The sequence below is a fragment of the Chenopodium album genome, chromosome 19 (assembly GCF_948465745.1).
Source record: "Chenopodium album chromosome 19, dcCheAlbu1.1, whole genome shotgun sequence".
Lineage (NCBI taxonomy): Eukaryota > Viridiplantae > Streptophyta > Magnoliopsida > Caryophyllales > Amaranthaceae > Chenopodium > Chenopodium album.
The window spans coordinates 18,616,429-18,688,517 of NC_137852.1; the positions used below are offsets into that span (position 1 = coordinate 18,616,429).

At 36.8% G+C, this 72,089-nt stretch overlaps 2 protein-coding genes across 2 annotated transcripts in view; both read left to right on the top strand.

The window, feature by feature from the left end:
• The first annotated feature begins 30,917 nt into the window (after positions 1-30,917).
• Positions 30,918-40,393, top strand: LOC145594858 (BTB/POZ domain-containing protein At1g04390-like). Its single transcript, XM_081651202.1, has 8 exons — positions 30,918-31,130; positions 31,946-32,072; positions 35,106-35,613; positions 35,720-35,853; positions 35,951-36,384; positions 36,545-37,693; positions 38,202-38,354; positions 39,615-40,393. Exons 1-8 carry the CDS (start codon positions 31,021-31,023, stop codon positions 40,036-40,038), a joined length of 3,039 nt encoding a protein of 1,012 aa, XP_081507328.1. The 5' UTR covers positions 30,918-31,020; the 3' UTR covers positions 40,039-40,393.
• A 30,502-nt stretch (positions 40,394-70,895) lies between these two features.
• The window catches only part of LOC145594859 (UDP-glycosyltransferase 90A1-like), a 1,573-nt gene continuing 379 nt past the window's right edge, over positions 70,896-72,089 (top strand). The window contains exon 1 of the mRNA XM_081651204.1: positions 70,896-72,089. This exon is cut by the window's right edge and continues 379 nt beyond it. Coding sequence (XP_081507330.1) covers positions 70,930-72,089 — 1,160 coding nt within the window. The 5' untranslated portion in view covers positions 70,896-70,929.

Here is a 72,089-nt window from a genome sequence, read left to right on the forward strand (position 1 = left end):
TTATTGCTCTATTCTTGTAAAAAACATGTTTAGATTTATTAATTCCTAGTATCATGTTAGGATGTTATTATTGCTTTCTAGTATCATGTTTAGGATGCTTCCTTCTTTCTAATGTCATATCAATATTATGTTAGTATCGTGTCAGATTTCAACCTTTAATCCTTATTGCTTAGTGACATGCTATGGTTTGTTATTAATCTTGTTAGTATCATGCCTAGGATCTTGCTATTATTATGCTTTAGCGTTGATATGATTATTATTATGTTGCTTGATATATATTTATCGTTATTACTTGATCACGCCTTTTATGCATGTTTAAAGGGAATTTGTACTTGAAATCACGCTTAATAAGATAATTAATAATTTGGTTTAGGCTAATATGATTTTAATTCAAGTGATCGCCAATAATAGTTTTATTTGTGCATTAATATTCAACCAACATATATTAAACAGGTTTAGGGTTAACCTAATAATTGCATGTTAGTCAGAAAGCGCACATGAATACGAGTAGAATAAAGTAGAGGCCTATTTTGTAGGGCGGGCCCTTTCTCTTTTAGATTGGATTCGTACCCTCATCCCCGAACACCAGTCATGGTTCCAGACCTATTGGAGTTGACGATCTCATGGATCGTTAAGGGTTGTAACCTTCACCTTGTGAATGGTTTACAAGTTCCTAAACCTTGTTGGAGACTCATTTGCTCTAGCTTCCTTACCTTTGGACGCCACCATGCTTAAGTGTATGATCACAGTGGGGTTTAAGTTTGGGGTAATGCTTGAAATATTCCCTACAGGAACCCAATATCAACTTTGCATTGATTTGAATTAAAACCCTATCTGATGGACAAAATGCAAAAAGTTTGTTCGTTTTCATCATTACAAATGTTCTTTGTTGCTTACAAAAGTTGATTTTGATCTACACTTCTCTAGTACAAGATTTCCATTGAATGTGGACTTCCTATTAAACAAAAGACACATAACCAAAACATAAACTAAAATAAAAAACAAGTTTAGGGATAAATGGTTATGTGTGGCAGTCTATGTGTCCCAAAAGCTTCTTACTTGAGTCCCTTGTGCTTAATCTGCATTAACTTCCATGTTTGCCTCTTGTTGATGGTTGCTTGTTGGTTTAACTTCAATAATATTCAAATACTGCACCACTTTGTTCAAAAGTTTCCTGTCCACCTCTAATAGATCTGGGAGTAGCCTAAGATTGTCCAAGTGTCTTTTTCTCATATGTGGAGGGACAAAGTTGTTCCCACCCATCTTTTCCAATATTTTCAGCATGCAAGACTGTAGGGTTATCCAAGTGTATTTGTTGACAGTGGAGTCAAAAGAATCCCAAGCTTCTTCCACTCTTTCAATTAATTCATCAAGGTTCTTAGGTTATGATTGATATTGAATGGATTGAATCACCCTAAAAAAACCTAAGTCTAAAACATTTAAATCTTGACTTTGAGCTGGTTGATACACAAATTGGATGTTGAACCCATATGCTTGACATGCTGCTTGCAATTCTGGATCATTAGGCACTTGATGTGGCCTTGTATTGTCCCACTGTATTGTGACATTCTTTGGTAGTTGGGGGGCACTTTTTATGTAATGCTGGTATGACATGATTAAGTAACATTTCCCTTGTTGAATCTTTGTTCACTAACTGGACTGCCTTTGTTTCCATTGTGCCTTTGTCTTTGTTTTTGCTCTTCTTTTTTTACCATTTCATATTTCACAATAGGGAATAACCCATACTTCCCATCATGCAACATATTCTTGTGTAGTGGCTTGCCTATCATACCCATGAACATTGCCTTGAGTTTAAATCTCTTTGATTGTTGTGCTCTATATGGGTTCTCTTCATTTGGTAGTAAGTACAAGGTTCTGGTTTCAGGGTTCAAAAAGAACCATTTCTTATTGCATGTCAATGAATGTAGGGTCCCCTAATGATGGAACAGGGTTCACCCAACTCAATACCCACTTCATTCTAACTACTTTGTGATTGTCTTATAGTGTTGGGTGATGTGTTTGCTGTGTGTGTTTTGAGCCTACCCTTTTTCCTTAACCTATGTATGGTAGAAGAGGACACATGAAGGGCGACAACATAGCTCCTTTCAGTGGTCCTCTTATAAAGAGGCATTGAAGTTAACCATTCATCTGTGTATTCTTTTGGTTTAGGCCCAACTTCATCTAGTTTTTTGGTCCTAAGATCAATCACATTTCATTCAAGCAAGTGCTGTTTAATTACCTGAAACCATCTGGTTGTTGTAGATCTGTGAACGTTGTGTTTTCTGGCTAAGTTGGATAAATATCCTTTTGGCAAAGAGTCTCCTTCCATATATATATTTAGCAAGATATCATCAACAATAAGCCTTTTTTCATCTACTGTCATTTCTCTACTTGCTCTTGCACCTTCTGCTTCTTCATCTTGTTGTGGTTCTTCTTGTGCATCATCATCATCTGTATCATATCCATTATCTTCATGTGAACTGTTGCCTTGTTGGTTTTCCATTTCTGCTTGAGAATGGAAATACTCATGGAGTCCCTGGTTATAGTATTCTGCTTGCTGCCGTTCCTCTGCATACAGATAATGCATTTGAAAGACATCATCATCAAAGAAATCTTCCATGAGTCCCTTTTTTTCAGATTAGGTGAAGATGATGAAGTGGCAGCTGTTGGTTTTTTTTGCCGTCTTCAATGGAGCCTCATTTCTGTACATATGCTGATGCTGATGGAACTAACACAACTTTTGGAAAATTAGGACTAATTAGAAAAAAAAAATGTAGGAAAATGTAATTTTTAGGGCTGTCTGTATTTTTCTAACACTGAATTTGTTGGTTTTTGTAAAAATTTCTGAAACTTAGTTCCCCCCACCCCTCCCACTAATCCCATTGTGAAAGAAGAAAAAAAAAGGGTTTAGTTGGGTGGGAGACCTCTTTATATAGAAGTCTTTTCACTAGTAGAAAAAATTAAATGGGAAGCCCCAATTGGCAAGCGGTTTTTCAAATCCGCTTTGAAAGACCCTATTTTTTTTTTAAAAAAACTCTTTTTTAGAATGCAAGCGGTTTTGGCGCGAACCGCTTCCCATTACATGTATTGGCAAGCGGTTCGGGGTTGAACCGCTTGCCATTTGGTATAATGGTAAGGGGTTTAACCGCGAATCTCTTGCCAATTTAAAAAAAAAATTTGCGGGAATTGAAACTCAGCAGTCAGCACTTAGTCGAATTTTTCCCCAAAAATTCGAATAGTATTCTCTAATTCACTTCCCCTCTTTTTCTCACTCCTTACTTCCAACTCCACTCTCAAGCATACTCCACCACAACCGCCGCCGCCACCACCACTCTTTTCACTCCCTTTTCTCTCTTTTTTTTTTAATTTTTGTGGGTTTGTTTGTAGCTGCTCCTGTGCGAAAATTTGCAGCGTTCGTGGGGAGGTGTTGCTCAAGGTCGCTAGTGGTGTTCGTGGCTGCATGCTGCTGTTTTCGTGGGGGTGCGGCTGCCAATTCATGGGTGGCTGGTGGTGTGCGTTCTGATTTTTCGCCCCACCACCACACCTTTCTCTCTCCCTGCCCTAATTGAAGCTACTACTTTCAAAGCCACCACAAGTCTAACTCTCACCCCACAATATCAATCCTTCTCTTTCACACTCTCAAATTAGGGTGAGCTCTTGCTAAACTTCACTTAAATATGTATTATTGTTTGTTTATTCCAAACTTTAAAGTTAGGGTTTCAAATTTAGTGAACACATTTATCTTAATTGTTTTATTAATTGTTTGTTTATTCCATAATGTTAATTGTTACTTTAATTGTTTAAATGTTATATATATATATATATATATATATATATATATATATATATATATATATATATATATATATATATATATATATATATATATATATATATATATATATATATATATATATATATATATGTTGTTTGAATATGAGTAGCTTTAAAGTTAATTTTTTGAAGAGAATAGTTATTAGTTAACATGTTAGTTTGTTAAATTTGGTTAGTAAATTATAATGTTTGAATGGATTGCTATGAATGAATGAATGGATTGTTAACCTTAGTTTGATTTTAGGTAATTTAATTAGCAATATATGAATGAATGAACTTGTGTATTGTTAGTTGAATGTCATATAAATGCAAATTATTGAATGCTTGCATCATCATTTGCCTAGATACCCGTTCGAGTCTTTCTCATTAGGAGAAAGTCTTGAATAGTCCCCGGTTGGGACTGTTCTTGGACGTTTAATCTCACTTAGGTAGTGAATATATGTCTCTTTTTCGATTTTAAGGAAATCTCGGCTTATCATTTTCTCACCATGTTCTCTGGGTGCATATGTAGGTAAGTAATTACCTACATTGTGTACTTGGAGAACTGGGGGGAAATGCTGCCGGATTTTCCTTAAAATTGAAAAGTTGACATACATTCACTAGTGAGATTAGACGTTCAAGGATGGGTTAGGTTGGAGTGATAAGGACCTTTTGGGAGCATTCATTTTTACGCGATATGGATGAATTATATGCTATATGTACTTTGATTGACATAATTCATGTTACATTTATACATTATTTGAAATGTGTCGGTATATTTAAAGGCAATTTAAAACGTCAATGGATCGCGGATGGATGTATGGTAGACGTGATACAATCGAATTCTTTAATGGGCTTCAAGAGTTTTGCAAGAGTGCTTCACAGTATCAGCTCAAAACGGGTGAAAATTACCTTTATTGTCCTTGTGTCAATTATAATAATGTCACAAGGGTCGATAGTGTTGATACCATCATGGCTCATGTACAATGTCATGGGTTTAGGCCTCAATATCATGTGTGGGTTTGGCACGGTGAAAAGGGATCGTATAGAGAGAATGTTGTTGGGAATGAGACGCATGGTAAAAGTGTCGAGATTCGTGTGGAAGAGGAATATGGGAGTGATGATGATGGAGATGGGGATGAGGATGGGGATGAGATCGAAGATGTTGGTTATGATCACTTGGATGAGATGATGCGTGATGTTGAAGGTGAATTTGCTGACCGATCTGATGTATTTGACTCATTATCAGAGGCTGCCAAAAAGCCTTTGTATCCTGGGTCCAAAAAATACACAAAACTCTCAGCCGTTCTAACACTTTTTAACATTAAGTCGAAGCATAACTGGAGCGACACTAGTTTTACCTCTTTGTTGACTGCGTTATGTGACATGTTGCTAGATGGGAATGAACTTCCCAATTCCTACTATTATGCAAAGAAACTCATGTGTCCATTTGGTTTGGAATATAAGAAGATACATGCATGTCCTAATGATTGTGTTATGTATCGAAATGAATATGAAGAGTTGGAGGAGTGTCCACGTTGCGGTAAGTCACGCTACAAGAAAACAAGCTGCAATGTTGGTATGAATGGACCTCCTGCCAAGGTGTTGTGGTATCTTCTCATTATTCCAAGGTTAAAGCGTCTATTTTCAATACCAAAAGATGCTAGAACTTGAGATGGCATGCAGAGGGGAGAAAGAAAAATGGTTTGTTGAAGCATCCGGCTGACTCTCCACAATTGAAGAACATCGATATGAAGTTTAGGGAATTTGGTGATGAAGTTAGAAATTTAAGGCTTGGGTTGTGCACGGACGGTATGAATCCATTTGGCACTCTTAGTACCAAACATAGCACATGGCCGGTACTTTTAGTGATCTACAATTTGCCTCCGTGGTTGTGCATGAAATGGAAGTACATAATGCTTTCACTTTTGATAACGGGGCCAAGGCAACCTAGAAACGACATAGATGTTTACCTTGAGCCCCTTGTTGATGATTTGAGAAAGATGTGGGATGAAGGAGTTTCCGTTTTTGATGCCCATAAGAACGAGATGTTCATATTGCGTGCTGCCCTTATGTGGACCATCAATGATTTTCCCGCATATGGCAACTTGTCCGGGTACAAGAACAAAGGGAAGAAAGCATGTCCCATATGTATCGATGACACACCAAGCGTGTACCTTCACAACTGGGGCAAAGATGTGTACGTGAGGACCCGAAGATTGCTTAGGCGCGATCACCCATATCGTAGGCAGAAAAAGGCCTTCAATGGGAAAGTGGAAGAGGGGGTTGCACCTAGGGCATTGAGTGGAAAAGAGGTTTATGCTAGAGTGAAAGGTATACCATGTGTTTTTGGTAAAACAACGAAACCAATAGTCCCACATGCTCTCTTTAAAAAGGAATCAATCTTTTGGAAGCTTGAGTACTGGAAAGAACACGATGTTAGACATTGTCTCGATGTGATGCATATAGAGAAGAATGTTTGTGATGCAATTGTTGGGACAATTATGAACATTTCTGGAAAAACAAAGGATGGAAAGAGTGCGCGATTAGATTTGCAAGCGTGGGTGGTTCGTCCGGAATTGTGGGTTAACACAAGGGTAGTGAAGGCAATGGTAAAGGAAAAGGGAAGTGAAGATGGTGGACAAAAACGTAAGGGGAAGCGCAAGGACAAGGCCACGGGTAGCTCAAAGAAGAAAGTTGATGGAAAAGGCAAGAATAAAAAGGTTTATTTACCTCCAGCTTGCTACACATTGTCAAAGGAAGAAAAACGAAAGTTTTGTGCTTGTTTGTATGACATTAAAGTTCCATCTGGGTTCTCGTCAAACATGAAAAGATTTGTGTCCTTAAATGGAGAATTGAAGTTGACAAGTATGAAATCCCATGATTGTCACATGATGATGCAAGTATTCCTACCGATTGCAATTCGTTGTATTTTACCGAAGCACGTGAGAAAAGTTATTACAAGCCTTTGTTCGTTTTTCAATACTATATGCAGCAAAGTGCTTGATCCCTTTACACTTGATGCTCTCCAGGCGAATGTTGTTGTAACTCTGTGCAAATTTGAGATGTATTTTCCACCGTCACTTTTTGACATAATGGTGCATTTGATTCTTCATTTGGTTCGTGAGATTAAGTTATGCGGTCCAGTCTTTATGAGGTGGTGCTATCCTTTTGAAAGACACATGGGTACATTGCAAGATAAAGTTAGAAATCCAGCCCATCCGGAAGGTAGTATGGTACAAGGAATAGTGGCTGAGGAGATTGGTAATTTCGTGGCAGAGTATGTTGCCGTTGCCGAACCTATTGGGCTTCCCACTTCCCGACATGAAGGGAGACTTGATGGTCATGGCACAATCGGGTCGAAATGGATCTCACCTACTCGAGATCAGTTCTTGCAAGCTCACCTATTTGTGATTCATCATGTTGTTGAGGTTCACCCTTATTTAGAAGAGCATATGGATAGTTTGCGTGTCGAATTTCCATCTAAAGGGGAAAGGGCACTAATGCAGTTGCATAATAAGATGTTTGTGAAGTGGTTCCATGATCGTGTGATGCATCAATTGGATGAGGGTGTCTCTAATACAATAAAGTGGCTAGCTTATGGTCCAAAGGAAGATGTTCATTCATTTGAGGGATATGACATAAATGGATACACATTCTGGACTGAGCGTCGGGATCAGAAATCCTCATCGACTCAAAACAGTGGTGTCACTCTTGTGGCTTCATCAACAAAATTTGCAAGTGCAAAGGATACATCACCAGTTAAGGCACTATTATCCTACTATGGACGAATTCAGGAAATATGGGAACTAGATTACCGTGAGTTCAAGGTAGGTCTATTCAAGTGTAAATGGGTCGATAATAACAGGCGCAACGTCAGACATGACGACTTCACTCTTGTAGACCTTGCCACTTGCGGGATAGTTTGGAACCATTCATCCTTGCATCTCAAGCGAAGCAAGTGTTCTATGTAACTGACCCAGCCGATCCTAAATGGTCCATTGTCCTTGCTGGCAAAAGAAGAATTTTAGGGGTTGGAGATGTTGAAGACGAGGAAGAATATGATGCATTTGATGATTCACCCCCTTTCACTACTCCTAGACTTGATGTAGCAAATGATGTAGACAATGACACTACTTATATTCGATCAGACCACAACGAGGGAATTCTCGAATGAGGTACTTTTATTGATGCATGATTATAAAAATCTCTAGCTTGATTAGATGTGAACTATAAATTCATGAAAATAAAGATGTGAATTATGCATTCATGAGTTTATCTATTTTCGTGTCATGACCAATTAATAGGCATATATCATTCCAAAAAGAATTATATATATGACCTCGATCCTTGGGATACATCTTCCACCATCATTTGAGGTTTAGAATGCACAGCCCTGCTGCTGCTGCCTTGGCAGCTTCCTGGGCTGCTGGGCCTGCTTCTCCTTTTTTTGTTTTTTTTTTTATAAAAAACTATTAACGTTGACAGTTGTCATTCTTACAGTGCGTGTTTAACATTCCTGATGAGCTAGCCAAGAGAAAATTATTTGAAGCTTTTGTACAAGAGAGATTCAAAAATTTCAAAAGTTACTTGAGAACTAGATGGATCCATAAGAAAAAAAGGAAAAGACCAAAGAAAAATAAAAAAGCTACTGAAGGAGAGGAGAAACCTGATATCAAACCGTGGGAGCTATATCCACAAATACTTCCGGATGAATGGAACAAGTTTGTGGAGAAATTAGTTACCGCGGCTGCACTTGTATGTTTTGTTTATATATATATCAGTTTGAGTAGTTGTTTGATGTTATTTTGGTTTACTACAAATATGGATGCTAACATTTCTTGATATGTAGGAAAAAAGTGAAAAAGCTAGAACCAATGCTCAGAAGAAATTGTATAGCCATCATATGGGTTGTAAGATATTTGCGGAATCTAGACCAAAGTGGATCAAAGAGTGTCTATACCCCATAGACAAATTATCAAAATCTGATAAACCGCTTTCTTCCACGGTCTCCACTTTGGTATGTCGTGCAATTGACTAGTGGTGTGCTATGCATGGGATTGACAAGAACACAGGGAAGTATGTCATGCATCCGGATACAAAAGTAGTAGCAGATTCACTTGTAAGCAACCTAAGCTACTTTTGCTATTATTACACCCTTATTATTAAATATTTTCATATAAACTACTTCTTACTTGGAATTTGTAACTTCTTGTTTTGTTACAGCTTGATCATACATCGGAAGTGATTGAAGGCAAGCTCACTCCAAGCATTGAGAATGATCCTTTTACCTTGGCTTTGGGAAAACCATACCACCCTGGGCGAGTTATTGGTTCAGGAGGGAAATAACTAGGGTGGGAAAAGGGGATGGGTTCAGAATACACTAGATCCGGAAGAAGTAGATCAAGTGTTAATTCACCATATCGTATGGATGACAAGGAAAAGGAATCACTTAAGGCGGAGATACGCGCAGAGATGCAAGAACAAATGCAAAGTCAATTCAATGCCATTTTGAAGCACATGAACTTGCCAAACTTCTCGTTACCCTCGATTACCCCGGTGGACTCATGTAGTCACCCAGACCGCGCCGTGGACGATCTAGTTGTTGAGAGCGAGGTAATTTCATTACAATCAAAATATAAAATATGAACTTAATTGGTCTCTTTAAGAACTTGGTCTAACGGGGTATGTTGCATGCCTAATTATATTACCATTGCAGATTCATAGTCCTCCGCATGCAGAGGTAATGAAGATTGCAAATCCGACACCAGAACCTTTCCCTGATGTTAAGGTAAACTTCAGTAGCTAATCATATGTGCTTCTATTAAACTTTCGTCGGTTATTTCATAACTAATGTCCTAATCAACTGTGTAGGAAGAGACGCCTTGTGAGCTTCTTCACCCCGGGGAAAACAAGGATGGAGAGTTGCCTTTGGTGGGGTATGGTAGCGCACAACCGTTTGACAAGGTCCATTTCAAGTCTAATACTAGTACCCACTATATCTCGGTCGGGATCAATTCTATAGTAGTTGGGTTTGAGGACTTACCACTACTGGTGCCTAGAGAGGAATATGATTTCTTAAACCTGATTGATGCGAAAGGTTGCTTTGTGCAATGGCCACGTGATCGGGTGAGGTTGTTAAGAGGGGTGAGTATACACTACTTGTTTTTAATTAAAACATGTCTACATAAACAATAACTTGTAATATGACCATGTGTTTTTATCTTACTAGGTTACAAAGGAAAATCAGCCCGCTAAAAGGAAGAAGGTGGAGAAGCCAAATCCCAAGGATGTCCAACCTCCAAAGATCATGGAACAAGGACAAGGGTCAAAGGGTGAACACTTGTTGAATAAGAGTTCGAGAGCTTCTTCGACTCCACTCGTAGAAGCCGATGTCCTTAAGTCGCTCTCAAAAGCTTGTTTTTTTCTTCACAACCGTGTTAGTGAGTTGCCCATGGATAAACAAATTCAAGTGTTTTTACCTAAGGCATTGTTCCACTATGATGAGGATGCGATCACATTTATTTCAAGAGTGGATGTGAAGGAATTTCTCACCGGTTCAGAGCTTAACATTTCCATTATTCAAGCGTTCATGAGGTAATGCAATGCTACCATTCCTAATGATATTGTTTTCTTGATATTTTCTGAATGAAAACAATGCAAATACTAATAATTTTCCCACATTACTCTTATGAAGGTCACTACAGGTGCTCATTATTAGTAAACCCAATTCTCAGGCTGCAGTTGGGTGGTTATGCCCTGAGCAGACCTCCGGAACTAGATGCTTACATAACCCTCGTGAGGTGGTAGATTACCTTGCGCGGAGTTTGAAAGAATCAACGCAAGCGGGAGACAAGTTCATTTTACCCCCATGCTTTGAGGAGTAAGTTTAAATATGTCATAATTTAGTTCTTTGTTAAGTATATATGTTGACGTCTAACACTGATGGATTGTTATTTGGTGAATATATATATGCAGTGCTCATTGGAGCCTTATGGTGGTATGTGTTTCTAATAACACAATCTACTACTTTAATTCGGCTAGTACTTGGCCACCACGGAAGTTGCTAGTGCAGAACCTACTGAATGGGTAAATATTGATTCCTGTTGTTGAATATCCTCACCTAAGTTATTGAGTAGTTATGTTTCTAACTTTGAACTTATTTTCCTAAAGTGTTATGAAGAAGCTAAATTGTCGTTCTGTTGCGGGTCCAACGTGGAAATATGCAAAGGTAATGCTTTGAACAGTGCTTTGTTTAATAAACTTGGCTTCGATTATGGCTATGCATGACTAGATTACCTTTGTGTCATGTAAGTGTGCGCAACAAGACAACGGAGTTGATTGTGCCCTATACGTGATGAGGTTTATGTTTGCCATAGTCAATTGTTGCACGGAAGCTCAACACGTTGAGGAGGTATGGGTTTTATTTTTTTTCCTCGATCAATAATTGCTTCCATGGTAGCTGCAGCAGCCCAGGCAGGTGCCCAGGCCGCTACAGCAGCCAAGCTAGCTGCAGCAGCAGCCATATGGCAGCAGCCTTGGTAGCAGCCCGGGGAATGTGGTAGTATTTTATGAACTTGGTGCGTAATTGAAAGTGAATTTGGCCATTGTGGTAAAAAATTTTGAACTTGTTGCGCAATTGATAGTGAATTTGGTAATGAAGTCATACATGTCATATTTGGGCCATTTTGGGTAAATTGCGTCCTAAAACTTAGTAAATTGTTATTTTGATGTGATTTCAAACCTTATACACCTAAGACTAGGTAATAGTGACATGTTATGAGAAAGAAATAGTCTATTTGATAAGAAATGTAGAAATTGGGCAAAGTAGTAGTCAACTAGGCCTTATTTGGGCCATTTTGGATAAAATCCGTCCTAAAACTCAGTAAAATGCATTTTGATGTGATTCCAAGCCTTAAACACCTAAGAATAGGTAATATTGACATGTTATGAGAAAGAATTAATTCATTTGATAAGAAATGTAGAAAATGGGTAAAGTAGAAGTCATATATATAGGCCTTATTTGGGGCATCATGGATAAAATGCGTCCTAAAACATAATAAAATGTTCTTTTGATGTGATTTCAAGTCTTATACACCAAGTACTAGATAATATTGACATGTTATGATAAAGATTTAGTGCATTTGATACAAAATGTAGAAAATGGGCAAAGTGGAAGTCATATAGGCCTTATTTGGGCCATCCATGGATAAAATGTGTCCTAAAACTTAGTAAAATGTTCTTTTGATGTGATTTCAAGTCTTAGACACCAAATAATAGTAATATTGACATGTTATGATAAATAATTGGTGCATTTGATAAAAAATGTAGAAAATGGGCAAAGTAGAAGTCATATAGGCCTTTTTTGGGGCATCTTGTAAAAAATGCGTCCTAAAACTTAGTAAAATGTTCTTTTAATGTGATTTCAAACCTGAGACACCTAAGACTAGGTAATATTGACATGTTATGAGAAAGAATTAGTGCATTTGACTAGAATAGTAGAAAATGGGCAAAGTAGAAGTCTAATAGGCCTTATTTGGGGCATCCTTGGATAAAATAGGCCCTAAAACTTAGGAAAATGTTTTTTTGATATGATTTCAAGTCTTAGACACCAAGTACTAGGTAATATTGACATGTTATGAAAAAGAATTAGTGCATTTGATAAAAAATGTAGAAAATGGGCAAAGTAGAAGTCATATAGGCCTTATTTGGGGCATCCATGGATAAAATGCATCCTAAAACTTAGTAAAATGTTCTTTTGATGTTATTTCAAGTCTTAAACACCAAATACTAGGTAATATTGAAATGTTATGATAAATAATTAGTGCATTTGATAAAAAATGTAGAAAATGGGCAAAGTAGAAGTCATATAGGCCTTTTTTGGGGCATCTTGTATAAAATGCGTCCTAAAACTTAGTAAAATGTTCTTTTGATGTGATTTCAAACCTGAGACACCTAAGACTAGGTAATATTGACATGTTGTGAAAAAGAATTAGTGCAGACTAGAATAGTAGAAAATGGGCAAAGTAGAAGTCCAATAGGCCTTATTTGGGGCATCCTTGGATAAAATAGGCCCTAAAACTTAGGAAAATGTTTTTTTGATGTGATTTCAAGTCTTAGACACCAAGTACTAGGTAATATTGACATCTTATAAAAAAGAATTAGTGCATTTGATACAAAATGTAGAAAATGGGCAAAGTAGAAGTTATATAGGCCTTATTTGGGGCATCTTGTATAAAATGCGTCCTAAAACTTAGTAAAATGTTCTTTTGATGTGATTTCAAGTCTTAGACACCAAATACTAGGTAATATTGACATGTTATGATAAAGAATTAGTGCATTTGATAAAAAATGTAGAAAATGGGCAAAGTAGAAGTCATATGGGCCTTATTTGGGGCATCTTGTATAAAATGCGTCCTAAAACTTAGTAAAATGTTCTTTTAATGTGATTTCAAGCCTTAGACACCTAAGACTAGGTAATATTGACTTGTTTTGATAGAGAATTAGTGCATATGATATGAAATGTAGAAAATGGGAAAAGTACAAGTCATATAGGACTTATGTGGGGCATCAATGGGTAAAATGCGTAATGCTCTTTTGATGTGATTTGTAAATGGCATAATGCTCTTTTGATGTGATTTGTAAATGGCATCAATTAGTCCTAGCTAGCTAATTATTTGAATTTTTTTTTATAATAGTCAAGTGTTATATAATGTTTGTTTTTTTTTCCTACAGGTTTGCGCGATTCAAAGGGAAGGCCCGTTAACAAGCAAAGAAATCGATGAAATCGAGACATGTGGGCTTATTTCGTGACATTTGATGGCATCTATTAGTATTGTCAGAGTGGGTGCACACACACCAAATTAATTAGTGAGCTTGAGTTTAGTTATTAGTATGATGAACATTATTTTAGTTATTATATATTTTTTTTATATTAACATTAATTATGATTAGTACGTAGCTATTGATGGTGTTATATATCTTTACACATTTTGGTGTACTTACATATTATTCTTAATTCAATATTACAATGATGTTAATTTTGATATGATATATTATATGTAATTTTTATTTCATGTTATTATTGTATTATTAATATTATTAATAATAATAATATTATTATTAATAATATTAATATTATTATTAATAATAATAATATTATTATTATTAATATTAATATTATTATTAATAATATTAATATTATTATTAATAATATTAATATTATTGTGACAGGTCCCTGTTATAATTAAGACATGACTATTTATATTAAAACAGGTCACTAATTATATTATTACAAATTAATAATAATTTTGGAAAAAAAAGGAATGGCAAGTGGTTTAGGTTTAGAACCGCTTCCCATTTGAAGAGAATGGCAAGCGGTTTGGCGCCAAAACCGCTTGCCATTCTCTTCAAATTGGAAGCGGTTCTGAACCGCTTGCCATTTGAATGGCCATTGGCAAGCCCCCCAACAGGGAGCAGTTCAAAACCGCTTGCCATTGGGGGGTTTGAACCGCTTGCCAATTTGTTTTTTCTACTAGTATTTTGATTGAATATGAAGGCAAATTTAAATTTGGGGAACAATTTGAATTTTCGTGGAAAATGAGGGAGGGAAAAGAAAGGGAGCCAAAAATTTGGGTCCCCATGGAAAGAAAACAGAAAAATTGAGTGGGAAAACACCCACTCAAATGATTCCCTCATATGCACTTTCTCTCCTAAAAAGGGACTACTACAATTTCCCTCCTTTTTATCTCTCCTAATACTTTACCCTTCCCCTTAATTAATCCCCTTTCAATCTTTTGCCTCGGCCTTCGCAAACATGTACTTTGTTGCGAGTAATGTGAAGCGGAGGTAGTATATAAGTTTCATAATTATTGCACCATTTCCGTTTTTGGACACAAATATTTATGTTTACACTACAAATACCCAACATATCTTTACTTTAATTTTTCACACTTATTCTTTAGTTTATGCTAAAATCACATGGGCATTTTTGTATTTTTAACTTTCTCTCTCTTCCTTTTTCTAACTACCAAAATTATTGTGCCCAACCTATATGGGGCAATAATAAAAATAATGGAGGAAGTTCAATTTACTCGCAACAAACTTGTTTAAAAAAAATAAAACAAAGTAAGCCAGCCACTCCTTCCACCTCGACTGTCGCCCCCCCCCCCCTCCCCCCTGCCGGCAACCAGCGCCTAGAGCTTCGGCCGGCGCGAACCTCCCCCCTCCTTTTCCCCACCCTACGCAGCCAACCTCCACCGGAAACCACCTTTTTCCTCTGCCCCGATCCCTCCGAAAACCACCTTTTTTCTCCTCTCTCCACCAGAATCGGCCCCTTCTCCGTAATAGCTCCACTGAAATCGACCCCCTTCCCCTTCCCTTACCCTTTTCGGCCATCCCAAACCCTAAACCACCACCCCAAAACCACCACAAGCAAAACCCTAAAATTCGTTTAGGGTGGTCGGTTTGGGGCTGGTGGTTAAGAATTAGGGATGGTCGAAAGGGAAGGGGAGGGGGTCGATTTCGGTGTAGGCAATAGGGAGGGGAGCGAATTCCGGTGGGGAAAAGGGAAAGGGAGTGGTTTCCGTTACGGGGTGGGGGTCGGGGCAGCAAGAACGGGAAAAGGGAGAGGGTTGTCTGCGTAGGTGGGGGAAAGGGAGGGAATGGGATCGCGCCGGCGCCGGCAAGGGGGAGGGAGTGGCAGTTGAGGGGACGGGTGGTAGTGAAGTGGAGGGCTGGCTGCAAGGTGGTTGAACGGTGGCTACACCTAACTAACGGAAACAGTAACGGCATAAGCATGTGGTAGTGAAATATATTTTTTAGGCATTTGTGTGGTACTAAAAATAAAATATTTTTTTAAATAGGTAGCAAATGTGACATAGGGTGCTTTCGTTGGTAATAAATGTCAATTTTTCCTACAATTGAAGATCAGATTTAAAAAGAATAACTCTCCATTGTCTTGGAATTGTTGACGAGGCTAATACTCTTTATTTTTTTTCAAGCTACATTATTATTAATTTATGTGTATAGAATTAACATAAATTACTATTGGCTAAGATAGTCGGAAGTGTGATCTTATATCCATTATCTTCAATGTTTGAAAGTTGTGGAATGCTTTTTTCTCATTAATAATGGACATTAAATAATTTTTACAATGCTAGTGGTGTGACATGAAGCAATAATGATAGTTCAATGGCGACGTGGTACAATGCTAGTGCAGATTTACATGGCACATAACTAAACATTTTTTAGAATCGCTTTAATAGATAAGTGTAGATGTGAGGTGTTTTTCTAAATTTGAAAATAAGACATTTAAAAAAATAGTCGCTATATGGAAAGAGAGGTACTTTAAGAAAATGGAAGGTGATTTGGGTATTTCTACCCCGCCATATGGCCCAATAAGAGCGCGACACGCGTTGCCTGAAAAGGTCTCCAAGTGAACCATCCAAGGACGAGTGACACGTGTCAAGCTGATAAGCCCTTAGGAATTGGCAGCCTTCAAGGCCCAATTCCCGAGGTAGCCGCAAAAAGGCGCAACCTAAAATCCTTGGTCATCAAACCCTATGACAGGGCACACATTTCTAGGACCCTATAAATAGGGAGATTCCCCCATTTATTGGGGCACGTTCCATTCATTACGTCACCCATCACTCTCGAAAATAGAGAGACACCTAATCTTGATATCCAAGAAGATATTTACTTTCCACATCTTTTTCACTCCGATCCCGTACTAACTTGGCCGTCGGAGGCGGAACTCCGAACATTTGGAGCTTCCGTTAATTTGCAGGTACAAGCGGCTTGGATCCAAACTGCGAGCTGTAACTCTCCCGGCCTGTGGGAGAATACCTCAAAGATGGTTTCACAAGAACCTGTACTGCCACCAAAAACCAACCGGCCTCCGGTTGATGGAGTGGTCTATTTAGACCATGATACCGATAAAGACGTTGAAGTCAAAATATATGTGGCCCCTGATGGGTCACTCATCTCTAAAAGCATCCGTCCCAAGGATAAACTAGAACGGAACATTGACCAGGCGGGTATAAGCAAGCCCTCTAGACAACCGTCTGTTCATACCTACGCGAGAGGATCTACCCCAGTCACTCGAGACGAACTCATGAAATTCATGACAAGTTAAAGGTGAAGTCAAGGACCTGATCAGCAAAAAGACGGCTGCTCCTAGAAAAGAGTAGTCGGCTAAAAAACTAGCTCAATCTGAGAGAACTAAGTCAGTCAAAGACCGACAACCTACTCCCCATCCTACAACCAAGGAGAAGGCTCGACCTTTGATTGACCTGTCTAAATTCTGTTTCCCCGGAACGGTAAAGAGGAAAGTCATTAAACATGTTCAGTCAAACGACAGTAAAAAGACTTTTTCTGATGCTCGACTTTACATCGAGCACAAGAAGAACCAACAGCTGTCTGAGTCGGCCTACACGTTGACTTACCCAGAAAGCTTCAAGAATACCTCAGCAAGGTATTCACAATCTATACATGGAACTCTATTAGGCGAATCTTCCGTCCACACGGGTCCACATGTCATTAATTCGGCTAAGTAAGCAGTCTAACCATTATACCGACCACCTGCATTGTCTCACATATAGCTTGCCTTCTTGAGAGGCCAGGAACCATACAATGTCCATACCATGGACTGGCAGCTCCGGCTGCAAAACCTTGGAGAACAACCCTCTCCGTTCTTAGGGGAAATAACTGATCCGGAATAGCCAGCTAAGGTAAAAAACGTGTTGGTGGGCACCTATAATGGTACCACCAATCTAGAAGATCACCTTTTGGCACAAACCCACCTCATGTATCTACAGGGGTTGGATGATGCCGCATGGTGTCGATGCTATAACCCAAAAGTTGTTTGGCAATTTGCCAGCTGGAAGTATAAACAGATTCAAGACGCTTGCGTTTTTCTATGAATATCCCTACCAAGAAAGCAAGTCTCGATCTAAGAAATGTGCATCAGGGGGACAGTGAAGGACTTCGCTCCTACGTCAGGCGGTTTAATCTAATGAGAATCCAGATTCAAGGGCTGCCTGATGAGGTAGTGTAAGGAATATTTCAAGCATCCCGAACTTGAACCCCACTGTGGTAGTAAAATAATCGGTCGTTGGACAATTACCCTAAACCAAACAATATTTTTACCTAAACTAACCTAAGACAAGTCTAGGGTAAGTAGAGGATCGTGTCCACAGGGAATGGGTGAAGAACACCAAGAGTATGAAACGGTTGTAAGCTAACTCGGTCACAAATTGGGTTTTGAATGGTTAGCTACTATATAAAAGAACGCTAGGGGAAACGGGATTCAACACCAACCAAAGCCAAGGAATCAATAACAAGGACGAATCATGAGTACACATAGAAGATAGAAAAGGAACTTAACATTGCCTTCTTTCAAAGTCACAACATAAGTACTCCCTAGATTAAGCACTAACACGATAAGGATTAAGTCTCAAGGATAGGAAGTGGGTTTCTAGCTCGAGTTTGTCTCTCGATCGCTCCGAACTAGCATGAAGCTCGAATAATTGGGATTTCTCACCTAATTACCATACTAAAGCAACCTAGTCAATGAAACCAAACATCCAAAATCATGAAAGTAGCATAATCTAATTACACAAGAAAAGACTCACTCCAAAACCCCATCTTTCGATGTGAGAAGAGGGATGAACACATGGGCATAATGTGGCCAACAAAATACACATGCAATTATCAATTCAAGCACAAACAACTATCAATCCAAGGTAGCACATGAATAATTCCAAGTGAATTAACCATAGCTTGGTTGGGTCTTCACCCAACCCCTAACTAAGAGACTACTCACTAAACATGGTGGAAATTACTCTAACAATTAAATCTAGGGTTTTCATGAATTCAAATAAGCTAGGAAAGAGATGAAACAAGGATGGATTAAACATGCAAGAATAAATAAACAAGATTAAGGGAGAAATTATCAACTCAAAGCAATTAAAATTGAAAATTAAGAGCAAGAGATAGAGGAAAGAGATTACTTAATAAACTTCAAAGTTGGGAAAATTGTTGAAATTGATGGAACAAACTTCCAATAATTCTTACAAATGATTGAGTTTTTGAGAAACTAAACCTAGGGAGAGGAAAACTATGAAATAATTAAGATAATAAGTCTAATGGAGTTCAGAGAGAAGAAGATCCCCACAAATGAGCCCCTTAAATCTATTTATAACCCCCAATTTCATAGTAAACTCCGCAATAAAAAGTTCGCGGAACCCGTTAGGCGCGGCCTCTCCAAGGCCTGGAGAGGCCGCTCCATGTGAGTGGAGAGGCCGCTCCAGGTCTTGGAGAGGCCGCTCCAAACTGGAGACAAAAATGGCAGAAAGCTTCGTAGTAGGGCGGAGAGGGCTCTCCAGAAAGGGGGAGAGGCCGTTCCAGGTGGAGAGGCCGCGGCATAATGTTGGAGAGGCCTCTCCTAACTTTTTCTTTCAAAACTGCCAAGTGAGGCAGGAAGTTTGGCAACGAGGTGGAGAGGCCTCTCCAAATGGAGAGGCAGCGACACAAAGTTGGAGAGGCCTCTCCTCACAAAATCCTTGAAACTGCCAACTTTGGCAGTAGCTGCAACAAAAGGGTGGAGAGGCCTCTCCATTGACCTGGAGAGGCCGCGCCTAAGGAGAGGTCGCGCCACTTATTTGGAGAGGCCGCTCTACTGCAGTTTCTTCTTCTTCTTCACTTGGCTACTTTGCTTTGGCTTCTTTTCATCATCTTCTTACTTTCCAACTTGATTCATCATCTATAGGCTTCACTTGGTCGTCTTTAGGCCTAGCAACTCAACAAAAACACCAACAACCCGTGAAGCATAGGGTACACAAAAATTGCATAGTAATAGAGCAAAAGTGAACCAAAACACTGATTTTATCAAGTAAACAAGGTTCAAAGACACCCTAAAATCATACCAAAATACAAGTTATCAAATCCCCCCAAGCTAAGCCTTTGCTCGTCCTCGAGCAAAACAAACATGTCAAACCAAAGAAGGACAGCAACTTGCTACAACATATCGAGGGGAAAGCAACAAGGAGGAAGCACATAAATACAAAACCGCATGGTAACAACCATAATCACTTTTAGCACAAGTGAAAAGCAATTTAAACCCCTAAGTCGCCATGGAGGACGAGTTTTTATCTCGTGAGGGTTTCCCTTGAGCTTAACCCACAACTCACACAAACCACAACAAAAAAATCACTCACTTTGTTGCCTCGTATCTCTTTCTATTTAAAAAATACACACGTTAGTAAACTTGAATAAAATATTAAATCAAACAATTAAATTAAATAATTGAAATAGGGATTAGGGACTAAACCCTTTGAAATTGTCAACCTTTCACGTCGAGGGTGAAGGCAACTTCGGGCTTGGCTAAGTGTGTCTAGAACTCATGAATGCGGAATTATGTTTCTAAAAAGGTTAGTCTAGAAAGCATTAGAGAGAAAGAATAAGCTTTGCTTAAGAGGAGAAGAGAGATGAGAGTTGTTGGTGATTCAAAACGGGGAAAAACGCCCCTATTTATAGAGAAAACTGTTTGGAACGATTGAAAAGAGTCTGAAATCAACTCGGAGTAAAACTACTCCCATCGTGAAGCGACAGAGCTATCGTGGTGCGATGGCTACTATCGTGACGCGATAGGCTTTTCGCAGCGCGATGGCTACTATCGTGACGCGATAGGCTTTTCGCAGCGCGATGGCGCTGTTAAGATAAAAAAGCTGTACATAGTCCTTTCCTAATATAATTAAGTAATTAGACTCCGTAATTATCCATTAATTAAGATCAAATTCATCATTAAAATACTTGTTTTATTCCAAATAAAATTCATTATCCTTTTTAAATAAAATAAAAGAATAATTATCAATCCTAATTCCACTAGAACTTAAAAAAACCTTCTAGATTATTATTAATGATTAAAGTCAATCCTAAGGATTTTAGGAATAATAATTAATGGGCCCTCCACTTGATCATTGGGCCGTATATAAAACTAATTTCGGGGCCAGTATTTTGGCCATAACTTCCTTATTATTCATCGAAATTGGGCTTATAATATATCGTTCGAAAACACTTTTTGAGCCCCATCCAACTACACCATCATTGGACCCTTATCATGGACCAATCTAAACTGGACATTAATAGAGTACAAAAACGAATATTTTCGAAAATAGAAAGAAGTATTTTTATTGACCGACCGCATTTGACGAGGCTCTGTCACATTCACCTCTTTCGATAATCAATGACATGAAAGATTGTCATCAATGGGTTTTGTTTTTAGGGAGACGCAATCAGGTGTCTACAAATCCTACATCAAGCGGACGACGATATATTCTTGTTGCCGTGGATTACTTCACCAAAAGGGTGGAGGCAAAGGCGGTCAAAAAAATCAAGACAAAGGACGTCAATGAGAAAGTTACTTTTTATTTCCAATCCTGTTTATTTATTTCTTGAATTGCATGAGGTTACCACCTGTACAATGTGCAGATGGCCTGATTCCATTTAATTAATACATATTAATTTCCAAAAACTAAGGGTTCGTTTGGCATCATTTTGGTTTTCTGTTTTTTGGTTTTTTGTTTATTAACTCATATGATATATGTCACATAATGAATCAAAAATTAGTCAAACTTATTAAAACCATGATAATTATGAAAATTGACAACAGAAAAGTGGAAACAAAAAACAAAGCCAAACAAGCCCTTAGCGGCTAAGCTCTCGTTTTAAAATGAGCTAACGAGGCAATGGACGGATAGTTCAAAACAACCAACCGTTTGCTCCAACATGAGTATGATCGTCTACGCCAACATGAGTACGACAACCGGGAACGCCCATTTGGGTAAATTCGTCGAACAGAGCATCTCCCTTTTGAGTGGTACATTGTTCAATTAACCAAAAACTAACGGCCCTACCGACTATCTGAATTAAGATAACGCTCGCAGTTGTTTGACTTAATCTAATTTAAAACCTAAAAAGATTAGTTTTTCCACTGCTCTAATGCTGGCGGGAAGCGGCTATTATTTCTTTTTAGAGGCTTCAACATATTTGCGTCACCGCCTGTTATTGCTTTGGGTAATTCAAGCGGCCATATTCTATTTAATGTTTATAAGTTAAGTCCAAAGACTTAGCAGCTTAGAGGTTCGTTATATACGACTTATCAAGGCATATGGCCTGATATTCCTAACACTTACCTGTCTGCTCATGAAGGCCAACTGTTCGCTTGGTTTGGGGAAATATCCATAGTGATTGATTGACTTAAAAACCAATCATACTCTTTTAAGCATCAATAATTTCTAAGTCAATCAATCCACCTTTGAAACCAAGCAAACATCCGGCCAGGGGCAAAGACATCTGGTACTACAAACAATCGAATACTATATAGGCAAGTCAAGTACTTAGCTTAAATCTATGCATACAAACAACTAATTTCCAAAGCTTTAAAAAATTTTTAAGGCAAGAAGATCAAGAAAGTCAATATGATAAAAATCGGTCACATGGCCGGACATTTCATTAAACCAGCCGCCCCTACGAACGATTGTAAAAGTTAACCGGTATAACCGACAGAAATTGTTGATTTACCCAACCCGTTAGTCGGTAAAATACAAGGTTAAACGGCGCACAGGCCGGAAGCAATAAAAAATGGCCATTCGGCCGCAAAAACAACATAAAAGCTTAAGTATCAAGAGTGGGGTCTTCAGTATTGACATCAGCACCATCCTTGTTGCCCCCAGGCAGCTGCTAATTAGTTTCCTTTTCCTTCTCCACCTATTGATCATCATTCCCAAAGGTCGACCCCTCTGTAGAGCTGGACGCCTAAGCATCAACTACCGCCTCATCATCGGCTTGCTTCAGGAGCTGGGCGTTGAACTCGTCATTGGCCTCGTCAAACTTGATCTTCCTGGTTTTATAGTCGGAGCCCGGATGAATGGACTCTTAGGTCATCTGCATGATGGCGTTGTAATCCTCCATCATTTGTTTGACCAAGGCTTCCTTCACTTGCTCGGCCCAGGATTTATATTTTGTCCTAAGTTGGGCCTCATTGTTCCCAAGCCGACCCTTCAGCTTACCGACCAGCTCCTTTAGCCTATCAGCCTTCTTGTCCGCCTTCTCGAGGGGTTAGAGCTTATTCTTGAGGCCCTTGACCTCATCCTGAAGCTCTGTTATCTGCCTCCTCACTGCGTCCAAGTCTTGCTTGACCTGAAGATTGGCCGACGCTTGGGAATACATCATATCAAGTGTTAGAAGCTCATTTTGAGCAATCTCAAAACTGGCAATATCTAATAAGGAGGCGGCCTGAGATTTTGCAGCCAGTAGAGTGGGCAGCAGTGTTGAGTGGCTTGCTACTCTTCAATACCTCGTGGGCATCCAGCTTGGTTAGGGTCCTACCATATGTAGGGTGGGAGTCGTATGTCGCCTTCTTATTAGGCTTGTGGGCGATGTGTTTTCTAGACTTGCTAGACACATCACCACCTGTCTTCTTTTGAAGTTTCGGGTCCGGTTGTGTAGAGGGGGAAGCTTTGGACAAACCGCCCTACACAAAATATATAAAGTTAGAAAAGTGGTGGCTATAAGAATCTGTATTCAAGTCAAGTTCAAAGGTCCCTTACCTTGGGAGTTCTTCCTGATTCAGGCTCCTCGTTTTTCCATTTGCGCAAAAGGGATGAACGGTAGTATGCTGCAGAGTGGGCAGCCAGCTTCTTTGAGGGTGAGAGCTTCTCCATTGCTTTGTCTGCATGCACAAGAAAACAATTATTAAAAACAAACAAGTAAAGATTAATTCAGCAAAGTATTAAAGAACAATCAGCCAGCTTTCTCTCGGCCTCTCTGTACTAAGACCGCAAGCGGCAAAATACGTCCCGTCAGATAGCCACTCATGGCGAGGAATATAGCTTTGCGAGGTGACCTTCTTCTCCCCCGTTCTCTCGTTGGATCGAACGACCACTGTGAATAGGCCTCGATACAAAGTTTACGCTGTCGCCTTCCTTGGGACAGGCGACATAACATCCCTTTTAGCTAGAAGGGGAGGGTTCCGGATCCACCAGTTGTATTTTTTGTTTAGCACACGGTCGGGAGAAGAGACTATGTAAAACTTCCTCCTCCATTCCTTCCATTCGGACTCTTTCCACACAACCATCATGTAACTCTTATGGCTTGTAAGGGTGAACCATCTGGTTTCGCTTGATTGTGGGCCCCGGCTGAGGTAGTGCATGTGGGCGAATTCCTCAAAGCTGTGATCTACCTCCAGCATCTCACAGGCGGCAACGTACCCCATGATTTTGAGCCAAGAGTTTAGGGCTAGTTGCCAGATACCCAGTTGGTATCTATAGAGAATCCTCTCCACGACCGGTGGAGAGGGAAACGAAGACCATCTTGAATGGCCGCCTTATAGCAGCCAAAGCATTCATCATCATAGCTGGCCTTCTCTGGCCAGACTACACTGCCCTCAACATTTGGGACGGTGAAGAGAAAGTCATGTCCCATGACTTGCTAAGAAATGAACTTCCCGAAGTTGTCAGTAATTGCCTTCCGGCTGCCCTTAGGAACATCCAAGTGATAAGCGGCATATTTCATCCGGCGCGAGGTAGACGGCTTTGCCCAACCCTCGCTCATGTCAACTAACAAGGACTCTTCCGCTGCATCCAGCTTGGAGCGCGCTTCCTCCGAATCTATGGAAGCGCTATCAGAAGTAAACAACTCAGAATTGTCGTCGGAGCTCCCATACCAAGAAAATGAATCTAATGATGTTTTGGGGGTTTTTTACTTCTGCTAAATTCCAACTGGTAATAAGGCCATTGAAAATGAATCTCAAGCACACTAAAATCCTAGGAGACTACTAGGTTCAAAAGATTTCATACCAAGAAATTGAAAAGATTGAATGGAATAGAAAATGAAACTAATGATGTTTTAGGGTTTTTTTAGTCCCTTGGGAGAGTTACAAATCGCTGTCTGGATCCAAGCCGCCTGTACTTGCAAAATAACGGAAGCTCCGAATGTTCAGAGTTCCGCCTCTAATAGTCAAATTAGTACGAGATCGGAGTGAAAAGGATGCGGAAAGTAAGTATCTTCTCGAATTTTGAGATCAGGTGTCTCTCTGTTTTCGAGAGTGATAGGTGATGTAATGATTGGAAAATGCCCCAATAAATAAGGGAATCTCCCTATTTATAGGATCCTAGAAATGTGTGCCCTGTCCTAGGGTTTCATGACCTAGGATTTTGGGCTGCGCTGTTTTGCAGCTACCTCGGAATTGGGCCTTAAAGGGCACCAATTCTTGAGGGTTTATTTGCTTGACACGTGTATATCCCTTAATGGTCCACTTGGAGACCTTTTTGGGCGACATGTGTTGCGCTCTCATTGGGCTATAATGTGCTGGGGTAGAAATACCCAAATCATATGATATTCCCATATCAGAAGGTCAAGTAAAACTAATTGTAGATGAAAGTAAAGAAAACAATGATAATCCAAAAGCGAATTAACAAGAAGGCAAACCGACGAAGAATGAATAAGATGACAGAAACATCGATAACAATGATATTCAATGAATTACATACGTTTCTACCAAGATCCATTTGAATAGAAATGATGGTATCTTAAATGAATTATTTGCCAATTCCATTGCAATCAAAATTTTGTTTGATGAAAATGATGATGAACCAAGATTAGTGGAAGAATATCGACACAAGCAAAATTGATCGAAGTGGAAAGAGACAATGCAAGCTGAGTTAATTAAAGTCACTTGAACAGTGAGAAGTTTTTGGAAATATAGCCCTTACACCATAAAGGTGTAAAATCTTGAGAAAAATGAAATAGTTAGATACAAGGCAAGAGTAGTAGTCCAAGGATTTTCTCAAATTCTAGGGATAGATTGTATGAAGAAATACGTTCTCTCGTAGTTAATGCAACTTGTAGACACCCATTTGTGTCTCCCCAAAACCAAACCTAGTGATGAATACCTTTCGCGTCGAACCATAATCAAATGAGGTGAAAGTGTTAAAAGTCAAGTGTTGCGGTTAGTTTTTATTATAATTCTTTTCTTTCTGTTTTCAAAAACTCACTCTATTTTATAAAAACGTCCATTCCAGTTTAGTTTGGTCCATAATAAGGGTCCAATAATGGTGTAGTTGGATGGGGTTTGAAAATACCTTTCCAACGATATATTATAAGCCCAATTCCGATGAATAATGAGGAAGTTATGGCCAAAATCCTAAACTGGGCCTAAACCGGATTTTACCTACGACCCAATGATCATAAGGAGGGTCCAAAGGTTTAATCCTATTCCTAAACTAATTAGGATTGATTAGAATCTTCTATAAGTTTCTAAAATATCTTAATTATCCTTTTTTGAAAAAATAATATCATGGAATTTGATTTGAATATAAACTTTCCTTTTTTAAAAACTTTCCTAATTCTATTCGGATTTAAAGATGTTCAAAGATAGTCAGATATTATTTTCGTGCCTCATATTTTTTATCCAAATTTAATATGGTTGGATAGATCTTGAAATTATCTTTCCAATGATATATTATAATAATAATTCCAAGCTATAACGAAAAAGATATGAAAGGAATACGAAACTCTATCCAAAACTGACATCCTTTCACTATTTCGTCCATATCTTTTTGTCTACAAAAGATTTCAATCTGATTTTAATTGCAATAGAAATTAGACTTCAAGAGCTTTCCAACGACATATTATATGACTTATTTGGACTTCTAGATCAAAAGATATGATAAAAACAAAATCCGAAAAACTGTCTTGTCGCGAAACGACAAGCCTGTCGCCTCGCGACAAGATAAATTTCTGGCGACAAGTCTAGTTTTCTGGCGACAGAGTGGAGTTTTATTCCTTATCAAATTCTATGATTTTCAGGACTGTTTTCTTATAAATAGGGTCCGAACCTCTGTTTTTATTCATCAACTCTCATTCACAATCATCAATTCTCATCAACTTTCATCAATCAATCAATTCTCTCTATTCTCTCTTAAGAATTACTAAATTAATTCTTTCTTATCCTCTCTCTCTTTCTAATCCAACCTTTTCACAAACAATATTCCGCATTCACAAGACTTAGAATCACTTAGCCAAGTTCGAAGTTGCCTTCGCCCTAGACGTGCAAGGTTTAATATTTTCTGAGGGTTTGGTCCAAAACTAGTCAAAACTTTATTTAAATTGATTTCAAGTTAATTTCTTTAATTCTTTAATTTTATTATTTTCATTGAAGTTTACTAACTTGTCTATTTTGTTATTAGAAAGAGGTACGAGGCTTCAAAGTAAGTAGATTAGCTTACCCTCTATTTTCTTTCACAATGTAGAAAGCATGTTTATCATTGTTTTATGATTCCTAGTATCATGTTAGGATGTTTAATTCCTAGTATCATGTTAGGATGTTATTTTATGCTTTCTAGTATCATGTTTAGGATGCCTTTACTCTTTCTAATATCATGTTAGCATGCTTCTAATGCTTTTTAGTACCATGTTAGGTTTAAAGTTTTGATCTTTATTGCTTAGTGACATGCTAGGATTTGTTATTAATCTTGTTAGTATCATGCCTAGGATCTTGTTATTATTATCATGCTTTATTATTTATGTTGCTTGATTTTATTTTATTGTTATTGCTTGGTCACACCTTTTATGCATGTTAAAGGGAATTTGTACTTGAAATCACGCTTAATAAGATAATTAATAATATGGTTTAGGCTAATGTGATTTTAACTCAAGTGATCGCCAATAATAGTTATTTGTGCATTAATATTCAACCAACATAGATTAAACAGGTTAGGTTTAATTAATGTTTGTATGTTATTCGAAAAGCGCACATCAATACGAGCAGAACAAAGTAGAGGCCTATTTTATAGGGCGGGTCCTTTTTTTTGTAGATTGGATTCATACCCTCATCCCCGAACCCTATTTGGTTCAAGACCTTATGGAGTTGATGGTCCTTTTGGATTGTCTTTTGGGTTTACAAGTTCCTAAAACTTGTTGGCGACTCTTTTGCTCTCTTTTTCTTCCCTTTGGAACGCCACCATACTTAAGTGTATGATCACAGTGGGGTTCAAGTTTGGGGTCATAATGCTTGAAATATTCCCTACACAACTATATATATATATATATATATATATATATATATATATATATATATATATATATTAAGATTTCTGGTACAATCTCAAAAGGACTGTAAATACGATTAATGGATTAGTTGTATAGGTCACAATTGATACATACATTGATATGAAAATCCTAGAAGGACTAAAACTACCAGAAAACCACAAGCCTTGACAATTACTTTCCATAAAACTAGAAAATGTCACTTTGTAGATTGAACAATTTGGGAGGATGTGGTATAATCATCCCAGTGAATACCAATCATGATTCAATTATTAATGTAGTTAATGTATGTTGATACTCTTGATATCATCGGAAACCCAAATGTGCTTGAAAGAACTGCAAAGTACTTGATGAAAGAGTTTGAGATGAAAGATTTATTGGAAAACTAAATTTTTCTTTAGATTGTAGATTGAGCACTTGAGTAGTGGTATTTTTGTCCATCAATCAAACTATACAAAAAGAGTTTTGAAACGATCTTTTACGGACAAATAAAATCCAATCAACTCCGATTCCCAATGGTTGTCGTTCTCTTTATATGAAAAATGATTCATTCAAACCTTGAGAGGAAAATGATAAAATTCTAGGTCTAGAAATATCATACTTAAGTGCAATGGGCCTTAATGTACTTAGCTAACGTCACTAGACATAGCCTTCGACGTATAGACACAGGAAGGGGATTTCACAGTACATTTACTCCGGTACCCTACAAGGAACACAAGATCTTAGTTTGATTTATTATTAGCCAAAACAAGATGCCACACTTGTTGGGTATGCATATGCCTAATACTTATGAGATCCACAAAATGTTAAGTCACGAAGAAATTGGATACATATTTACTTATGGCGGCACTACAATATCATGAAAATCAACAAAACAAACATCGACCACAACATCATCAAAACATGTAGTATTGATAACTCTTTTTGAAGCATGACGAGAATGTTTGTGACTAAGGTCAATGATCAATAATATGTAGAAAAAAAATGAAGAATGAATGTAATAACATATATGATTGATCTACAAAGAATATATGACATGCGTCTCTCAAGTAACTAAAGAATATATTAAGGTAGATCGAATAAAACATTTATCTCCAAAATTGTTCATCACACATCATCTACCAAAGGAAGAGAAAATATGTCCAGCAAATCAATCTTGTGAGAATCTTGCCGATTTGTTCACCAAATCCCTTCCTTTGAAGAGATTTGAACAATTAGTTCACAAAATCGGATTGTGACATCTTCGTGAACTACATTGAAATCAGGTGGAGTATTATATACATTGCACTATTTTTTCTTTTTTATTTTCATCATGTTTTTATACCACTCTTTTTCCTAGCAAGGTTTTTAACGAGGCACCTTTATCCAAATTCATGTGAACATTCAAGGGGAGTGTTGAGAAAAATTCAAATTGTTTGAAGTTCACATGCATGTAGTTTTTAATCGGTTAATGTTATGTATCCTAGTATTGTACAACATTGAGTACAATAATACTAGTTATAATATCGTAAAAGATCTATAATAATATCTATCTATACTATATATTAAAAAGCGTTTATAAAATTGTGTATGTGCCACGTGTACCCCTTCTTACACCCGTATTACGCCACGTCATCATTCAACAACCTCTACTATCATGCCACATCATAATTCAATTATCCAAATTATATAAAAAATGCATGTAAAGAGATTCAAACCTTAACTTCATTGAATGAAAACCGCATGCATTACCAACTTAGCTAGAATTAAGTTATAATTAATGTATCCACATTTATGCATAAATACATATAGTTAAGTATCATAACGTAGAATAAAAACAAAAATAATCCAAAATGAGTTATTGTTGTCATTGTTTTCTAATTTATCACGTAAAAAAATTATTAAGTCTTTTGAAGCATCAATATATAAACGAAATTATTCAAAGTATTACCCGGGACAAAGCCTAGGCCACACAATAGTTAATTAATTAATCTATACTATCTATACTAATCTATTAAAAGGCATTTCTAAAAACGTCTCTATGTCACGTAGAACCCCTCACTATGCCACGTTACTAACTCAACTCCTTATTATGCCACGTCAGCTACCCCAATCCTCAATATGACACATCACCGCACTACCAAAAATAATCCATGTTGTCTCAACTATATTTAAAAAAAAATAAGGATGACAAGATTCGAACACTAGACCTTTTGAAAGAGATATTATTGCCTAACCATCTAGGCATATAGCTAATTATGTGTTAAAGTTGCACACTAAATAATATAATACTCTAAAAGTATTGAAGGTGCACAACTATAAAAGTAGTATCCCGGAGCAATGTCCGAGCTACTCACTGGTTTATACTATTAAAACTCAAAGGAACAACACGTTAATGACATGTGTCACTCTTATGTCATCATTAAATTTATGACATAGTGCCACATATATGATGACATGACACCACATAAATATTTAGATTAGATTTTTGTATTTGAACCATTACATCTCTTGGAATTTCCAGCTATTTATTTTCATTGTTCTATTACTTTTTTTTTTTTTTTTTTTTTTTTTTTTTTGAAACCAAATTTGTTCTATTACTTAATTAACATGTATGAGTTGTTAGTAACCATGAACATTCATATTTACTTGATTGTAATTGTTGTTTTACAAATTTTTTTTAAAAGAAAAGAAAATTACTTGTATATGAATGCTAAAAAAGTCAAAATATTTCAAGTAATTCACGACCAACTGGATATATTTGGTACCAACAAGAGTTGGCTCAAGTGGTAAGCAACTTGATGTCGCTTAAGGGAGGTCTCGGGTTCGAGCCTCGCCGTATGCAGAAACTCTTGTTGGGAGACTCACCCACCATAAGCCAGGTGTGCTATCCGAGTCGGATCCGGATGTAGTCGGAGCTAAGCTCCGGTGAACCGGGTGGGCAACCTTAAAAAAAAAACTGGATATATTTGGTTAATTTGACCCACATGTGTTGCTAACGTGAACCGCTACTGCGCCACATAGTCACATATACCATACCATGGTAGAAGGAGCTAGAGCTTATTTTAGTCTGATTATTACAGAAGTTTTGCGGAAGAAATCACCCAACAATCAATCACAATGAAATCATCAAAAAGAGGGAAAAAACCAGACACCAAGAAACTACCACCAACCTCTCATCTCGCCACTCTTCACCAACGCCTCTATCATGGATTAAACCTTGGCTTCAGGTTTTTATTTCATCTATTTTTTATGGGTTTTAGACGAATTTTATTTTTGCAACCTTTTGATTGATTTTTTGGGTGTTATATAGTAGATTTTACAGTTTGTTGTCGACAAGATGATATAATTTTTTTTGGGTTTATTCAGGATGATTTCTTTGTGTATAGGATTGATTTTTTTAGTCGAATATAATGTTTTAAGTTAATTTTATTATCTGGGTAATTTTTGTTGAAATAGTGAAGTACTGATATTTGATTAATTGGTTGTTTGTAGATGTATTGCTATTATGATTGGTTATATGTTGAATATTATTTTTGTTCAATCATTTTTTCTGTTATTATGTTAGAGAATAAGAGATGGATAGTTGTTTTGTTGGAATTTTGGATTGATTGTTTATGAAATTTTAGAGACTTTAAAATAGGCATTTCAACTACAAATTAGTCGTGATTTTTTTAACCCCGTGAAACTTGAATTTGTAAATTATTCTATCATGGTGGAAGCCATTTTGAATAGGAATTTGTAATCGAATTGTGAGTGACCTATGAATTTGATTCCTTGATTAAGACCTCTTTTGAGATTCATTGAGAGTTTTAATTCAATCAATAAAACAATAAAGTAGCAAGAGGGAGGGAGGCAGGGAGGTGTTTAATACATCTATATTGCTAAGCAATATGTGACAGTGAAGATTAATGTAGTCCGAATAGTTTTATGCTGTCTACAATGTTAGCAACTTATTGGTTTTCAATGACATTGCAGCTATTTCCTAGTGATTCGTTTGTGAAGTGTTATGATTATCATGCACTAAAAAGGTTTTCATTAATAGGTACTCAAATAATAAAGAAAAGGAATGGAGTACCAATGATGTTGAGATACAAAGGCTGGTAGTCCGATCTATATCCGCTTTTCTTGATGGTGTTTCTCCAGAGAAATGGCAAATGCCTATAGTAAAGGTACCAAGCATGTGATCCATCATTTGTAAATCTTTCTTATTGCAGAGAGCATCTGTTAATCTAATAACTGTTTAAGACGAAGATTTTTCAACCATCATAATTTTGGTGATATACTGATATGAACTCAGGATAGTTTTCTATATGCTCTGGACTGCTAAGAAAATGGATTTATATCTAATATTGCACAGAGGATCTAGGTTTTATAGGAACAGGTTTGCCATTACTCAGTTAATATGTTCCATTTTTTGGTAATGAAAATTTTTAGGTGGGCTTTTATGGTGGATTAAGTTGTTATGTCAGTTTTATGGTTGGAATTCCTTTGAAAGCTCTATGGGTCTGTATGTATGTTCTCTGTAATTTGATTTTGTATTAGAAGTTGTTATAACTGTATCCATTTCTGACCTTAAGCTAGATTCAACCTCAAAATTTTATTTGACTCCAATACAATTGTTTCATTAAATTCTAAGAGTCAATCTTTGAATACGGTAGAGGATCAAAAACTGAAAGCTAGAGGTGGTCACATTCATTGGGTTGAAATCAAACATTTAGATCCATGATTACAAATATGGTCAAGGCTAGGGGTGATTGGTTAGTACTCAAACACAAAGCTAGACTTATCAGGTTGGTCAAGCCTTAAAATGGAGGTTAAAGTAGCAAATAAGTCTAGGCTATTTGTCAAACCATGGAAATTTACCGATTAGAATATATCTCAGCCAATCAATTTTATGCCAATGCTTGACTATGTCATAGATAACTCAATATATTTTACGCTGCCATGTGATTGATTCAAATCAATCAAAATAAAATGTGAGTGTAATAGGTATGATCAACTATTGACTTATTGATGCTACATTAAGTAGAGTTGGCTCATCTGCAAAGCACTATAAAGTTCTTAAAATTGTGTCGATAAGAGAACAATTCTTTGACTCCAATGTTAAATATAAATGTAATTAATAAATTTGAGCTAGCTTAGGTGAGATTTGAGATATAGGGCTTGTTCTCTTTAGCTTAGTTTCAGTTCGATTCAGATTTTAATTTCCTTCTCTCATAAACACTTCAGTTCAGCTTAGTTTAGCTCATCTCAGTTCAGTAAATCAGAACAGGCCCATAGTCTTTAAGATAACTGCCATATAGGAAACACCTTTTTGTTGCCTTGCTGACCCAACTTTTAATCATTCAATATCTCTCTAATTTTCCCATTACTAAGTGACCTAAATTTTGGTGTCACATTGGTTAGGAATTTTAATCTTATGTATTGATGTAGTTTAATAATTGATTATTTATTTATTTATACTTCGTATGTCATTTGCCTTCCTTAAGATCTAAAATTGAGATGCACTACGTTAAATGGTTCCATCATTTACATGATTTTCTAGTATTTGATTTGTATTTAGAACTTGGTTTTATCATATCCTTAGATTTAGTCACACTAGTGATTTATTTATTTATTTTTTTCCATTTTTTATGAAAACTTAAGTCAAGGGTTTAGAGTTAACCCCCACACAGTTGTTCTCTACACTTTTGATTGCTGAAGTCTCTAATTACATATTCATAAGGTAAAGCAGATAATTTCTAAATGTTTTTGATTGATTCTAACAAGATGTCACTTATAAAAGTTTCTACCTTTTGTAGTGCAAAACATGGTCTAAGTTGCTGAAATTTGACTTGAAACTAGCTTATGTAGCAGAGAGAGTAAATATGCCTGAGCAATATGATTTTTTGGGTCAAATTGAAGCCCCGTACACATTAGGATTAGCCACATTTCGACCTTTATAAATCGATTTAACTTGACTTATAATTATCTAAACCTAAATCTGATGTGACTTATCCAACTAATAGATGGAAATTGTGGAAGCTCATAATTATGTCAATGGACTCTATTTATTTATTTATTTATTTTCAATCTAATATATCCAATATTATATAACATACTTTTAATGGTCCAACAATACATATGTCTCTCACGATATTTTAAGTTACTATGCTCTGTTTTTTTTCTGTATCTAATTTTTTTTTTTTTTTGAGAGACTCCCTAGGACGAGTTATTTACTTCCACAAAGCAATAACAGACAAGTAGAAAGAAAAATATGTTGATTTATGTAGTAAATTGATGTTATTAACCTAATAGCTAATATTCTTTTTTATCAAAAGGATTCTAAACCACAGACATTTTTGTAAAATTTAGAAACTTGAATTTCTGCCTGCCTTGATCAATTTCTTACCTATACCTATACTATCAAGTGTTAATGTTGCTATAATTGTATAGTCCAAGCTTTCCATCAAAACTGACTTTTGGATAGATTTTTGGAATTTTGATTTTCTTCAAAATTTGTTTGGCAAGGAAAGTTATCAATCAAACAATAATCAAGAAGATTTGGATTTTGAATTATTTATCATGGAGTGACAATTGGTTTAGAAGGTCGTGTGAAAGCTTTCAAGTTTCCGTCCATGCAAAAAAAAAAAAAAAAAAAAGAAAAAAGAAAAAAATTGGAATAGTGTTTTTTTTTTTTTTTAGTTTTACTACTCCCTCTATCCCATATTATAGTTCCTGTTTTCCTATTTTGGAGACCCATAATGTTCTTCCTGTTTCTATTTTTTGATATTATGTAAAGACAATTATACCCTCATTTTTAATTTTATTCATTGCACATCTTAAATTACCCTTGAATTTCCACTTGCTTTGTACTTTTTTCCACTTTCTGTCTCTAACTTTTTTCTATAATTGTATTTTTCACCTTTTTTTTTTAATGTGCTTCATTAACTTTCTCATCTCTAACTTTTGTCTACAATTGTACTTTTCACCTTTTTAAATGTACTTTATTCACTTTCTCCTCGTATTTCTTAAATACCGTGAAAAAACACAAACATGAACTATGTAATGGGACGGAGGGAGTATAATATATCTGAAATAATAATCATAAAGAACATGCTTTAAACAACGGAAAGTCAGCTCAATTTCAGAAATTTATAATTTTATATGCATTTGACTTAAGTCTTTCAGTTTTTTGACTTATGTGGTTACTTGCAATTTAGGATTCAATTCCTGATGTGGTCAAGGCAATAGTAGGTATTCTGCATTCCTTAAATGAAGCTGTGCTTGCAATGGGGTTAGAAGTTACAGTGAAGTTGGTTAGGATTATTCCTACTTCGATGTTGCGGCTGCACTTCAGTCATCTTAGTCATTCTTTATCTCCTTTGTTATCTAACCATCAATCTCAAGTTGCTATTATGAGTGCAACTGCTCTAAATTTTATAGTGTCAAATGTTGGCGTCAAGAAAGAGAAAGAAATTTGGGATACGTTGGAAAAATATGGTGTTGTCACTCAAGTAATTGGTAACTTGAGGGTTTTATTTGATAAAGCTAGGCCTCTTGAATATTTCCTAGAGATGGTTTCTCTCTTGAGTTCCATGATGAAGCTATGGCCCCCCTCAAGATATCCTGTTTGGAATGATGCCAAATTAAAGGAAGTCGTAGAGATCTTCTGCAGCAACCCTGAGGCTAATGTCAAAGTTGCTGTTTTGCAGTTTTATTCAGCTTTAGGTATTCTTATTCCATGGTAAACGTCTATTGCCGCATCCTTTTTACCCATTAGCTGATTCATTCTCCTAGATGATCTAAGTTGAGTAAAATGATTTGTGATTTTCAGCTCTATGTGCTAATGGAGCACAAAAGCTTCTGGAAAATGGGGATGTCTTCATACAAACAGTTGTGCAATGCATGGGCGAATCTCAGCCTCTTTCAGTTCGAATTTCTGCGTTCAAGATCGCACAATATATAATGGTAACTATCAAGAGTTGCCAGGAAATGCCCTGTTAGTATATGACTTATAAGTGTCAATTGTTTCTCGTACTAAAGTTTGTGCAATCCAATTATCCAGGCTACTAAGAAATTGTGTTCAGAAGTGTTGGATTTATCTTGTGAACCTATAGTCAGGTCTATTGTCCGTGCATTGACTGTTTCAAGTGTACATCATGAGAAATTTTCTAATCAGGATGAGTCTTTGAGATTGGAAGCCTCTCGTCTGGCATTGGTTACTCGGTGGCAAGGAAAGCATCATGATCATCTGTGGAGGTTAAGAATTGATAAAGTACTCATCCAATTATTGATGCCCAATTACCAGACCCTCCAGCCATATCAACAGTCATTGTCAGTTGAGGATCTTATAGTTATGGCAAGAGAGGGTTTGGGTGCCAATTTTCTTCTGAATTTGAGACCTTTTGTTTGGGAGATTATTGGATGGCTTTCAGCTCAGTGTGAGGAAAATTTTAATCCCGATAAGCAATGTGTCAGTCTCCTGGTTACTACAGCATGGTAATGGTTTATGGGCCTTATGGCATGTCTTCTTCTTTTCTTTTTTTTGCTTTTTTTCTTTAGAACTACGATTTCTATTTTGCACAAGTATTATTATGTTCAGGTTCAGAAAGAGTTAGTGCTAATTTGTATTTAATTGTTATTGATATGTATCTAAAAGTCTGGCCTTCGTGGACTCAATAGGCAGAGAACGCCTACTTCGTCAGGCTGATCGGACATATACATTCAGGAGTGTATCAGCAGCGAAAGCAACTTTGCTGATGATGTATTCTCCATGCAAGTATTTTTCATCAGAAGCAAGATTGGTGCTTTTAGAAGCACTCAGGTTTGAGGGCGAGGAACATCTAAAGCAGCTGCTATATGCTCTGAAGTTTGTTTATTCTGGCGACATATCTAGGACACCTGATAAATTTCAATTACTGATTAACCTGATAGGTTTGACATGCTATTCTGGGTTGCCTCACTTCTATAGGCAGGTTGTCACAAATGGAGGAATTAAAATTCTGTTGGCTTTTGTGAGATGGTGGTTAGACAATGCTTCCTATATTGACAAAGTATCTTTGACCTCTCATTTAAGAATTACAGCTATGGAGCGGACTTGTTGTAGGATTGATGAAGAAGATTGGGAAGGCAGTGAAATTCACTTGCTTTTGACTTTGTGGAGTTTAGCTGAATTGATCAAATGTCATGAAAATGAGGGGCATGTGTTAGATATTTTTGCTGGGCAGAATATTTACACGAAGGAACAGTTTATCCAAGATATCCTGGATGTATCGATTGATACTACCTCTACTGGACTGAGATGGTATTGTTCATACCTCCTTAGCTTCTTTGGGCTCTATGGCTTCCCCAGTAAACTAGGTAAAAGAATAGCATCAGTTCAAGAGAAAGACCATGGAGATATGCGTCTTGTTCTTCGAGATGGGCAGTCTTTAAGTGTTCATCAGATTATTCTTCTCAATCGGTGCCCATCCCTGCTCCCACCTGAAGGACCTTCAGATGAAGACAAATTATCCAGGTCTTATGATTTTCCCGCAAGAGAATTTATTGACAGATGTAGAAGGACTGAGAAGGAAGTCACTCTATCTGCACAAGTTGACCAGCAAGCAATTTTCAAATTGTTGGACTATATATACTCTGGCTATCTGCGAGCTGAAGGATCCATTGTAAAAAAGTTAAGAATGCTAGCAAAACATTGCAATATACAACCTCTATTACAGCTTCTTTGCAGAAAAAGGCCAAAGTGGGCTGCTCCTGTGCCCACTTTTGATCTTTCGACAACTCTCGGACACGTTGGACTTGGTTTTTCGTGAGTGTTTTCTCTCTGAGATGGATTAACCTAATTTGATTCTGTGATTCATGAAAATTTTCATTTTTTTCTTTATTTTTTATTTGTTGACTTCTAATACCATGTGATGCTCTTTTAGATGTTTAGAGCATAAGCCTGTTTTTTGAAAACCTTTTTGCTGAATTGAATTACCGTCATATTATCTACAACACGTTTTTTAATGAAAAGAGAGTTAAGGGCTATTATATAGTAGGCACTTAATTAGGTGTTTTTTAATGGACAGAGATGCTATATAGAAGCATTAGGTTTTCATCATGCCTCTCATAAATCCTTTGTTTGGAGCTGATTTGTGATTGAATTGAACCAATCCTGATTAAATGGTCAAGCAAATGTATAAACTGCTACTATTTATTTGACGTCTTGGACAGGGTGCTGATGTTCTGTTTATATTTGTATTTGATTATTGACTTCTGCTTTCGTCATGCTATTTCCTTCTTCTGCTGATGTATTTGTGTGGCTGCAATTTCAGTGATATTATCTTGGAATCTGAATCAACTGAAAGTATAGGATGGACCTGCAGTTGCTGCTCTATATCTTTGCCTCACATCCATTCTCACAGAGTAATATTAAGCTCTAGTTGTGATTACATGAGGGCTTTATTTCAGTCTGGGATGCAAGAAAGGTAATAAAATTTATCTATCTTTTTTTCTGTTTCTTTTGATCAGCAAAATTGTGGGTTGAGCATATTAATAAAGGGTTATATACCAATATGTTAATCCATTTATCCATTTTAAAATTGATTCTACAAAGGGGGGAATTTTTCACAAAATTGTTTGCTTTGGGTGTTTATTTGCTGGCTTATCAAGTTATCAATTGTTTGCTTGTTTCTGTTATATATCTAGGATTAAGAGTTGGTGTTTTCTAAGTGGTACCCATAAATTTTGCTGCTAAATAGTAGTAATCTTGTAGAGCAGAATATGAACTCTCCCTTCTTCTCTGAACAAAAATACAACAAGTTGTGTGCTTAAGATTTCTGTGTAGTGATTGCTTACCAGCCATTAGTGCAGGTCAGATTATATATCCTCTGAGACATTCCGCAATAAGCCCTAAGATTGTTTTTCTTAATATCTCTGTGGACTGTATATGTAATTCTCTCTTGTTTAACCTATATGTCTAATTTGTTCTAACCTTGCTCCGTTTTTAAATACTTGTTCCATTTCTCCATGCGCGGAGTTTTAGGAGAAATTGGAGAAAGTAATAAAATATGAAGGTAGTGGGGTGGTTGAGAAAATAAAAAATTGTAAAAAGCAAAAGTAGTGGAAGAATAGGAGGAGAGAGAGTATTATGTTGGGTTCACTAAGTGTGAAAAATAAATTAAATATTGTAAAAATTTCCAAAAAAGGAAATGGAGCAAGTATTTAAAAACGCCTGAAAAAGGAAAGTGGAGCAAGTATTTAAAAACGGAGGGAGTACGAAGTAACTCAGAGCCTTGATCATACATACAAGGGTTCGGCTACATTTACCAAAAATTAATTTCATTGGGTCATCTTCATGCTTTCTTTTTCTATTGTAGTATTTTTCTATCAAGCCTCATGTGCTCTTGGATCCCCAAAGCCTTTAGTCATAGAAAATAGTACAAACTCGTCTTTAGAAAAGTACACTGTAGCAGTCCAATATGTGTGCTGGAAGAATTCTGAGGGTACCACTACCTCTTACGGATCATGGTACAAGCAAGTGGAAGGTGTAGCCTTGAGAAGTTAAATCTAATAATAGAGGCTGTAATCAAATGATATAGAAAATTCCTTTCCTTTGGATTATTTTGAATTTTATTTCTTATTAGCCTTTATAGCTTATGTTTTCATATAGATATCTCACCTTTCACTTTGTATCCTATCTTGTACAATCTCCTTCTTACATGAATAGATTTAATGAATTCTTGCAGTTGGTCCCATTCCTTAAAAATACCTGTCAGTTGGAAAGCTTTATGTAAGCTAGTCATGTGGGTGTATTCTACTGACATACCAAAACCGGTTTCTGGTTGTTTATGGGCTAATATGGATGTAAAGGAAAAGTTATCTGAGCTGCACCCTTTCGTAGAGCTTTGTTGGCTCGCTGAATACTGGTTTTTGAATGATGCACAATATGAGTATTTAAGAGTGATCACGTCTTTCTTGGATTCACCAGCGTTGGCAATTGAGGTAATCCAACTTGCTGCTAAATTCTCTCAATGGGAATTGGTTGATGTTGCAGCAAACAGGATTGCCCCAGTTTACCGTACTCTTCACAGTTCTGGTGCACTTGATGTTTTGGATGAAGCACTTATTGAGTTGATTCGGCAGGCTGCTGTTCGTCTTTCTCAGGACTGATTATGGATGTACTTAATCCAACTATCCTTTTATATCAAAATTAGCTCTGCAAATACTGGGTTTTTGATTACTGGCTTACTACTATGGTGATTACTGATCGGCTTTCCGGGAATCTATATTTGTCCTATGCTACAGTTATTGTGAGAAAAATTTTGGTCTGGTTGTTAGCTGTTAATGTACAACAGCATTCTGTCTTCTGTATATAGGGTGCAGTTCTTACATCTTGTAATTCTAAAGTTTATTTTGTGGGATATAGCTCTTGCTAGTAGTCATCATTGTGAAAGTTGAGGTCAACAAGAGGAAAGAATCATTAAAGGGAATATAAATTGTTTTGATAGGTTATATAACAACCAAAATTTATCTGCATCAAAACTTACTCTTAAAATTATAAAGTAAATTCTAAATGAAACCACCGATTGTGTTGCATGCATTTGTTTCTTTTGTGATCGAAAAAATTGTCAAAATAATACAAACTAGATATAAGCCCGTGCGATGCACGGTTTTAGTAAATCATTTTTTTGAATTTTAACACTAAAGTTATCTTTTGTAGGTTTATTTATTTTCCATGGCGCTTGAATTTAAAATCCCAAACCTTATTAATTAATTTTGCTTAGGTGACAATTTAATTTTTTAATAAAAAATAAATGACAAATCATTTTATTAAATGGTTAAATAAGTCCTTTGCAAATGTGTTTTATTTATTTATTTTTATTTTACATACACACACACACACATGTGTGTATATATATATATATATATATATATATATATATATATATATATATATATATATATATATATATATATATATATATATATATATATATATATATATATATATATATATATATGTATGTATATATATACATATATGTATACGTTCTATTTTAAAATGTTAGTCTCATCTAGAATCTTTTACTATTAAAAAAAAAATTAGGGGATATCTTCTAAATTTCTCTCTATATATAAAGAAAAACATAGTTATATGAAATTTAGTTTTATTCGTTTCGATGACTACATTATTAATATCTAATTTTTATAATATTTGCTAGGGAGAGATTAAAGATATTTGCAATCAAAAATTTGCATCCATATATGTAAAAAAGCTAATTATTAGTTTTTTAAATAATTTAAATTTTAATTGTTCACTATTCGTTATTTTTATGTAGGTGGCAAAAATGTTATATCTTATTCGTGACTTTTGCTTAGGTGGCGGGTGTAAAAAAGCTAATTATTAGTTGTTTCAAAATAATTTAAAATTTAATTGTTCACTATTTGTTATTTTTATGTAAGTGGAAAAATTGTTAAAGTTTATTTGTCGCTTTTGCTTCGGTGGCGAGTGAATTTTTTGATTCTAGAATAAATTATTAATCTAATTTTTCATTGGTCAAAATAATACCTTTTCTTATGTGGCGCGTCGAATGTCCCTTAAAAATGCCTACTTTATTTATATATATATTAGATTAGATTTTGAGTAGTCCGTCAAAAAAAAAAGTCAACCTTTTAATTATTTTTAAATAATACAATCTTTGGGGGACATGCGCTTTTAACAAGTTATGACTAGTTGGTAACTTAGTTAACCGAACATGTAGGACACATGCTAGTGTTTTATTGGCTTGATAATTTAATTTATTTTATGTTTTCAATTTTTTAAAAGACATTAATAGTACGAAGTATTAATTATTTGGAAAAACACACTTTAATAATCCTTACTTTGCCCGTTTTATTTTAATTAATTCAAACTTTTGATTGTAATAATCCCAACTTTTACCTAAGTTTTCTTTTTTCAATCCCAAAAATTGATAACTTGCTGAAAAGGATAATTTTTTTTTTTTTTAAAAATAGTTTCCTAATATGTCACTTTACGTGAGGATGAAGTTTTGGATCGTAAGGGATGGAGGAGAAAGATTTATGTTGATGACTACACGGAATAATCAAATTTGGTTCATGTTAGCCGACCCCACTTTTGGGATTAAGGCTTTGATTGATTGATTGATTGATTGATTGAGTTTCCTAATATGTCACATGTTGAGCATTTATTTGTCCAAATAATAAAAACCAAAAAAAGAAAAAATAAAACTAAAAAAAAAAATCATTAAAACACCATATCCCGTTACCAGCCCCACCGTGAACCTCCCCTATCTCCTCCTCCCCAATCCCCAACCTAACCGAAAATCACGACCTCCACCAAACTGAGATTGAGCAAGTTCAAGTGCCAAATCAGGCTTTCTCGTTATTTCCACCGGTGCTTGGTGGAATTTCGGCACCAATCGGCTTTACCTCGCCGCAGATTGAAGAAGTTCCACCGTATTTGCAGGATCTTGAGGACATCTAACGATTTCATTGTAGATTGACGAAGTTTTGATGCCAGGCCAATTAACGTATTCTCATCAAAAATTTCAGAAGTTAGGTCACCATTTGGTGCTTTTTGGCCTGAATGGAGCAAATCCAGAGCCTCATGATGTGGCTTTCACCAGAGGAAGCATCAATTCATTGTCAGTTCTGCCAATGGATGCTTATTCACAAGAGGATGTCAAAACTTCGATACCTTTACCGTCATCTAGTGGGTTAAGGGTTATATTAGTGGAATTGAATCGGGTCGTGAGCAGAGTAGAGGTTGTGACGAGAGGTTGTGAGTGGTAATGGTGGTCGAATTGGGAGAGGCGTAAGGTGAGTGGTGATTTTGGTGGTACGACTGAGTTCGCAGGTGGCGGTGAGTTTGGTGGTGGTTGTGCGCGTTGGGAGTTTTGGTGGGGAATTGGAAGCAGGGGATAGCAGGGAGAGCTAGGCTGATTCAGGGTGGGGTTTCGAGTTCGAAGTGGTTTCGGAGGCGGGGCCGGGGGAGGGAGGGATGTTGCGGTCAAGTTGGTGTGGAAGTAGGTGGTTTAGGCGGTTGGGCAGGGGGAAGAGGTGGTTTTCGGGGCTGAGTTGAGGTAGGGTAAGGGGCTGGTTATTAGGCCGGGTGTAATTTTATTTTAATTTTTTGTTTTTTTTTGTTTATTTTTTTTTTTCAAATTTATTTTTGAACCACTAACATATCGACAGTTTGACACGTGTCAACCTACAATATTAGGTTGTTGATGACCGTTTTGGGATTGTTGAAAGAAAACGGAGTTAAAAGTTTGAATTATTGCAGTAAAATCAAAAGTCGAGATATTTTAAAGTAAATCGGACAAAGTTGGGATTATTACTATTATTTCTATTATTATTATTATTATTATTATTATTATTATTATTATTACTATTATTACTATTACTATTATTATTACTATTAATATTACTATTATTACTACTACTATTACTACTACTATTTTTATTAATATTATTATTATTATTATTATTAAATATTATTTTATTATTATTATTTTTATTATTATTATTATGATTATTATTATTATTATTATTATTATTATTATGATTATTATTATTATTATTATTATTATTGTTGTTGATGTTGCTGTTGTTGTTGTTAGCCACCCCTTTCCCTTCCCTGCCAACAACCCCTTCCCCCATGCCCGGATCTTCGACGACGCCCTGCCAACACTCCATCCACCTTCCCCAGTAGCTGGCGACCCAACTTGGCATCCGGCCACCTTCCTCTGCCCACCTTGACTGCCACCCCCACAAAACTCCTCAATCACCCTCAAAACCCCTAATCATCCCTCTCCCAACCCTTGTAACCTTAGCCAGGTAGAGTTTTTTCAGGGTGAGGGGCGAGAAGGTTGGGGTTTTCGAGGGTGGAGGAGGGGTTTCGTGGGGAAGGAATGAAGGGGGTTTTCGTGGGGAGGGAGGGGAGCTTCGGGGATGGTGCTTCAGGGATGTTGCTCGCTTCGGGGAATGGCCACGGCATGGGGTGGGGTCGGGGGAGGGCGCTGACAAAGAAAGGCGTTGGGTTGCAGGGGGTGGAGGGAGGGCATGCTGCTTCGGGGAGAGGGGTGGCTAGCTGAGGTGGGGGAGAGGGGGTGGTTATTATTTTTAAAGTATTTGTTTTGAGGAATAAATTATTATTTTTTTATTTAAGTAGGAGATATTTATAATTTAATTGGTTAAATTATTTAGTTAAGAGGTGTTTAGAAAACTAACCATAGTTAAAGTATTTATTAGATGTTAATTAAACTCATAAATGATTTTATTAAAAAAAAAATTGTCAACCGGTCATTTAGGTAATAGGTAAATTATCTTGTTTGAATTAGTTACCCCTCAAAATTTGTATTATTTAGAAATAACCAAAAGATTATTAACTTGTATTTGGCAGACCGCTTAAAGTTCGTATTATTTTTGACAATTTTTTCTTTATGATATAAGAAAATTATGACCTTATATAAACCCAAATTCTTATATTGGTCCTCCATTTTATTAGTTGATGGTGTAGCTTAATTGGTTAACAGGGTTACAACAAAAATATGAAAATGGAGTTGCACTTAAAAATAAGCAAAGTTATTCTTTTATGAGTCAAAATTAAAGAATATGGGTTACTCTTATAAATAATTGATGTTACTCTACAAATAAATATGACGGATTTAAAAGGGAGGAATGTTAGGCATGTAGAAATTCATAACAAGGGGTATTCATGTAATTATACATATGTACAAACGAATGCATATTCTGGTATCATTGGATGATCAAATGGTATCACTGAATATACAGTGATACTATATATGTACATAATGGTATTATATATGCATTTAGTTGTACTAAATTTATGCAAATAGTAACACTGAGAATTCAATGGTACTATATAACCTTTCAGTGGAACAATCAGCATGTGGTCTCCCATCACGTGATACAATCCAACCAAAAAATAGGTGGGGTCCACCTACATATCTCTCTCCTCTTTTCGATCTCACTCTACCATATGTTTTAAAAATATTTTAATCAATGTTATGTATTTAAAAATACATAACATGACATTCCTTCATTTCCACTTCCTCAAATATATATATGATACTCTTATAAACTAATTTATGATTTGTACACCCGGACCACTATGCACCCAGTCAAAACCGACATAGCACATGATATAAAACGCAAGGGGCTAGCAATCTAAAAAAGGCAGAAAGTACACCATTTTATTTCACAAAGAACATGTCACTTTTTTTTTCTTTTTTTTTTTTGACAAAGGATACAATAGATTACATACTTATACTAAAGCAAATAAAATTAACCGCCGCTTCCCCTACAATTTGATAAGCTCGATGAACGCGCGGATGCTCCGCCTTGTGTATGCTACAATACTGAAAGGTTAAACCAAGTAATTGGATCTTGCGGATGAGCCAGAGGTAAGCCGCATTACCATGACCGTCCCCCCGAAGAAGGGTGACAAGATTATATGAATTCGTAAAAACCGTGATAGAATGACACCGACGATCAGAAGCCCATTGGAGGCCATACAAGCACGCTAGAGCCTCCGCATGTAATGCTGAATTACACACCCCGAAGTTGCTTCCTCCTATGATTCGATCATCCAACGAGTCTTCATTATCCAAACACCAGCCCATCCCAACATGAAGAGAATCTTGAAACCAAGCACCATCAATTTGTAGTGAAAGTAACGTATCCCCATGGTTACTCAGACCAAGCTAAGCTGTGTAAAACCCAAGCGGAGGAGAGGCCCCTGCATCACCTCCCGCAGTATTAAGGGTACTAGCCAAATCTGCCGATAAAACAAAGACAGAATGAGTGTCCATGACCTCCGCAAACTATGAATCAAAGGGCCTAGCAGCAGAAGAATCCCTAAAGATTCTAGATTTTCGACATAACCATAAACTCCAAAGTGTGCCGACGAAGGTACCTAAGTGAGCACTGGAAGGCCCATCATGACTAATAAAAAGTCGGATATATTCTTGGATCCAATTCGAAAGAGAAAGGTCTCCATTAAATTTTGAGCAGATACCAAGGCATCCACTCCTCCAAACTGAGCGTGCATTAAAGCACATTCTAAAGAGATGTTGTAAGTCCTCCGAATCTGAATGACAGAGGTCACATGACACATCTTGAACCAGAACCCCTTTGTGATGGAGTACCACCTTAACTGCTTGAGCTCGATGAAGCAATTTCCATAGGAACAACTTTCATTTAGGTTGTAACCGGAGTGACCAAAGCACTTTCCAGAAAGAATCAGAAGAAGAAAGAGTGGTCTCTAGAGAAAGTTGTTGTTCAAGCATTGCATAGCTTGTTTTCACCGAGTACCTACCCGTAGGGGTACTAGCCCAGAAACGAAAGTCATCCTAAGTCGAGTCAGGTGCTTCCAATGCAAGAATTGCAGAAGCATCAGCAGGCACAAACCAGTCGAGAACTTTAGTTGAACCCACCCCAATGACCGAGGATGGATGAAAAAAATAACGGTTTGAGCTGCAGAATTGGGCAATGGAATTCTTGGTTTTAACTCAGGAATACGACCATTGACCCATTTAACCGAACCAGCGAGAGTAAACTGACTGTTACCAATTTTCCAGTTGCGACTCTGCTTTAAAAAGGGTGACCGCCTTTAGTAACCCCCGAAGACCATAAGAATGACGACTAGAGAAGGTAGGCCCACTGTGAGGGTTGTTGGAAAGAAAGGTCGTTCGGGCGCCGAAAGCTCTTAAAACTAGTAGCTGCGGGTTGGAAAAGAGTCTCCAAACCTGTTTCATGAGCAATGCCTTATTTAAGGAAGACAAGAAGCGGATACCCAAACCACCGAGGCCACGAGGAAGATGCATGGTATTTTTCTTTACCCAATGCATTCCCTTATTATCCGAATGCGCCCAGAAGAAGCGCATTAGTAAGGAATCTATTTTTCCAGTAACAGAGACCGGTAACTCATAGCAAGCGAGAACATGGGACGCAATTGCCACCAAGATAGAGTTAATGAAAATCAATTTATGTGATTGAGAGAGCCGGACAACATTTTAGCAATTAATACGTTTAATTATTTTGTTGATGATGAATTGGAAGTGGTCCTTCTTTTTTACGACGATATCGATTGGAGCCTCCAGATGATGATCGAACACCTGGACATGCATCATTTAAAATATTACTTTGAACTTTGCCTGAGAAAAGGGCCATATATTCAGGCTAAACTTAATCAAGGATTTTGACAAGTTTAGCTCTGCTCCAGTTTTCTTAGTAAATCGTTGAATGATTTGCATGATGTTGGAACAAGAAGCAGTCATTGCCCGAAAGAAAATAAGAGCATCATCCGCAAAGAATAAATGCGAGATAGAAGGGCACCCTCTAGACAGCTTAATTCCCTGAAATTGCTTTAAATCCTATCCCAGATGCAACATTCGAGAGAAAATATCCATGCAGAATAGGAAAAGATACGGAGAGATATGATTACCTTGACGAAGACCACATTATGGTTTAAAGGTGTCCGAGGTAGTACCATTGATCAAAGATTTGTAAGTAACCAAAGCTAGGCATTGTTGGATCATCTGTAACCAACGGGCTGGGAACGAAAAGGCTTTTAAGACCTGCAAAAGAAAACTCCAGTGTACTATGTCATAAGCTTTGCTCATATCAATTTTGACCGAAGCAAGCCAATTAGTGCTTGTTTTGGAACAGTTGATTTTGTCCATTAATTCATGACTCAATAAAATATTATCCGTCATGACGCGGCCTTGAACAAAGGCATGTTGAGAATCAGAGATTAGAAGAGGGAGATATTGGCACAATCTAGCCACCAAGCACTTAGAAGCACATTTGTACACTGTGTTACACAGACTAATAGGACATGAATGCCCCATCTCAGTTGGGTTACCGATCTTAGGAATCATGAAAAGGAGTGACTGATTCCATTCTTTCAAGAGGAACCCCGGTGGAAAGAAGCTTTGAATACCTGAAACCACTAACTCTCCCACAACATCCCAATGAATTTTGAAAAATTCTACTCTAATTCCATCTGGCCTCGGAGATTTACAGTTCCCTAACGAAAACATGGAAATTCGAATCTCAGATGCAGTGAAGGGACGTTCCAAATTAGCGATCTAAGAGGGATTGAATCGAGGAAGATCCAACTCCCGTAGGACGATATCAATTTCCGGATCATAAGGAGGCATGTTATCAGTTTTGAAAGTCTTCTTAAGAGATTGCACAACAACATGCTGAACATCAGTCTGGCCATGTTAGAGAGCACCAAGATCATCAAGTAATGAGCTGATCTCATTTTTATTCTATCGACATTTGACCTTTGAGAATAGAAGTTTAGACGGGCAATCACCTTTCAATATCCAGTTTTTCTTGCAATGTTGTCTCCATAATTGTAGTTGCATTAAGATACTGTCCTTTGAGGTAACAACATTTGACATATAGAGAGAGACATCATGAATCGTGTGAAGTGACTCTCCGTCATTGGAGAGATCCTTTGAGAAATGTTTCCAATCGGCTCCCCAAATTTTTTTGTTGTTGAGACACCAATTCCTGACAAGTGATTTTACATGTTCTTGATTCTTAGTGAGAACGAACATGGGAGAGCCAGCAAAATGTCTTTCCCAATTTGAGAGAACGAAGCCTTGTATTTCTTGATAGTTCAGACACTAGTTATCCAATTGATATGGACCGTTGGACTGTCTTTGAAACGGATAGTCATTAAAGAAAGTAGCAGCATGATCAGAAATGAGAATTGGTTGATTGAGTAATGGACTATCAGGATATTCATGAAACCAATCAGAGGTCATGTAAGCCCTATCCAGACGCTGTAAAATGAGTTGATCGGCATCTCGATTATTCGTCCAAGTATAGGGAGGCCTTTTGAAGGGAGTTGCAAGTAAACTAGACTCAAGTATAAAGCCTTAATGACATTTGACCCTCCAACCTATCATAATGCTGCTCAATTTGATTAATATCCCCAATAATAAATCAAGCAATTAGGAGCAATAACAAGTAAATTTAAAATCAAACCCCAAAATTGAGGTCTATCTTCAAGAACAGGAGCACCATAAACAAATGTCACACATTTACTAATTCCATTAGTAAGCTTTATATTACAAAGTACCACATTTGTACAACAAAAAACGCAAGAGACATCCTCTGATCCATAACCAAAAACCACTAAACCCCCACTAGTACTTACTGAATCAACCCCAAAAATTGAAGTAGGACTAGTACAACTAAGCAAACTATTCACAACAGATACGGACACTTTTGTTTCACATAAAAACAAAAAGGTGGGAGCAAAAGAGTGTAACAACCAAAACACATAAGGAAGCTTCGACGAAGTAAGGTCATTTAGTCCCCGACAATTCCAAGATGTGATCTTCATAAGACCTTGGGGGGCTGTGAAGGGCCAGCCGCTGAACAAAGGTTGCTTGAGAAACCAGCAGACGAAGAGGTAACAGTAGGACAAGCATTGAAACCTCGAGAAGAAAACCCAGCCCCCGAAAGCTTAAAAAGCTTATAAGCAGAAAGTTAGTGTGACTGAGCAGCCTTCCTTTTTTATCCTAGCAGTATTTTATAACTAGAAGAGGAGCTATTAAAGGCAAAAGAAGAACCAAGAATCCCCAAGTGAGCTGCTGTTGACACATCCGAGCAGCACTTGCGCATAGGAGCAGTCTGTGATTGAGGAACAGGCACGGTAAAACCTCCTTTGACTTGCTGATTCAATGTTCTTATTTTACTACTCTTCTGAGACCATGTTGATCCGTAGTACCCAAAGTAAGGGTCATGATCGTACGACCTGCAGTGATGAAAGTGACCCACACAAGACCTCTTTGATGTAACCTTAGGTGAGGAATGAGAAGGCGAGTTGCAAATTTCTAATGAAAGATTTTCAAACAAGGAAAGGGGCACATGATGAACTGGTGGTTGACTGACAGTAGTAGGCTGGTTAGAAACCAAATTAGAGCTATCATCTAAAATATAGCTCTCCTCCAAGGCTTCAGACATACGAAATGCGCCACCAAGATTGTTCCCAGACCTGATTTCTGTAAACGGAGCATACAGATCACCTAATGGAATAGCAGGGCGATGTTGAGCACGCATTGCTTCTGCTTGATTATCTTCAATAAACCTCATTGAGAATGGATTGCGATATGATTCAAGGGCAGTAGGATCTGTCTTAGAGGAAGTTATAGAGTCGGTCCCCTGCTCAGATGCAGAGCCATACACCGAATTATCCGACAAAGAAGCATCAACAGCATTAACAGGGTATGACATGTATCCATTATGATATACCCCATTAATTGGAATAAACTTCGGTTCCAAATCATCATTATTATCCCCATTCGACCCAGGTAAATTAGCATGACCATTAGGCTTATTATTTCCCCCTGATCCAGATGAATCAAAGTCTGAGTTTTCTAGTTCATTCCCTTCTTCCGAATCTGAATTTCCTTCATCATTCTGATCATTATTATCAAGAGGTTCCTGATCATCATCATCATTTGCGTTTCATCATCATTATCCATATTATCATTATCCCCGTCCCAATTATCATCATACTCAAAATCTTGTGCTAAGATAAGAAGATTAACTCTAGTATTGCGATTTGTGAAAATATCTTGAGTTCCCACAACCATATTGGTGTACAATGGTCTGTTATTCGGATTATATAGCATCGTTAACCCTTGAGCCTCGAAAGCTTCCATACGAGAATGAATCCTTCTAGCAGCCACATAATCCGAACAATGACAAAGTTCTTTAAAGTGACCCACCATACCACATTTTTTACAGTACATAAACACTCCTTTGTAATGAAAATAAATCCAAATAGGCTCAAATTCACCCATAACGAAACACCCAGGGATTAAGGGTTTAGAAAGATCGACTAAAACTTGTCCCCGAAATTCTGGCGCATCAGAAGGAAGGCCGTCACCATCTTATTCACGAGATTCAACTAACCCTACAAGTTTAAGGGTTTCTATAGCCCACTTTGGGTCCAATAGCCCAAATGGAAGCCCATATACACGAATCCAAAGTCTAGTAATATCAAAGTTGCCATTGGAAGGGACGGTGTACCTATTACATCTACGAACATTGCAAATACGTCCATCCAAAACGAAAGTGTGTTGCTCAAGTAAAGCTTCTACGTCCGCTAAGTTAGAGCATGCAAAAACATAATAACAACCAGTACGATGAATAATAATATTACCTCTTGAGAGCCATTATTGAGAATCGACCATCTGTTGAACGATCGCACGACAAGGAGGAGTGGGACCAAAGAATCGCCCAACGACCGCTTTGTTCCAATCGATATTCGAAATATAATTCTCTAAAGGTTGATTTAAATATACCGCGGATTGGTACATGGTCCAGTGGTTGACATGCGCCATTATGAAGATGACGGCAAAGGACAAGGTATTAAAGAAGAGAGGTGTTAAAGAGCAGGGGTAAGAATAGAGGAGTTGAGAGTAATAACTTGAGTTATAGGAAGAGCAAAGAAGGAAGAGGAATTGAAAATTGGATAAACCAAAATATAAATCCCCTAAAATTACTGGAGACACTAAGCATGCTCTAAACCTTGCTAGGAATCCACATGTTGTACCAAGGAAACCAAAGGAGTGACAAAGCTTGAGATGTAGGGCTGAAGAACAAAGCCTTGAGATCAAAGTAACTTCCCACAAATAGAAAATTAATAAAGAACTTCCAAAGAAATGGATTGGTTAGTAGGAAAAGGGCCCCTAACACTGAATCTCCAGAAGACAGATGCAAAGGAATCCGAATAAACAAAGAAATTGAGGAAATAGAAGGAAAAAACCAAGAACAACAGATAAACCCTAGAAACCTAGGAATCGACTTTGGTAATTTTTTGAGAGAAAAGGACCTGCTTGCTTGGTTAAAGTTTTCGACTTTTTTTTAACATGTCACTTTCCAAAGAACATGAAGTTTGTTAAAAAAAACGCAAGAAAATCTGACATGATTCATTTATTTATAGAAAAATCCACCTATATCCCACATTAATTGATATAGTATTTTTTTTAACAAATTAAAAAAAAAAAAAAACAACTTTCCAAAATCTTTTTCTCTCCAAATCATTTTCACTGCATGATTTTCCACAATATTGTTAAACAAAAATATATTCCCATCATACATTAGTTTAAAAAACAAATTCCTTAAATAATGTCCACATAGGATCGGCATGGGGATTTAATTTTTTTTTTCCTTTTGGTTCAACTTAGAACCGCTAATGGTAATAGCAGTTGTAGTTTAAAAACCGCTATCAGCATTACCGATTTTAGAAAAGAGACTGAACCTAAATAATAACAAGTCTCTTTCCGTCCTTGATTAATTCACATGTCTAAGCCTAAAGTAAGAAAAGAGGACGTAAAGAGACCAGTTATTAGTTAAGTAGGGTCTCTTTTCTAAAATCGGTAATGATAATAGCGGTTGTAAAATAAAAACCGCTATCACCATTAGCGGTCTAAGAAAAGAGACGACACCTAGTTTATAACTTGTCTCTTTGCGTCCTTAGTTAATTCGTTTAAGTCTAAAGCTAGAAAAGAGAGCTGGCAATTATACTGACAAGTTCAAAGAGACTGCCTTTCAATAAAAACAGAAAACAATCCTACGTGAACAGTACTGTGGGAATATATTTTAAAATCGAAGCATAATGGGAATTTGTTTTCCTACAATATTAAGGAAAATTATTTCCAGAAAACAAAAAACCACCCAAAACAAATTATCCATTTTCTGAATTAAACCCTCTTTGCATTGGTTTTGAACCTTCTTCAATCAAAAGGTTGACATTAAAGAAATAAAAGTCATATTTTTTACACACAAGATTATTTTAGTTTGGAAATTAGATTATAACGGTTTTAATTTCGTGCTACTGTCTTTTTTTTTTTTTTTTTTTTTTTTTTCTTATTTTGAAATCCAAACAGGATACAAAACAAGGTACACACAAAGAACAGCAAACTAGATTTTTTATTTTTTAAATTTTTATTTATATACATTTTTGTGTATTTTTTTAATTTTTTAATTTTATAGTGAATGTCAAGAAGTACATGAAGATCTTCAAAGAAAAAAAAATGAAAATCTTCCTCTTATTATGGATGATACTATAGGTTCAGTTATGGACCAAACAAATATCGAGATTAATAGACATTATGGATGATACTCCAAAGTAAGTAAAAATATCACTTTCTTGACTTTTGTTTTGTTATATTCCTTTTTTGGTGTTTGATGTCTTCTATATACTTCTTTCTTTTCTTTTTTCTTTTTTTTTTTGAGGAAAAGTCTTCTATATACTTCGATGTTAATTAAAATTGTAGATCTAAGATTAATGGGGCCATTTAAAGAATTTTGACCGTGTATGTGTATGTGTTTGTGTTTGTGTTCATTATCAAATTATATAATGTTCGTTGTTGATAATATTGTTTATAATTTGTCATTTATTGAATCTCGTTAGAAAGGCTAATTAATGTTCTTTTCTAAGTTTAAAGTTCTCCATGTTCTTTATCAAAAGGTAGATTTATTTATTGATTTTTAAATTGGAATGTATGATGAGTGTTTCCTATACTTCCTCAGTCCCATAATATAAAATCTGTTTGTGTTTTTTAAGAAATAGGAGGATAAGGGGGGTAAAGTACATGAATAAAAGTGAAAAGTACAATTATAGATAAAAGTTAGAGAGGGAATGTGGAAAAAAGTATAAGGCATGTGCAAAATTCAAGGGTAAAATAGAAAGTATAATGAATTAAGTTTATAAAGTGAGGCCAGTTATAATGGTCTTTACATATTATCCAAAAATGGAAACAGAAACAACATTTTGATTTTTCAAAATAGAAAAACAGGAACTATATTATGAGATGATGGAGTGAGTATTTTTTTATATATGGTCTTTGGATAAATTAATCCTGCACTTTGTTAGACGTTCTTTTTAAAATAAATGTAATGTTCTACCAGCTTTAGCTTTATATCATTAATAGATATATTAAATCTTTTATAGATATGAGGATGGTCAAGCTAAAGAAATCAAATAGTCTCTGTTGAATTAAAAAAATCCAAGAGAGACTTGTTATCTATATTAAATGGTCTTTGTTTAATATTCACCTCTTAAGACAATACCAAAGAGACCGGTTATTTGTAATTTTGGGTCTCTTGAAACAAAGAGACTTGTTATCTACTTAAACGATCTCTTGTCTACGGTCTCTTTGTTCAATTTTGTAATAGTATGGCATTATATCATTGGTTTACATGGTAGAGGTATTTTTACCCTAAACATTTTTGCCTTAGGGGAGGCAAAGTACATGTCTCCTCATCAGGTTTAACACTTCAGGAAGCCGCCTGAAAAGGTAGCTGCCTGTGATAGTGGTCGACCTGGTCGTTCAAGGCATGAAGTCATTTTGCATGCCAACTCTTCTCCTAGCAAGTTGGTCGTTTAGGCTGAGGATACTCGGACTCCACACCGGATTTTTCCTTTTATGCTAATTATTCATCTAGCAAATTGATCATTTAGGTTGTGGACATTCGAACATCATACCAGGTGGTGCAGGGGCAAATAGATTTTGTTGCGTAAGATGTTTTCAAAGGTTTATGTTAATAGTTTTGGAAAAATACACTTTAATACAACCTTTTTCGATTTAATTTAAATAATCCCAACTACTGATTCTTAATTTTTAATAATCCTAACTTTCAACTCTATTTTCTTCGAACAATCCCAAAATGGTCAAAAAAAGTAAACAACCTATTATTATAGATTACTTGATAAGTGTTAACGTGTGAGTGGTTCAAAACTAAATTAAAAAGAAAAAAAAAGAGAAAAATTAAACGCAACCTAATAGCCAGCCCCTTGCCCTACTCAACTCAACCCCATTATCCACCTCCTTCCCCTTGCCCCATCACCGAAACCACCCTAGCTCCTTCCACATCAACTTGACCGAAATATCCCCACTCCCCAGCTCCGCCCCCAAAACCACCCCAAACTCAAAATCCTGCCCCTCGGAACCACCCCAAACTCAAAACCCCACCCTAAAATTGAACCCCAACTCACCTTAAACCCACTCAAAAACACCTACCCCAAAACCACCCAAAACCCACTTAGAAAATAGCTCGTAATCGAACCCTTACCCCAAAACCGCCCTAAAACCACCCTGACATCCAACCCCGAAACTGCCCTAGTGGTGGAGGATCATTAGATTTATGGTGGGGAAGGGAAAGAGAAACAAAACGGGGAAGGGGAGGTGCCGGAATCCTTAGTTGGGCCTGACATAGAGGTGGAGGTGGTGGATTCTGGTAGGATTGGGAAGTGTGGAGGAGGAGATAAGGCTGGGAATGGGGAGGTTCACTGTGGGGTTGGTAAAAGGAAGGCGTGTTTTGATGAGTGTCATTTATGGCACTCATTTGATCTCTTTTAGGATGATTTTCATTCCATTTTGTAGCTCTTTTCTTTAGTTTTTCTGAGTTTTGCTCTCTATTTAGTTTGTGCTTTTCGTAGTTAGTTTCCTTGTTTTGTGCATTTCTTTGTTTATTCATTATTTCGTTTGTTTTTAGGTTATGATCGTGTTTCCAAAGATTCCCGAGCCTTCCTCTTACATTTCTCATCAAGTTGGATGCTTCGTGTTCGCTTTTGAAGCTTCAAGTTTGAAGGAACGCAAGGAGCAAGTCTAGAGATCGGTGCACGTATGCGGTGGGGCGTAATCTTTGCCACAAACCCACCAAAATATTCATTTCAAGACTGCCTACCTTGGTGTTCATTACCATCACCTAGACGAGCGCACGAGGTTGAGCTAGGACTAGGAAGAGGATATGTGAGCTGCCACCAGGTGCGGGCGCACGTGTGGGGTGCGAGCGCGCACCTGGGTGGTGCGCCCGCGCACCAGCTAGGTGCGGCCGCACCTGCCTGGGTGCTCTGTTCCGTACGCTTCTTCGTGCGCCCGCGCCTCCCGGGGTCTATTTTTGGACGATCTAACCGACTTTTCCTTTCTATCTTTCTTATATATAGTATTTCCTTCTATTTTTAGAGAGAGAATCAATTAGAGAAACATTAGGGAACATTTAGAATAGAATTAGAATTAGTTTTTGATCAAATTAGAGAGGTTTTTAGAGAGAGAGAAACTCTAGGTTTTAGTGAGAGAAATTCATGGTGGATTGTTGATGATTGAAGCTTTCTTTAATTCCTTTGATCTTTGATCAAGATCGTAAGATTTCCTTTTCTTTAATTCAGTCTTTAGTTTGATCTTTAGTTTGATTTCAATTGTTTTGTTGAATATTCAAGTTTGATTGAAGTTTGATTGATTTGTGATTTGATTATAGTTTGTTCAATTTGATCATGCTGAATTTGTTGTTTAGCTTTGTTTTGATCTTGATTTCTATAGATCGTGAGTAGTTAGATTGCTAGGGTAATGGTGAAGCATGTATGACTAATGGATTAATGCTAATTGGGGAAAATTGATGGAGTTGATGATGTGATTAAATTTGGTTGATGATCTTGTGCATGTGTGTGATTAATTAAAGAGTAGCTAACTTTGATTATTACACTAGATTGTATTGTAAGTTCACATTGATACGGACCATTGATTTGTGGCTTACATTTACACGATTGATGTGTCTTGTGATGTTTCCTAGCTAGAGTTTATCATAGTTGACGCTAGTTAGACCTCTAGGATAATAGCTTGATATGTTCTTTTGGTTGCATGATTGATCTTCTCTTACATTTCTTGACTTAGTCAACTTTCCTATCCCAATTTGCTATGTTCATTGCTATTATTTTGCGGATCCTAATCCCTAGCACTTTATTTGTTTGGTTTCTTCGTCTTAGTAGTTGTTAGTGTCCTCTCCTATCGTTAGACTTCGACCTAGCTTAGGCATATAATTGAAAGCACTTAGACATTACCGTTGCTTTGGGTTCGACCCTTGACTTACCTCTATACTTGTATTTAGGTTAGTTGAGTGTTTATAAATTTTGGTTGGCTTAGGGAGGATTAGTCCAACGACCTAGTTTTCCCCACGTTAAAATGGCGCCGTTGCCGGGGAATGGTGTCGTGATTGTATATTGTTGTTGAGTCTATTCCACTTAATTAAAAAAACATACAAAGATTTTCTTTTAGGCTACACTTGTAGCCGTGCTACTAATAATTTCGTTTGAGATTGTGTGCAAGTGAACATGGGAGAAGCTCATAGAGTGACATTGAAGGAGTTGGGCACGCCGGACGCTTACAAGTATGAGAGCGAGATTGCTCCATTATTTGTACCGGATGGTGATTTTGAAATCAAACCGGCTATGATCACCTTGATTGAGAGGAAACAATATGGTGGCACAAAAAGTGAAAATCCTCTCAACCATCTTAAGGATTTTGAGAAGTATTGTAATACAAATATGGTAGCCAGAGTTGCTCAAGAATATATAAGGCTCAAGTTGTTTCCTTTCTCTCTCATTGAAAGACCTTCAGAGTGGTTGGACAAGGAGGTAAAGCCAAGGTCCCTTAGGACGTGGGATGAAGTCACAAAAGCTTTCTTGTCTCGCTTTTACCCACAAAAGAAGACGGCGGAGGCTAGAGCCTTAATCCAAAGTTTCAAGCAATTGCTAGAGAGAATCTCTATGAAGCATGGGAGAGGTACAAGGATTACCAAAGGGAATGCCCCACCACGGAATTCCAACCTATCAAGTCATACAAATTTTCTATGGTGGTTTGAGCTCTCATGGTAGATCGAGCCTTGATGCCGGAGCCGGAGCCGGAGCCGGAGGGCCGATAATGAACAAAATGGAAGAAGAGGTTATGGATGTAATAGATGATGTGGTAAGGAACTACATGGATTGGCATGATGTAGAGAGGGAATCGACAAGCACAAGTGGCTCAATCGATCAATCTAATGTCGTCAACAATTTGTCCACATTGGTCTCGGAGTTAGGAAAAGAGATGATTTCTCTCAAGACCAAGCTCGAGAGTCCTTCACAAGCTTCTAGTCTTCCCTCCCAATTTAAGGGGAGAGGTACATCTTCCTACTCTAACCCTCCTTTTGCTTCTTGTTGCATGATAAGAGAATGTTTGGTTTGTGTTTTATGTGGAAAGAATGATCATAATGCTTCTAATTGCTCCAATGTTTCTTGTGATGGATATGAGAATGTGCGTGTGAATTGTGTTGATAATAATGATCATGGACTTAGATTTAATGCTCAAAAGAATGTTGGGAGTAGGAATTGTCACAATCGTGGGAGCTATGATAATTATAACCAAAATAGTGGTTATGGTAACCATGTGACCCAAGAGTTTCGTGGTAACCATAATAACTTTTGTTGTAATTATCAAAGCCATGGCCATGAATATTGAGATCATAACCAAGGTTATGGTAACTATAATCAAAATTCCGGCCAAAATCATGAAAAGGGTAATAGGAGTAATCAAAGTAGGGGAGATTTTCAAAATGATGTTCAAAGAGATACCCCACCCCAAATTACTCCAATGACTCAAAACCAAGGTGATGATTTCTATGCTCAACAATCCCAATTGAATAGGCTAGAGAATTTCATGATGGCTCAATCCGAGATGTTGAATGAATTCACATTGTCTTGTAACAAAATGTTTGAGGTCCTATTTACTCATGGAAAGATGTTTGAGAACCAAATCAATGAACTAGCTATCCCTTTGAGAGATTGTGCTAGTCCTCTTTCTTTACCCTCACAAGAAGTTGACTCCAGGGAACCGATGTGTGCTATGATCACTAGGAGTGGTAAGGTCCTTAAGGAGAGTGTTCCTAGGAAGAGTAAGGAGAGTGAAAAGGAGAGTGATTCGAGTGAAGGGAATAACCATGAAGAACCTAGCAAGATGAGTGAGGATTCCAATGATAAGCCTAAGGAGAAAGAGAGGAAGCAAGATGAGGTTTACAAACCTAGACTTCCTTACCCCCAAAAGCACAATACGCATAAATTGGATGAGCAATTTGGGAAATTCAACGAGATGCTTAAGCAACTTCATCTTACTCTTCCTTTTACCGATGTGGTAGAACAAATGCCAAACTATGCTAAGATTCTTAAGGAAATTTTGAGCGGTAAGAGAGATTGAAATATGGTGGAACCGGTGAATTTGGGGGAGTGTTTTAGTGCCTTTATTTATAATGATTTACCCTAAAAGTTGAAAGATCCTGGAAATTTCTCCGTACCTTGCAAAATCAAAGGAAAATTGTTCCACAATGCTCTTTGTGATCTTGGTGCTAGTGTTAGCATCATGCCTTATTCCGTTTTCAAGAAACTTAAGCTAGGTGAGCTCCTTCCATCCAACATGACCCTTCAATTGGTCGATCGGTCTATTAAGTTTCCAAAGGGGAGAGTTGTGGATGTTCCTCTCAAGATAGGAGAGTTCACCATTCCCGTTGATTTCATTGTGCTTGAGATTGCGGAAGATGACCATATCCCTATCATCTTAGGAAGACCTCTCTTAGCCACCTCGGGAGCCTTGATAGATGTTAAGGGAGGTCGTATTACCTTGAGAGTTGGTAAGAATAAGGAAAGTTTTCAGCTAAAACTAACGCATGAGTCTTTGTCTCTTGTAAAAGGAATTATGTGTGTTAATTCCCCTCGCCCTATTGATAATGTATGCATGATTGATTCTTCAACTAACAATGTTCTTGAGAATTGTGATGATGTGATTTTGAGTTGTGATTGCAAGAAATTTAGTGAAGAGAAAATGAAGCTTCCCAAGCTTAAGGACGAGGAGGAAATCGACATTCCTCATTGGTGTGAGCTATACCCTGAAGAGGAGGACGATGACCCCAAGAGTGTGGATGATGTGAAACCATTTACAAAGAAGAATAAGGCAAAGAAAAGAGCATGAGCTTCTAAGAAAAAGAGAAAGAGAAAGAAGTTGTGGAAAGAAAAGCTTGCATTTGAAAAGTCTTTGTATGAAATCTCGTCAAGCAACAATGAGAAGTTGCTAGAAGTTGAGGATGAATTTGCCATTTCCGCCACTTTGAAGAAGGTGGTGTTCTTTGACCCTCCATGATTCGGAGGAAGGGTCGAGCTTAGGACCACAAGCAAGCGCTTCCCGGGAGGCCACCCGGAGATCTCTAACTTTTCTTTTTTATTTTGAATTTTCTTATTTTCCCTTCTTTTAGTTTCTTTTCTTTCACTTTTCTACTTATTTGGATTTGTAGGTTGGATTCTTGGGATTGGATTTCATCAAGTGAGCATGAGGAATGAGAAGGTGTTTTGCGGTCTTTGATGTGATTACACTCGATTTTATCGAAATTTGAGGTAAAAAGGTAAGAATTTTAGTGAGGTAAGATAGGGAATTTTGTGCCTTAAAAGTTGAAGGAAGTTTGTTTTTGGTGGGTTCATGTGGTGCTACCATTATTTTGGGATTTTGAACCCACTAAAATGGGTTTTTGCTACTGCCCATGTTAGTGTTTATCATCATCATTATTTGTGTACCCACCAATGGCCGCACCCACTGCCATGCCCCTTATCTTCCCCTTCCTTCTTTCTTCTTTCATTTCCCCTTATTTCCTCCTACCTTTGATCCCCGTCACCCTCATACCCTTAACACCACACCAACCTTCTTCCATAACTCATCAAATTTCATTTATCCAAAACCTTTGGATTCAAATCCCTTTCAATCCAAATTTTGTAGTTTAGTGTCTTTTAATTAGCTAGTAGTTTAGTTGGTTACTTAGTGTTACTTTGTAGCTTCCTTTTCTTTTCTTTTTTGTTTTGAAGTTACTAACCATTTTCTTTGTTTATACTTTCTTTTGCTTTTCTTGTTCTCACATGGCTTTTTGATGATGCTTACGATTTTGGAGCGCAACGAAGGTGGTTCTTTTTATTGCCTTTGTTTATTATGCTAAGCATGGATAGCCCGGTGAGACCTTTCTAATTTTCCTCTTTATTTTCTTTGGATGCATAGATTAGGTTTAGTTTAGGGCAAGTTGAACGGTTCGAGTATGATTTCTTTTTAACACGTAATGTGATTGGGATCAATGACGATGTTGTCATTCGATCACTTGTATGTCGATTGCGATATATGTGTTTAACTTGCTTTCTAGTTCTTTTCTCCATTTCTCCTATTCTTCCTTTATCTATGCCTTTCCTTTTCTTTTTCTTTTCTTTTATTTTTCTTTTCCTTTTATTTTCCTTTGTCCTTGTTTTGGTTTGTGGTTTGATTTTGAGGCTTATTTTTCACCATTTTTAATTTCTTTATGAGTTGGACTTTGTACATTGGACTTTGTCTTTTGCATGAATTTCTTCCTAGGTAGTAAAGGTATGCACGGTTTCAGACTATGTTCGTTTTACTCTTGGATAGGTGTATGCTAGGGTAGTTGGTTTGAACTAGGAGGATCATGAAGCCGGATTCTACTTGTTTGTGGCAAGTTGGTAGTTGCTCCCAATGGTCGATTTGACACCACTAGTGAGTTTTTGCTATATCCATGTGAGGTTCATCGTTTTTCAAGCCTTCAAACTATTTTGTATGAGCGGCGTGGATCCTTGACTTTGCAAACCTAATCTATAAAGCTTAATTTATGATTCTTGAACCCGAGACCGAGCTATCTAGGGAGGACAGTCACCTTTTTCGGGGTGGTATTTTTCTATTTTTAGGTTAGTTTGTTTCATATTTGTTTTTGGGTTTCCATTTGTCTTCTTGCAACCATTTGAGCCTATTTCCTTCTTTTCAAGCCACATCTTTAGATCTTTGGCCTTTTGTTTCATTTTCTTTCTCTTCTTGTTTTTGTGAAGCAATTGATCATTCTTGATGGAGTTTGTGGTGAAAAAAAAAAAGTTGAGATATGTGGTTCCTTGATTCAAGCTTGTGTTATATCTTCATAGTGAATAATGGCAAATGAGTATGAGTAAAAGCCGTCCTATATTAAAAAATGCATGGACTAATAAGTGCATTATTGAAAAATCCGTCCGAATTTAGTAAAAGGCAAGGACAATGCAAAGCATTTCTAAAAAAAAAAAAAATGAAATTGTGAAAAATTCAAAATCTATTTTAATGTATTCTTTTCTCCTTCTAAGCATTGAGGGCAATGCTTCATTTAAGCTTGGGGGAGAAGCGTTTACGCTTTTTGTACTTATATTTGTGATTTATAGCTTTGAGTAAGCTTGGGGGTGTACGTATTTTTGTTTGGATTGGTGATTACTTGATTGTGATTCTAAGAAAGGCGCCTTCTTTGCTTCACTATTAGGAAAACCACCAAATTTCAAATTTTTGCCTACTTTCACCCTTTATGCCTTACGTTACAACCTTGAGGAAAGACCTTTCGACCTTGAAAGTTGAGTCATTAGCCGGGGGAGGGAATCATGGGTCATTGCCTAAGGAGAAGGGATGCATAGTCAAGATTGTCGAGTAGCCTAAATAAATCTCTTTTTCGGTTCCTTCGAGGAATCATTGGGATGCTCACTAAGGGGAGATTTGAGACTAGTAGGGAGAACGCGGTAAGATCGTTTGGAATGAACGTGGATTGTAATCTCTAGTTCCTATGCCTAGCATACCCTATGTTTCAATAAACCTTAGATATCTTGAAAAGTGCATACCTTGATTGCTTGAGAAAGATTTTCATTCATTTGCATTGTAGTCTCTTTGGAAGTCCACTTCGCAAAGGTTTTGTTTTCCTTTTTCCCTTTTCTTTTCTTTTTGTGGTTTTGCCTCTTTGATGTTGGTGGAGAAATGTGGGTAAACTCTTAGGAAACCCTTACGAGACCTAACTCGTCCTCATAGGCAACTTTGGGGTTTAAAGGGCTTGTTGCAGCTAAAAACAACGTGATTCCTACGACAGTGTGTATTAGTGTATATTATTGTCTTGAGTTTTTCTTTTTCTTTTTCAATAAATGATGAGTCTCATTTATGGCACTCATTTGATCTCTTTTAGGATGATTTTCATTCCATTTTGTAGCTCTTTTCCTTAGTTTTTCTTAGTTATGATCTTTATTTTGTTAGTTTGTGCTTTTCGTAGTTAGTTTCCTTGTTTTTTGCATTTCTTTGTTTATTTGTTCTTTTTCCCTTTTATTTGTTTGTTTTCGTTTGTTTTTAAGTTATGATCGTGTTTCCAAAGATTCCCGAGCCTTCCTCTTACATTTCTCATCAAGTTGGATGCTTTGTGTTCACTTTTGAAGCTTCAAGTTTGAAAGAACGCAAGGAGCAAGTCAAGAGATCGGTGCACGTATGCGGTGGGGGCGTAATCTTTGCCACAAACCCACAAAAATATTCATTTCAAGACTGCCTACCTTGGTGTTCATTACCATCACCTAGACGAGCGCATGAGGTTGAGCTAGGACAAGGAAGAAGATGTGTGAGCTGCCACCAGGCGCCGGCGCGCACGTGTGGGGTGCGGGCGCACACCTGGGTGGTGTGGCCGCGCACCAGCTAGGTGCGACCGCACCTGCCTGGGTGCTCTGTTCCGTACGCTTTTTCGTGTGCCCGCGCCTTCCGGGGTCTATTTTTGGACGATCTTACCGACTTTTCCTTTGAATCTTTCTTATATATAGTATTTACTTATATTTTTAGAGAGAGAATCAATTAGAGAATCATTAGAGAACAATTAGAATAGAATTAGAATTAGTTTTTGATCAAATTAGAGAGGTTTTTTGAGAGAGAGAAACTCTAGGTTTTAGTGAGAATAATTCATGGTGGATTGTTGATGATTGAAGCTTTCTTTAATTCCTTTGATCTTTGATCAAGATTGTAAGATTTCCTTTTCTTTAATTCAAGCTTTAGTTTGATCTTTAGTTTGATTTCAATCGTTTTGTTGAATGTTCAAGTTTGATTGAAGTTTGATTAATTTGTGATTTGATTATAGTTTGTTCAATTTGATCATGATGAATTTGTTGTTTAGCTTTGTTTTGATCTTGATTTCTATGGATTGTGAGTAGTTAGATTGCTAGGGTAATGGTGAAGCATGTATGAGTAATGGATTAATGCTAATTGGGGAAAATTGATAGAGTTGATGATGTGATTAAATTTGGTTGATGATCATGTGCATGTGTGTGATTAATTAAAGAGTAGCTAACTTTGATTATTGCACTAGATTGCATTGTAAGTTCACATTGATACGGACCATTGATTTGTAGCTTACATTTACACGATTGAGGTGTCTTGTGATGTTTCCTAGCTAGAGTTTATCGTAGTTGACGCTAGTAAGACCTCTAGGAGAACAACTTGATAAGCTCTTTTGGTTGCATGATTGATCTTCCCTCACATTGCTTGACTTAGTCAACTTTCCTATCCCAATATGTTCATTGCTATTATTTTCGGATCCTAATCCCTAGCACTTTATTTGTTTTGTTTCTTCGTCTTAGTAGTTGTTAGTGTCCTCTCCTATCTTTAGACTTCGACTTAGCTTAGGCATATAATTGAAAGCACTTAGACATTACCGTTTCTTTGGGTTCGACCATTGAATTACCTATATACTTGTATTTAGGTTAGTTGAGTGTTTATAAATTTTGTTTGGCTTAGGGAGGATTAGTCCAACGACCTAGTTTTCCCCACGTCATGTTTTGGACCAATATATGCTCGACACGTGGTATTGACACCTACTTTTGGCCTCCTGTCCCGACAGGAAGTGCGATGTTGTTACAAAAACTCGTTCTTCATGCTAAATCAAAGTTAAAGTGTTTATGGACTACGAAATGCATTATGAAGCAAGTTAAAACCCATATTTGAAATCAAGTAATCTTAATGCCTTATCCGATTAATAATTCGGCCTAAAACGTGCTTATACATGTTTAAACTTGATTAATACCGGACCCAAATGTGTCAAATGCAATGATTATATCCAATGAATTTTACATTGTTAAAAACCGAGCCAATTAGATAAACCAACTATCAAATTTCTGTTCAAGGCCTAAACAGATGGATATTTCTTTTAAATATTTTTCCAACGGTATATTATAAGCCCAATTCCGAGTTAAATAGAAGAAGTTAGCGTTAAAATACTTAACCGGGCCCTAAAACCTGCACTCTTGCACTCAAGCGGCCATATCTTTTGATCCATAACAGATTTTTAACCTAATTCCAACGACATTGGAAATTAGACATTTAGAGCTTTCCAATGATATCTTATACGCCTTAATACGACTTTGCAATCAAAAGTTATGGAAGTTTTAAAAATGCGTTTTAGTATAAAGCAAACCGCACGGCGAGCAACTATCTAAGTAGCGCTCGCTTGGCACACGCAAGTCCTTGAGATGCGCACGGAACTCAACGTGACTATGAGAGTTGCGCACGCCACCTGACGCCGCAACTCTAAAACCTTAAACCTAAATTCCTACGCCTATAAATAGGGGGTCTTCGTTTAACGCTAATCACAACAGAAAATCAGAATTAAAAACCTTAGAATTCTATAATTCCTAATCTCTCAAATCCTCTTACTATGATACTACTTTTCTTTTCTCTTTTCAAATACTCTTCAACCTTAATCCATCCATTTGAAGTCCTTGGAGGTACGAAGAAGAAATAAGGTCCATATACATCTAAAACGAAGATTTAGCATAAAAGAAGAACATTAAGTTTCCAAAGCACTTAGATAAATCACTTTTCTTTTATTGTTTAAATAACTTTAATTGATTAATCAGTGTTGTTTGATCACTTTAAAAAAACTTTAATTAATTTATTTCACATAGTTTTTTTGCGTTAATTAAAGACTAGAATTGGAATAATTAATTGTTGTTTGAACACTTAAGCCAAGGTGAATCTTGTTTATTTTGTTCATCTCACAAATTTGAATTAACTAAGAATAACGACATTCGTTGCAGTATAATCCTTATGTGATTAACGTGTGTAAATAAAATTAACTAAAATTAGTTTTAGGTATCACGTTGCATATATTGTTTGTGATGAAATTTTGTGAAAAAGGAAGAACTAGTAGAGGCCGCACTAGGGATAGAATAGCGATTTCTCCCTAAAAGGAACATTGTTTTAGTACCCTCGCTCCCGAACTCATTTCTGGTACACGTAGAGCAATTTGGGCATGGGTAAACTTATGATTCATGCTTAAAATCCCCTGAACTCTACTTGAGAGAAAAACACGACCGAGGTTTGTTAGTTTTCCTAAACTCATCGGCGACTCCTTACTAGTTTCTTACAAAAAAGCATAATGATATGATCAACTCTAATTCAAAGGTCTCCCAAACATTCAAGAATTCAAATCCTAATACACCCTCAAAAGTGTAAAGTCCTAGGATTTTAAAGGGACATGGGTATAAAGGAGAAGGATCCCCTACGATAGGCACACCCTCCTCACACGTGGCATAATAACCTTTTCAGCAGGTTTTCGGTTTTTGGGGTTGAAGAAAGAAAACAGAATTGAAAGTTGGGATTATTGCTGAACATTCAAAAGTTGGGATTATTTAGAGTAAATCGGACAAAGTAAGGATTTTTAAAGTGTATTTCCTATAACTTTTACGTATTGGTATAAAAATACACTTTAATAATCCCAACTATGTCGATTTACTTCAAATAATCCCAACTAAGGTTTATTTTTTTAATAATCCTAAATATGACCTGACTTTGCCTCCAATAGATCCAAAAATCGGTTACCAGCTAGAAGGGTAGTTTTTTTTTTTTGGGGTTTTAAACGCCATATGTCAGCAAATGATCAGCCTAATAGTTTTTTTTTTAAAACGAATTTTATTTTAAAAAAAACCATCCCAGCCATCCCTTTCTCCCTTCACTTAACGTAAGCCAACCCCCAAAACCACCAGCCGAGAGGCCTTCTCGACCCCCGAAACCACCAATCAATAGGCCTTCCCACCCACAAAACCACCAGCCACCCCAAAACCACTAGCCGACTGGCCCTCCCAACCCCTAAAACCACCAGCCACCTCAAAACCACCAGACGGCAGCCCTCCCAACCCCCAAAACCACAAAACCACCTGCCACCCCAAAACCACCAGAGGAGGCCAGTCGACCTTTTTCGGGGGTAAGGGGAGGCGACCGACTTTTTTTCTATGGGATGGGGTTTGGCCCTTGGGTTTCGCGGTGGTGGCTATTAAGGGTATTTGGTTTTTTGTTTTAAATATTTTTAATTTTAAACCAATCACGTGCTGACACGTGTATTGGTTACCTTCTACAATATGTCGTTGAGTTGGCGTTCACTAGTTTAGACCGTTGGAGGCAAAGCCAGGGCATAGTTACGATTATTAAAAAAATAAGCTTTAGTTGGGATTATTAGCAGTAAATCGGCAATAGTGGAATTATTAAATTATATTTTTCCTTAAGGATATTAACGATTGATATAATGCACCAGCAAACATGAAAAGTAAAGCTTTATAAGTATGAAAAATAGAGCAAGTATTAAAAATAAAACTTATTATTATTATCATATATAAAAAGTATTTTTTTTTAAAATTTAATAACGCAATACAATTTAACCTTTACTTACTGTTTGGGTACTAAAATGGTCATACCTATTTTAGTCTTGGGTAATTATACACATATAAGCCCAAAGGGCATAAAAAAGGTCTAAAAAATAAGTCAAATGCATCAATATGTCCTTTAACGGCCCACATATGTACTTTTAGGGCTCACAAACCCACTCATATACTCCCATATATACCCCTCAAGGGGCCAAAGGTAAAGAGAGGTCACTCTTATTATCTAAGATGACCATACTCCTCCACTCTCTCCCCTAAACTCCTCTAAAAATATGCATTGTTTGGCTACTAACTTGGGCGTCGGAGGCTCCGCCCCAGGGTCAACCCCCGGGGCTCGGGGTTCATTTTGCAGGTCCATTCAAGGCCCAAATTCAAGGTTCTTAGGCACCCCTCCAAGGCCCGGTTAGCTCTTTTTTTGCCGAAACACTTACAAAATAAAGCTATAGTATAAAACACAACTTCGACTAAACAAAATTCAAACTAAAAACTATTTAATAGTGATCGGTGGCGGTTAGTGTAGGCAATCCAATCTGTGGGATGACAGTGATGTGGGTAATGCTGATGGAATTCGTGTAGTTCGATAGTTGGTGTAGGAGGTGGTTGGTGTGGATTTGAGCAAGATTTATATGAGATAGAGATAAATGAGAGAAAGAAATGAATGTCGCATGGTAGATAAATGATCAAACTCAATCAATAAACTAGATGTTAATGTTCAAATAAATGTATTTTATTAAAAAAAGAAAAAAAAAATGGGTGGTGGGTTGAGTTTGGATTTGACTAGGTTTTGACCTGCAAATTTACAAGTTTAACAGGTTCAGGTTGAATCGGGTTTGGGTCAAAAACGTTTGTTCAAGACCCACAAAAACGGGTTGGATTCAAGTCGGGTTCGCGGGTCGGGTCGAAAATTGATGGATCTAGTAGTCATCGTTTTAATTAAATTCTAAGGGTTCGTTTGGTATCACTGTCTTATTTTTTGTTTTTTGTATTTCAAAATTATATGATATCAATATTTCGATTATCTTACCCATATTCAATATTCCAACATATTCTTTCTTATTGCAAAATCTTCGTTGATTGATATCAATTTCCCAATTGATGCTAGGCATTTTATGGTGATTGATGGCTTTCTGTTTTAGGTTCAAAATTGCTACTTTATAAACTTGGCTTCTCTTCTTTGGATTTTGTATATCTTCTCTTCAAAATTGCTACATCACCGGGGGAGAAGTGGAATTAAACCATGGGACAGAGGATTTAAACCCCATAACGGGGGTTGAGTTTTGCATCTCTGAAAGTCGATTACTATGATTCTGTAGGTAAATTATGGAATAAATTCAACATTAAGCAATGATATATACTATATAACGCCACGATATTCAATCTGATAAGTTTGTTCTAATTTTTGTTTTATTACTACCTCCGTTACATGTTATTTGCAACGATTAAACATTTTCCGTATTTGTTTTATGTCAAATCGTTGCAAATAATATGTTATGAAGGTAGTATTATTATTAGTCGTATTTTATTGCTTTGGCACGAAACTCGGTTACAAGACTTACAACAAAGTAGGAAGGCACTTTGATTGTTTCAAATAAATATATTATTGTGATATATTTTCCATAAAAATCTTATGATATTATATTTAGGATAATAATATATCTTAGTGATATTCTAAGATAGATTTATGGAAGTTTATATGATAGTGTATAATATTGTATAGGTTATCTTTTGTAGGCTATAAATATTAGTCAAGATCATAAATACAATTCAAGCTATTCTCTCATAAATAATTTGTCAATATATAATTCCAAACTATCCAAAAATGCCAAATACCTTATACAATTTTGGGTAATGATATATGTAGCTCTTAGGGCTATGTATAAACATTAAATATAATTCTCAAAATGGAACTAAGTTGGGAATTTATGACAAAATCACGCGCAGATCGGTGTAATTAATGTTAATTTATCTTTAATATTTCCTATTTGAGCTTCTTATACATAAATCTAAGAGTTATGTTTATCATTTCCCTACAATTTTATGGTCCAATATAGAAAAGGACATATGCATGTCGAAAGAAACTTTAATTTCTCTTTTGATGTTGATTATGGTCCAACAAACTTTGATGATGTCTTTCTTCAATGCTCAATAAATTAACACACGCAATTTCATATAAGGACGTAAGTTATTTATTGTTCGTTTTAGTAACGTGCGCAAGGAAACAAAGAGTAAATAGCCTTATAATTTCCACCGCATACTTTCGTAGTGTATTTCACTTTCATATCTATCAACCACACCTGCTTCTTTCTCACTTTACCCAAAAAGAAGAACAAGGAAAACTACTTGAAGAGATAGTGAACAGGTTTGTACCTCGAGTTTGTGGACTCAAACCCAACTAAAAATATTTGGGGTAGAGATTTCCTACTCCCTTTTTTTTTTTTTTTTTTTTTTTTTTTTAAGTGATACATATTAACCGGTACATAGTTTTAGGCAATTTAATTGACTTAAATAAAATAAGAGGTAAGTGGGGTAGTGGAGTATTAAAAAATTGTTAAGGAAAGATAGTGGAGTTAATAGTTTATTAAAAAGTAATATATGTGAGAGGAAATATATAATAAAAAGGTAGTAGTGGGTTTGGGTGGGGACCATGAGAGGAGAGAGATATAATATTTTAATGTATTGTTTTGCCAAAAAAGGAAATGTATCACTTAAAAAAACTCGGTCGAAAATGGAATATGTATCACTTAAAAAAACACGGAGGGAGTAATGCTTTTCACACACTTTTAAATAGTATACTTTATCACCAAACGTTAAATCGGGGTAGACACTTAAAAATATGTGTTCAAAGATAGAATGAATTTAATTAACATATATTGATCGTATATTTCTCATTTTTGTGTAGCTTTAATCCTAACGAATTATTTTTAGAATGGTGCTGATACATGTTACAAAATTTTTTAAATTTGATTAAATTTTTTTAAAACATATTAGAAAATTTAGGTAAGGATGCAACACAAAGTACTAATGTTATATTCATTTAATTTTATTTACACTTTGGCTATTCATCTAACCTGTTATAACAAGTTAGGTAACCGGTTAGGACCATTTAAAGCGAATTGAGATAAAAGGTCGGATTATTTAAAAATAATCGAAAGGTGGGATTATTTTGGGCGGATGAGCCAAAGGTCGGATTATTGCGGGCAATTTTTCCTATCACTTATATGTCAGTATATTTACAAAATTGGTTAAATAATGTACAACCTAGCTCTTAGAGGCACATGCATATGAATATGCTGTCTTTATCAATGAGTCGTTACATATATATTTCTTCCGTTCTATTAATATTGCAACAATGGACTTTTTGCACTATTCATCACTCTTGTTTGACCATATAATATGATTCATACGTTAAGCAAAATATAGTCATGTGGGATGTTGTTGGATTCGTCTCATAAAATACTTTCACGATATCAATTTTTTATAATTTTTACTTCTACACAATTATAGATATTTAGCATATAAAATGTGCTTTGAGATGCGTAATTTCCTCCTTGTTGCAATATTAATAGAACGGAGGAAGTATATACTACACCCCAAGATCCTCTATTAATAAGATGGTTGTTACAAACACATTTAGAGAAAGAAATTATTTATCACAAAGTAAAAATAATAGAAGAATGACAACTCCTCAACATTTACACATTGCATTATTCCCCTTCATGTCCAAAGGCCATACAATTCCTCTTCTACACTTAACCAAACTCATACACAACCATCGACCCAAAGCCACCTTCACCATCTTCACCACCCCGGCTAACGAGCCCTTCATCTCGGCCTCGCTTTCGACACTCCCTCCTAACACCGTAACCATCATCTCCCTTCCCTTTTCATTCACCAACGATGACATTCCAATGGGAGTCGAAAGTACTGATCGACTCCCGTCTATGTCCCTCTTTTATTCATTTGCTCTCTCAACTGAAACAATCCAACCTCACTTTGAAAGCGCCCTCGAAAATATACAAAAACAAGACAACCCCATTACTTTCTTCATTTCTGATGGCTTTCTCTATTGGACTCAACCATCAGCTGCTAAGTTTAACATCCGTAGATTAGTCTTCTATGGTATGAATGTGTACTGTTCTTCTTTGTATAGGTCGGTATTCGTTCATAACCTTTTTTCAAAGCTCGAGTCCAAAGACGAGTTGATCCAAGTACCAGATTTTCCTTGGATTAAGGTGCAACAAGATGATTTTGATAGCCCTTTTACACAAGATTTTGATCCTCTAGACCCAAAGTTTGATTTTATTATGAAGTGTGGTAATGCCACTTCATTGAGTCATGGTATGCTTGTTAACACTTTTCAAGAGCTTGAGAAACCATTTGTGGAATACATGAACTCAATCTCAGATGGGCCTAAATCTTGGTGTGTTGGCCCGTTTTGCTTGGCCGAGAAACGAACAACGTTAGAAAGTCCGGAGAAGCCTGAATGGAACAAATGGTTGGATGAAAAGTGGGATGAAGGAAAGCCTGTCATGTACATTGCGTTTGGCTCACAAGCTGAGATAAGTAATGAACAACTTAAGGAGATTTTAACCGGGCTCGAAAAATCGGAAGCATATTTCCTATGGGCTTTAAGGATAAAACCTAGCCAAGAAGAAGTTATGGAAGGGTTTGAGGAGAGAATGAAGGGAAGAGGGTTGGTTGTAAGAGGATGGGTAGAGCAAAGAGATGTACTTGAACATAAGAGTGTACAAGGGTTTCTGAGTCACTGTGGGTGGAACTCGGCAATAGAGAGCATATGTGCTGGTGTACCGATCTTGGCTTTGCCTATGATGGC

Excerpts from the sequence above, each read along its gene's own strand:
- LOC145594858 (XM_081651202.1), top strand. The coding sequence starts at position 31,021 with ATGAAATCATCAAAAAGAGGGAAAAAACCAGACACCAAGAAACTACCA. Across the intron at positions 31,131-31,945 it reads GGATTAAACCTTGGCTTCAG|GTACTCAAATAATAAAGAAA; the intron begins GTTTTTATTTCA and ends TTTCATTAATAG. Across the intron at positions 36,385-36,544 it reads CTCCTGGTTACTACAGCATG|TCTGGCCTTCGTGGACTCAA; the intron begins GTAATGGTTTAT and ends TGTATCTAAAAG.